The sequence below is a fragment of the Mastigoproctus giganteus genome, chromosome 5, assembly GCF_048544385.1.
Source record: "Mastigoproctus giganteus isolate SK-2022 chromosome 5, ASM4854438v1, whole genome shotgun sequence".
NCBI classification, from domain to species: Eukaryota; Metazoa; Arthropoda; class Arachnida; order Uropygi; family Thelyphonidae; genus Mastigoproctus; species Mastigoproctus giganteus.
Window position 1 is genome coordinate 163,229,341 of NC_143579.1, and position 72,089 is coordinate 163,301,429.

The window sequence follows — 72,089 nt, forward strand, 5'->3', positions numbered from 1 at the left end:
GTTGATATTGAGGAGATAATAGTGAACTGAGCTTAGGGACATGCTGGCAAAAAGAGTCAAGTTGGAACTGCGTTATGTAAAACTGGCATTACATTACAGCAGCCTTTATATGAGTTAGCTTGGACGATTCCATTTAGCCAATTTCGATGTGTCATTTGATTTGAAAGGGTAGATGGTTACGGTTGCCGAAAGAAGCGCAGTTATTATTTTAATTCCAAAAATTAAAAATGAGGTTTCTTTTCTAAATTTTAATGTAATTACTAAATTAGTCTGAGGACATTGATTACAAGGATGTGCACTTTCCAGAAGGAAAACTATATTTTTAACTTCGTTTTAAGAAACAGAACGACCACAAACTATTATAATCTTTGAATGATGTGATACAATCTTTGAGGAGATAAAAAAATTAAGTCCTGGAAGTAAAAGTACCAAAAAAATCTGTACCAGGAACAAAATGTGTCCCGCCGCTAGCATATTTAACGTGTTTTACATTTAAGAGTCATCGGCAAGCGTTAGAAACGTTTTAATTTTCAGATATTAATAAAATTCACGGATAATAATATAACAGTGTTTTTATTTTATTGATAATAATTACATATCGGTTACTGAAAGTATTTGTCTCTGATGACTAAAGTAGGATATATAATTTTTATATAGTATGAATCAGAGCTGAAATACTTATTAGTAAATTATTAATTTACTAATAATTTTTATATTGAAGAGTTTACGACTAAATACACCATCTATAGTTGTTCCATTTATTTATCGAAAGAACTGATGAATGTCCAAGTTGAAGAATGTTTTCATAAATGCGAAGAACTGTTTTCCAGCCTTAGAGTTTAGTTATAAAGAAAAAAATTACATTCAATCTGAAAACACCAGGTGACTAGAAACTAGATGCGTTTTCGAATTAACGCATTTCCACAAGTTTTTTTTTTTTTGTATCTTAAAACCTTACCGTTTCTGTTTCTAAATTCCTCAAGCTTTCCAAGGATATGCTATATGTCCACATTATCCCGTTTATTACGTGAGAAAATTTCGCTGATCACATGTTCATATTTTCCACTATCCTGGAAAAAAAGACGACTGCAATTTTCATAGGTTTGAAAGTTTTCCTTTAATATAGAGCTAAGATGAAGCTTCGTGCAAAATTTCATTAAATTTGGTCAGGTAGAAGATAAATTATTGTTGCCATCGTACAAGTATGATTGCAACAATACAAGTTACAATAATTCGCTCCTCGCGGAAGTTGAAGATGACGTCACTTCCGTAACGCTTTTCGCATGACGGTTTTTCGTTACAAAGCCAGTAAAAACGTTTTTAACGTCAAAATACAGATAGTCATTTTAGCCTTTACTGGCTGTAAACAAAAATCACAGGAAGAGAAATATAATGAGAGCAGGTTCAATGAGCTGCTGTTTGATGAAATGTGTTTTCGCAAATTTCGTTGCCAAGTGTCTGCAAAACATCCTGGCATGTGTAATTCCACCACTTTCTTTAAAATTAGTCCAAAAAAATGTCACCAGCATCCACAAACGATTCAATTCTAAAGTCACTGAACAAATTAATTTTTTTTTTTCTTAAAATTATTTTCTTTACTCTTTGAAAGAGCTGGTTTACTGGAAGTATGTCGTTAATGAAAACTATATATACAGAAATTTAATTACCATATAAATCATTTGCCAATAATTTTCTTTCCCCACTCCAACCAATCCATGTTATAAGAGTGATATAGCTTGTTGCGTTGGGATGACCATAAAATTATTATCAACATCATCGTACAGAACATATCTCTTAATTTGGTGGAAAACCACAGTGAAGGTAACGCCAGGGGAATACAATTTTAAATACAAAATACAAAAGGAATACAAATATAAACACGTCTGAGCTTTACCGCTGAGTCCGGACAGACAAGGAACATAACAACTGACATCGCCTCATCTTGTCCTTGTTTAGGCTGAGAGGATCATCATCCATTGTGTTTACAATGGGCAGCATCTCTCTAAGTAAAAATCTAATTCACAAGGCTAAGCGGCGATCATCTATTGTACGAAGCGCAGGCTTCTTGGTGGAATCGCCCAGACAAACACATCCCAATTGTTAGGATCTGAGACCTGTCCAGTCACCATCTGGAGCATAGCTGGTCCTGAATGAAGAGTTTCAGCCGTGGAATCGTCAGCACTCATGCCATATCGATGGTTCGAATGGCTGGCAGGAGGTGAAGTTTGTGGGTTTCCCATTTCAAGTACCAGAATTCTACAATGTAAAGAGGTTTTATGTTCGTTGGGCTGTTGATGTCCAGACTTCTGCTCCATAAAGGATAGTGGGGTGATATAGTGTGAACAGGTAACTATACCAAATCCCGTACGTGGATTTGGTATAGTTAGCTGGCCCATTTGTGAGAACAAAACCTCTGCTATTTTATCCTTATAGTCAGAAATGGACATTCTCTTGTCAAATATCATTCACAAGTCAGCATGCTGATCCACAATGTAACTATCTGTTACAGTGGAACTATTCCTTTGGAGGAATTGAGATATCCCAATTTGGTCTCATTCAATCCTTGCCTAATTTTAAATCATAACAGACTTAGACTCCTCTATTTATACAGTAAAATACGTCTAAAACGTGGCTTCCATTCCAAAATTATTTGATTTATCCGTCGCTGCTTCTGTTTTAAAACTCGCTGTATCCATATGGCCAATGGCACGCTTTATTTTCTCTGACGTTTCATGTCTTCCATTAACACTAATGTGTTAATGATCAAACTCATTTATGGAAGCATATACAGAATGTGACTACCTTCTTAATGTTTTTTGTCTTAAGAACAAATATGAAAAAGGATAACTGTTGGCCTCAAAGAAATGCCTTTAGCAAGGTCTTCATTAAATTCATCTTAGTCTCAAATGCTCAATTTCTGGTGACTATACATGGAATATCGGAGAGATGTAAATTAAAATCATCGCTAAAAGTTTCTCTTACAATGCAATTAAGTCGCTTTGCAACTCTTTTAATGAATATTTGCACGTTTACTTCTTACGTTGCATTAAGTCTGAGCACATGAAAGGCGCTTTGCTAATTTACATAAGCGGTGTTTACTTTCTTTCATTACAAACGTATTGCAATAATTAACTGAAGTTGATTGATTAACATCGTAAACATTTTTGCGTTAAACTTTTTGAATTCTGTTTCTTTCTGCCCGTTCATTAAGATAATTCCTCAGAGGCCTGCCAACAGTGATGGGAACAAGTTTACAGCTCCGATGATCAAACAGAAAACGATAGAAACAGCTCTTACGCAGCCTTCTGAAAAAGAACATTACTCAGTTTCCCCTCTTTGCAGGAGAACGTTGAAGCAACTAGGAACGAAATCCTTAAGGCTATCTAAGATCAGCTCTGAACTGAGAACGTTCACAAAAAATGCTTTTAAAGACAGTAAAATAGACATGAGTCTAAACATCAGTGAACTAATTGCTTTCAAATATCGCTAAATTCGGAGTAACAAACGAATGTTATTGGCAGGCAAGGAATACTAATAGATGAGACTTGCTGCGCCCCTGAAATGGTCACTATAACATTAACACTTTAGACACGCAGGAAGTCAATCATTTTTTCATAAGTTAATCAGTGTTTAAGGAATGGGGGATGCCTTAACCACTGATAAATAGTGCCTTAAACACTGATAAATATATCACTGATAAAGCAGTGATATATTTATATTTCAGATTCGTTCACTGCCCGATTGTTTATTTAATGAGTCCATAAAAATTGAATTTCTGAAAAATAAAAATTATTTACAGGAATCCTAGAGGAGATCAGTCGTGCATAGTTGTTAAAATTTGTGCAAGAAGTCAAGGAATTACTGACTTTTCACTTAGAGATGATGTGAAAATACGAACATTTATAAATGCACATGAGATCGCATATATTTGAAAATATTTAATATATTTTTCCTAGTAATTCTTTTGGAGACATTTTGTGCTCATTACTGCGATATATTAACCCCACGAGAACCGTTTATGCGACTCATGAATACCTCTGAGTTCGTTATCCCTGCTCTGAGCAGCCAACTAATGTCGAACAAGTATTAGAAAAGTACTAACGTATCTCATATATTTCAAATAAAGTTTGTCTAATTCTTCCTTGAATTTATTTAAGCCTAATATGCCTTCATAAATATCATTGATAAATATAAAAAAACAACAATGGGCCCAACAACGAAGCCTGGGGGACTCTCTAATAGCATTAGTCCACAGAGAACAATGTCCATTGATAATCACTCTCTGACTTCTCCCACTCAAACATCCCTTTAACCATAGCAGCAACTTGCCCTTAATGCCATACTGGTGCAATTTATACAGCGGTCTCTTATGTGCAGCCGTATCAAAATATATATCCCGAAGAACAAGTACCAGCAACTCCCCGACTTACGTATGGGTTGCGTTCCACAGAATCCTACGTAAGTTGGAAGTTTATGTAATTCGGAATTTCCCTAAATGCTTATGCAGCACTCGCAAATTTGATTGAAGCAAAAAAGAAATGTTCGGCGAATATGTAAATAGAATTATTTATTCAATTTTTTTTTTATTTCATGCGCAGGAAAAATTAAAAAAGTGTAAAAAATTACAAAAAGTTCAAAATTATAAAATTACAAAAAGAGAGAGGAGACAGGCATAACGTCAACAAGTTTTACCTTTCGAGCATCGTTGCCAGAATTAACTCTCTAGCTGATAAGCACGCAGCTGTGGAAGTTGAGGGGCTGTGGAGATTTAGAAGGGGTTTTTTCCAACACATCACAAAATTTCTCAGCAGCTGCAGAATCGGCCTTGGCGACTTCACCGCATACTTTAATAATCTTTATTGTATACAAAAGTGGTATATACAATACACCCTTCACAGCAGCAATGTCAGGGGTTTTACATTGGCTGGTGGACAATAGCCTTTGGGGGGACGGGGCCCACAACGAGGTTCGGGCTCATCTCCCCCAGAGCCAATAACAGAATCAGTGTCAGATTATTTACAGTATATTATGCTTTTAACAGTATTTACAATGGATTAATAAAGATATTCATAAATATATTCATATTCATATTTATATTAATAAAAATATTCATATATATATATTCATAAATATATTCATATACTCTTGACAACACATTCATAAAGACATCATACTTTGAATATTTTTTACAATATATTGGGCATCATTATACTGTCCATATCAATGTGCAGTATGCCTGGCAAAGGTCAGGCTCTTAAGGATCTGACTTCGGTACCTCCGATCCTTCGCAAACCTGCAGAAGTCACCGTCAATTGATTGGATAGAGTGTGCTGTGAGCGTGGGAGCTGACCTCAGTCGGGGTAGACGGATTCTCCAACCGCACGGTTCCCAGATGCTTGGCTCTGAGATCATTTCGGTTGTCATTTTGGCAGTGAGTATAAGACATTATTCTAATACAAGATCTGGAAGTCAGGCAAAATTTAGTCAGATCGCCATCGCAGTTGTGCTTTGCTGGGGTGGACGACGATGTTTAAGCGTGATCTAACGAAGGAGCCAGTATTCCACAGAGTACACGCACTTGATATTGCTAGGGGCTGCGAACTCCCAAATTTCTGAAGCATATAATACGATGGAGTATACTGAGGTTTATACGTACCGACAAGTCAAATCCAGATGACTAACGTGGAACAGTTGTTTTGTGGCCCAGCGCATTTGACAGAATTTTGCAATGAGCTTATCAATGTGGGGATTGAAGCTCAGTTTATAATCGAAAACAACTCCAAAGTCCGTATGCATTTGACCACTGGGAAGGGAATACCGTTTAGAGAAGCTTGGATTTCAGTGGGTTGGTGGTTTAGAGAAAAGAAAATTTGGGCTAATTTGGCAGGATTAATCATGAGGCCAAATTGATGGAGGTAGGATTCTAAGTCGTGTAACTTTTCATTGATGTTTGAGGTATGTTCGCCGAAGTTAATCTGAGTACATATCTTAAACCAGGGCTGATCTATTCTTTCTGAAGTCAAATTGATTATGAGAAATTAGATTTTTAAAGTCAAGAAACCAAGTGAGTCAACGGTGAATTATTTTTTCTAGAGTTTTATTTAAGCACCTGGAGAGAGAAATGGATCTATGGTTTTCAGGAATAGGGTGATCCTTCCCTGGTTTGGGAATTGCCAGTATATAGGATTAGGGCCAGGAACTTGAGGTTGCCACAGACATTCTCTCAGATATGCCAGACAAGCTGTACCTGCTACGTGGGAGTCTAAAACACGCTGATGGAACTGATATTCGGGTGACATTCAAGTCAAGTGCAACCAACTTCGACCAGGTCCGGACGGTTTGTGACAACCAAATCCTGTGCTTGCACATTCACGATGGTGAGACTGTTAGTAATCCTGGGTATAACCTCCATGCACAAGAACACTGTGGGTAACCACCCAGGTGTCAACCAAAGTAAGCAGGGGTCGAGGTGTTGTGCCCACACCACATGGAGGAATGCCGCCCCATTGTGTTACTAGGCAATACTAGGTGGTAGATGACCTCATCAACTGGTGAAATACCACCACTGTGCTTATTGGAGACATGAAGTGGTGGAACCCATGTTCAGTCTCCAGAGCTAAGTTCCGGTCAACCCTTCCACATCTCTTCAATCATGCAGTATGACTGATGACTTTTGAGGTTATGAAGAACATCATGGCGAGATCCAATCTTCCTTACATTTAGAGGGTACAGCTCTAAAACGGCGTTCGCATGCCGGCCACTAGTTAGTGCACCGGACCGAACCTATTGGTAACTCTTTAGGAGGCTTCTGGATCAGCTAGTGTATAATCTTGCTACCTCTACTCTGCCAGATAGCGACTGGAGGGAGTCTGAGTAGTGTTATGCGAGGGGAATTGTCGAGGCCACGTTATGTCAAGGATCTGGGTATATTCTTATCATGGGTACACCATATCCAAAAATATCATTACTTCATACATGCCTCCCCCCACTTTTTCCTACTATTGAATACACCATAAATTGTCAAACTAATAGAGTAAGCTTATCTGCGAAAAGAACTAAACCTCCCAAACGCTTCCTAGTTTATTTCCCAAATATACGTGGTCTCAATTTTAATCTCAACGACATCCATTTCCACTTGCAGTCTACCAAACCCCATGTACCTTTTTTGACAGAATCTCAGTTATCGGTTGATTCAACTACTGCTGATCTCAGTTGCCCAAACTATTTGCTGTATGATTCCTTTCGCCTGAAAAGTGGTACTTGTGCATATGTCCGTTCCGATATTCCCTGTCAAAGACTTGCTAATTTCGAATCTCCTCTTTTCGATCTTCTCTGGCTTAAAATCTCTCTACCTCACTGTGTCAAATTCATCTGTTGTCTCTACCGTTCTCCCAATTCCACTAATCACTTGGAGCTCTTTGTCTTCCCCTCTTTGCAACTTGACTTTCTCCAGTCCAACTTTCCTAACAGTGACGTAATTTTCCTTGGTGATTTTAATGTTCACAACTCCAGCTGACTTCCGTTTTCTAGTCACACTGACCCAGCTGGTCAATATGCTGATGCTTTTGAAATTTCTAATGACCTTGCACAGATTGTTCATTTACCTACAAGAATACCGGACAATCCTAACAATACAACCCACACACTTGATCTTTTTCTCACAAACAACCTCTTCTAAGTACACGGTCCAAGTGACTGGTCCTTTAGGTACCTCATATCACAACTTGTAATTGTCTCTTCTCCAATGGAGTCTTTATCTCATGGCTATTCCCAACTTCGTATTGTTTGGCATTACAAGAATGTAAAATGGGATGACTTTCGAGATTTTTCTTCCTTTGTTTGGTCGGACTACTGTTTCAAAACTTCTGATGTGAACGTTTGCTCAGATCATCGTGTCAGTAAAATTATTCTTGTAGGAATGGAATCCATTATCTCACACTCCACTTTAAAATCTCATCCTTTATCTAAACTTTGGTTTTCCAATAAATGTGCTAAGACTGTTCTAGAGAAGAATGTTGCATATCGTAATTGGCTTGTTTCCAATTCTTCAGTTTCATTTTCTGCCTACACCAAAGCTCGCAACAATTGTAAAGCAGTTATTAATCAGTCCAAACTCGATTTTGAACATGCTAAGAGTAGAAAACTTCTTACCCTAATGGTAGCCGAGCATTCTGGTCTCTTGCCAAAGCTATTGGCCGCAACGTTTGCCCATCTCTGCTCCCACCTCTGTCCAAACCAGATGGTTCTGTTGTCACTTCAGCCAAGGATAAAGCTGACCTGTTAGCATCCCATTTCTCTTCCAACTCATGTATTAATGATCTTGGTAAAACACCTCCCACCATTCCCAATACGCTCCATTCAATGCCTCCTGTGGTCTTAAGTCAAAAGGATGTCAGAAGGATTTTGAAGAATCTTGATGGTAAGAAAGCTCCAGTTCTTGATGGTAAGAAAGCTCCAGTTCTTGATGGTATTTCTCCATTTGTTCTCAAAACCTGTGCTTCTGAACTTACTCCTGTTCGATGCCACCTTTTTTCACTTTATTATTCCAAAAGTGTTTTTCCTTCTGCTTGGAAATTTGCTTATATCCAGCCAGTTCCTAAAAAGGGTGACAAGTCCCTCCCATCCAATTATCGTCTCCATGCAATTACTTCTACTCTTTCTAAAGTAATGGAGAAATCAATTAACCGCCAACTCTTAAACTACTTGGAAACCTTCCATCTGATCAACGATCGCTAGTATGGATTCCGTCAGTGTAGATCCATTTGGTGATATTTTAAGTTATGTTACCCATTTATGGACAAATTCATTGGAAAAGTTTGGTGAAACACAGGCAGTTGCACTTGACATCTCAAAGGCTTTCGGTCGTGTTTGGCATAAAGGTCTTCTAAATAAGCTTCCACCTTATGGTTCGCTAACTGTTTTTTGTAATTGGTTATCCAGTTTTCCTCTCTGATCGCTTATTGAGAGTGATGATAGATGGCTCTCTCTCTTCTAACTTCTCCACTAATGCTGGTGTCTTCCAAGGTTCAGTTTTTTATCCCACTCTTTTCTTCTTGCATATTAATGACCTTCTTCCATTGACTGGAAATCCTGTCCATAGTTTTGCCGATGACAGCACAATGCATTCCACTTTCCATTTTGAAAAACCTTGTTCTGTTCAATATGCTTCAACTTCTCGAAAATCTGCTACCAATTCCTTAAATGCCGATCTTCAGGTAATTCTCCAGTGGGGCAAAGACAACTTAGTCGATTTCAACCCTTCTAAAACTCAGTCTTGTCTTATATCTCGCAAAAAGGAATCTTCTGCTCTTTGGTGACACTCCGATTTCTAGGCAAAATGATATATCTCTTTTGGGGATTACCCTGACTTCTAATCTCCCTTGGCACAAGCACATTACAAATATTGCTTCCTCTGCATCTAAAAAACATGGTTTTCTCTTTTGCTGTCGGCGTTACTTTTCTTCCAAACAGCTGCTCACTCTGTATAAATCGCAAATCCGCCCTGCCATGGAATATTGTTCCCACATCTGGGGTGGTGCCCCCAAAATCTCTCTCAGGCTTCTTGATTCCATTCAGAAGAGGGCACTTAGGTTAATTAATGATTCCTCTCTAACAGAGTCTCTCCACTCGCTGTCTCATAGACGCACTGTTTCTGGTGCATGCCTTTTCTACAGATACTTCCATGGGCACTGTTCTTCTGAATTGGCTTCTATAATTCCCGCTCTCTCTTTCAAAACAGTCCGAACACGTGCCGCCACCAGCCAACATCCATTTACTGTCCAACTTCAAACTCACTGAACCAACTTTTCATCTTCCTCGTTTATTCATTCAACTGCTGTTTTCTGGAAGAACCTTCCTTCATACGTATTTCCTGAAAATTATAATCTACAGAAGTTCAAGTCCAATGTCAACAAATATCTTCTTTCGTCTTCTTAACCTCCCAATCAAGCATGGTACTAAGTACAATAGGTTCTAATACCTGTCGTGTTTAGGGTTTTCAAAAAAAAAAAAAAATCTGAGAGAAGTTTATCGCCATTTAGGTATGCCCGAGAATTGCCAATGAGCATGTATGCATCTGCATACATGTGTTCGCGTGCGCATGTGCATATGTAATTACGTATGCTCGTGCGCATATGCGTTTGGAAAAACCGCTATCTCAATCCTTATCGTGCTCCGTATTTTTGTTGGTGTTTTCAGTTTAACTATGAGTCATGTACCAGCTATATTTAGCATTAATCGAAAGTTCAGAAGTACCTCTATCTAAATATTCCATCTAAGGAATAAACGGTCAGGTAAATTATGATTATTGTTTTTGGCCTCATGCATGAACTTTGTTATATGGGGTACGGCCACAGATAAGTTTTCTTGTCGGCGGAAAGTTCAAGTACTCAGCTTTGCCCACCAGTAATCCTCCCTCAAGGTCGCTCCTTTCATTAAGGGTCCAATTTAACCGTAACTGGTGTGGAGTGTATAGCTCTTCCCACTACCGCACCTTTCATCGAGACATGGTGAAATATCTGGCCAACGCTCGAGAATTAAATCAAACATACAAGTAACGCTTCTACGGTCTCAAACCCTACAAATACATGTATGGAAAAGAAACCATCTGATATGACGGAACAAGTATGCAGCATATGTCGTCGTCATTATCATCAGCCATTTTCAATCCACTGCAGGATGAAGGCCTCTCCAGCAACTTTCCAGTTCCTTCTGTTTTGTGCAATGGCCACCCATTTACTATCCACAAACTCATGAATTTCATCTGTCCATCTCCGTCGTTGTCTTCCAGGTTTTCTTCTATGCATCATATTTAACGTTGTAAATAAATACGTCATTAAATGCTCGCTATGTGGCTGCTTCATTGGGAGCTGCTGTTCCCAAGTTGACATCGTGAGCTTAAATAAAAGCTGGCGAAAGAAGTTCCTTTGCTCAAAATGCAGGTCCCACAACGAGAACAACGGGAAGAAATATATGCTGCGGAATCTTACGTCATATACAGCGCGGCGACTCAGAAATTGACGAACCTTCCCCACATGTTTCCGACCACCTGACGGTAACGGAGCTGAACGGGAAGCTTAGTGACTCATTAACTGATATCTTAGGTTGTGACGCATGCCCAGACGATTGCAAGTACAAGAAAACATATGAAGATGGAAATGATACGCTTGACTACATTGAAAGAAATAGGCTGTAGTGGGGCTCGGAATGATCAAGAAAGCAAAACAGATCAGGATTACTCTAAGCATGAGTCACAAATGCTAAAAGATTTACTCGAGGAACTCCTTCCGATCTACAAAACTCTGCAAGGAATCCAAGAGGAAAACCATGAATTGCATGAACAGAATAGAACGTTAACAGCCAAAGAGAAACTAATTGATGATAAATTAGACACAGTCCTAACTCAACTACATGCAATTAACGGAACAATCTGACTAAATATCCCAATATTCGAAAACCCACAGGCTTGCCCAGCTGCCATTTCAAAAGTTGCAAGAGAAAAACCGATGGAGAACCCGCACATTAAATCACAACGGACGACTACCCTGAAAGGTAGGGCAGAGTTGCAAGATGCTGATCTCTGCAAAGAGCAGTCACCCCCTCAAAATTTTGATAATTCAAAAAATCAATCGTGCAATAAAAGGTATGCAAACTTTTCGGTCAGGTAAAATTACACAAGACTGGATTTCCTATTCCACCTATTGTTTCTTACAGAAACTGGACATTTTCATCTTTGATGCAATTTGGGATTAAGAACTACGATACACTATTTAATAACCTTAAGGACTGTAGACTTGGCGACAATGACAATTTATTCTCACTAGATGTTACCTCGTTATATACGAATGTAGTTTGAATATACATTAGATATTATTTGGGATATATTAAATAATAACTCGATACCGATTAATTATACGAAGCTTCCTATTAAGGAAATTTTTTGCTTAATTAAACTCTTAGTGAAGCCAACTATGTTCTACATATTATATTGAGGTAAACTTCTCTTATTATTTTATAAATACATACATATATGTAAACTGTATACATACTGTTTGAGCACACAGAGGAGACAAGAAATGGGCTCTGTGCGTGACTTGCTGCAAATCTAAATACATCAGTCGACACAATAATAGGAGAGATTTTAATATGCCTCTTCCGAAACGCAGGGAGGCCAAGAAGGAGCTGGATGCTACACTAGACGCACTGCATTTAACGCAGCTACCGACACCAGTGACAAGGGGAATGCAGCAAATTGACCTGTGCACCCTAGTTCGTTAGTTCCCCTCTGGATAGATTTGAGTTTGAACTCCCATCTTATACTGAAAATTATGCGCCCCTCCCCGAATTATTCCAGTGGTTTTACACTTCCGAGAAACGAACAGACCTTGAATAAACAGGTTGGGAAAGCAATTGGAAACCACCGCACATCTGTCTGACATCATTTATTTACATCTGTGTTATGGCAGCATTTAAATCCTAAATGGTGACTTTTAATTAACAAAATTACACGCACTTTTCACCTGATGAGAATTAAGGTTTCAAAATAGGAATTGATTGTACCAATTAAAATGACTTTTAAAATTATTCTTATTCTGAGTAAAACGAATAATTTAGAAATCAACATTCTTTGCTCAAAATAAATCGTTGAAATCATATAATAATCATTTGGTGGTCCTTAAGTATTTATTTTGGTGATATTAATGACGAAAACTAAATGCATTTTTTAAAATTTTAAATTTTATTGTCAATGAGTAATTAAATACAATGCAATGAAAGAACTGTACTGTATATAATTATTCCAATTTTTCTGTGACATTTTTTAAATAATTCCTGACTTTGCTAGACAATGCACCCTGGAAGGAGTGAAGATTACTCTTCAATAAAGTTCAGCTTCCATATTTATTGCTACATTTCTCCGTGGAGATGTGCACGAATATCTTGCGGACTGGAACCTTAAGACGTTGAAACTGTTAACAAGAGGACTACAGCAACGTATCAAACAGCGCCAATGATTTGGCAATGGTTTCGTCCTAAAAAAAAAAAGAAATATTTATTGAAATCTTAAAACTCGAAAGTATTATACAGAGTACACAGAATTACTTAGCATACTGTATGACTTAAAATACTAAAAACATTCCTGCTTATTGTTGATAACACTCAATAGCAGAATTTGAACAGGTCAACATGGCATTTCAACGACGCACATATGCTGGAAGCCATGAACCAGGATAATAAAATGAATCTTCATATCATATCCTACTTCCCATCTTTTTAATGATAATATAATTGAATCTAACAATCCTTCATTGGATAGAACTTCTGTTCGTACAGACAAATTCTCCTATACAATTCTCCTTTTGAGTTGATTCGAATAGCTGCTTGTAGTTTATTTATAAAACTTCAGAATCTTAGGAGATTCCGCTGTATGTATTATGTCTGTACAAATGTACGCTTATGGGCCAAATTGCATGTTATGCGGGCTGAAAAACCCTATTCCTCTGCCTGACATCGGCTCACCTATCAGGACCGGATTTAAACTTGTGTCCCTAAGCTATAACATGTATGAGGCCCTTCTCTCTTACTGTTCACCTATAACAATATTAAAAAAAGAATTTTTTTAAGAGGGAGCGAGGACCATTGTAATGTGAGGCCCTACGCTGTAGCTTGTTTTGCTAATATGTAAATCAGGCCCTGCTGACTATGGCTCTAATTGAAGAGGTCGTTAAAAATACCTCTATTCTCCCACGGGATTCGAATACAGACCTTCCTCAAGTGGTGAAACCGCTGTACTGTCACGAAGGATGGCTGGAAGATACATGTGCATGAGCAGAATTGGTGATCTCTTGTGATTAATATTACACTCGTTTTCGCTGTTCCACTGACATAAAGCGACTGACTTGTCTTGTATTACGACGTTTGGCAGTGTGGAAATCAAAAGTTTTTTTTTTAATAAATATTCCCCCTTATTTCTTATAATGAGCGTGTGTGGATTCTTGTTTATATAAGATTTTTCCATCTTTATATCTCATTACGATTAAAATGACTCCGTTTTGCCTATGAAATAACAATACTAGTCAATATTTTGTCCACTCTATATTAACAACTAGTGAATAATAACATTCCAAGGATTTAAAGCAATCATAAAAGTTGAATATTTTTGTAGAATGTCCTGCGTAGTCAAAAATACTTCCTTTTAACATTAATATAAATTGGGTTTTGTGGTGTTTTTGACAAGTAGCAATTGAGGCACTGCATGCCAGTCTGTCATTTAAGTATATTCTATTGTTTCTGCCTCGTTTAAGGAAAGAAACACGAACTATGTGGATCTACATTTCCTTTAGAAACCGATTCATTCTGCCATCTCATGAAAGCCCTTTAAAACAACAGCTCCCAAATTGTGGTACGCGTGGTTTTTTTTTTTTTTTTTTTTTTTTTTTAAGTGGAATGCGAAATATATGAAAGTTGTTTGAGGATAATAAAGTATTCAAAACCTACGTTAGTATTTATTATGTTTATTTCTGAACTGGAAATGTGTAAATATTTCGTGGTAATTTCTTACCACTTTTTCAGCGACAGCTGTCTTCAATATCACCGTCACAAAAGATCATTTCGGCCATAAAAAAAATTTCCCGAAAGCTCTCTAGAACGGTGATATTGCAAAGACAGCTGTCATCACTGAAGAAGTAGTAAGAAAATAACACGAAACGTTTGCCTCCATTATATACACATTTCCAATTCGGAAATAAACATAATACAAACGTAAGTTCTGAGTGCTTTATTATCTTCAAAGAACACAGTTTACCAACGCATTATGCCACTCAAGAATATCTTAAATGAAACCTGTTGGGATAATCCTAAATTAATCCCAAGTTCCATTGATTATTCAGCATAATTTGACCCTCAAATTAATCAGGTCAATGAGCAAGGGTTTGTTTACGTTGTCTCACTGCAGTGGAGAATGACTTCCCGCTGGGGCGCTTAAAAGAAGGGAAAGTCGTGCTAATGCCAAATTTAACTGAATGAAACTACGTCCTTATGCAGCAGGAAGTGCTTTTATTGCCTGGCAGAGGAACACTTTAGAAACAAGGAACTTGAGAAATTATATAAAATTTACAGTAATTTTTCTAAACAAAATTTTGCAGAAGTCTTTTGCCACAATGGAAACTTCTTATTACATTATTTCTGTCTACTCTTTTGGTTATTCTACACAACACCATTTTTCTACACAATGTTATTCTATACACATAATACTTCTTTGCCTCAAGAATCGGAGACTGACATTTCAGATGCGGTGTCCGAACACATTACCAAGTTGGTAACTGAATCTATGAGCAAATCAACCAAGGAAAAAGCATCCTAAGGTTCCTTCGGACTCTGAATCTGAAGGTAAAGCCAAGATGGCTTCTAAAAGTACAAATAAACCCTCTGAGAAAAGAGGGCCAAGGAGTCTACCGATGTTTCTCCTGAATCGACGAAGTTGGCTAGTGAGCATTCGACCAAATCTATGGGCAAAAAATGCCCTAAAATAGTTATTTCTTAGTGTGACAAGCAGTCTGCACCTGAGGAAAAAGTTATTAACTCTTCGCCAGACACCAGTGATTCCAGTCAGGAAAAGCAAGCAACCTGATAAGACTATGGGCAGTAATCAAGATACAGCTGGTACAGTGCAGAACCCCTCCTTTAGGGAGGAGGGCCTGGACCTAAATGAGTTCCTTGATGCTAATACAGTATATACCACGGTGACAAAAATTAAGGGAGTTTTGGGGGAGTTTCTTGCTGCTTATTTCAGCAAAATAACAAAAAATGCCTCAAACTATATTCAGTGTCTATGGTCTGACCTAGAATCAGTTACAACAGCGCTTACAACTGAAAATGAAAGACTGAAAGTAGGTTATCGAAGAAATATCTTCTGTCTTGCAAAAATCTTACAACAATAATTATAAGAATTAAAATTCCGGTCTGATTTATAAACCTAATAAGAGGTTTTTGCACAAGATCTAACATTTTTATAGTTTTTTCCCATCGGCAGTCCACACCTGTGTTGCGTATTCCAAAATTGGTCGAACAAATGATACATAGGCCAATTTTGGAATGTAAGAGTTCCAAGTATTCTAGATGCTCTAGAAGTTATTTTTATAATGTGAGAGGTGTAAGAACCGTTGTTAGTTCTTAATACCTAAATCAAAAAATTCGTGTACTCTTTTAATGAGGAAGAATCCCAAGTTGTAATTAACATAAGGAACCTAATCGTTTGTGGCGTTCAGCTATAGTTATAACATGGCATTTTTCCATATTCACGGATAGACCTTGCACTTTAATCCAATCAAAAATCATCCGAAACACATTATCATTTTACGTTAATAGTTTTACGAACGGGAAAAAAATAGAAAAAGACAGTATAAAGATAAAAAAAAAAGTCATTAAAAATACTGAACTTACTGGGTGTGTAAGGCCCAATCTTATAGAAAGAGTTCTGGTATAAGCGAGAGTTAGTAAAAATGAGTGTTAATACCATAGGCTTGTAGAGAAGAAGAGAAATCGAAACCAAAAATAAAAGTGGGTGTTACCTGGAGTCGTAAGTCAAGCAGAGAAGAGATGTACACAGCCAAGATGCAAAAGGGAAAACAATGAAAAGTCACCGAGTTATATAGATTTAGAGATACAGATAGTGATGACCTCTATCGTAGAAAAAAAAAACATGTGGGAAAGATGGCCTAAAAACATGAAACGCCAGACATAAGGCCGCAGGAATACAAATATGTAAAGGAACATGTGAAAGAGAAAATAAAACAAGGATAATTCCAATCTACAGCATAAGAAAATCTAGGAGATGGAATTCTGGTGAAATTTCAGATGATCAGAGAACAGCGTCTATAGATCACGGCTTCAAACTTCCAAGTTAACAAGCCGCTGTAGACTGTTTGGCTACATCTGAGGTTGATTGAAGGTTGAGTGAATCCATTGAAGAGCGTGACAAAAAATCCGGCAGGCAAAAAACTTTGATGGCAACAGAATGGCAAAATTGAAAACCAAGAAGAAGAATTTTCGTATCCATTGATAAAATTTTTTCACCAAATAAAAGGCCTGGTTAAATGATGCAGGTTTCGTAAAGAAAAACAAAACCATTCACAACACAAGGCTACCAAATAGACAGTAGATCTGAGACCATGTCAGAGAAGCAAAGTGTCAAACCTTGTGGTTATTATCGGGGAAGATACTTAACTTAATAAGTCCAGGAATGAAAAGCCAAATGCACAGGATTCCGAATGGTAGAAAGGAAGAATTCAGACTAAACGTGTGAAAAACTTAGAGAGTAAAGCAACAGGAGTCTCATTCCGAAAAAGGACCTTAAACGGAAGTCATGAACAGTGATTACTAACTGAGTAGTGGAAATCCCACCAAATAATATACAACTGTACAATACCTGTAACACGGACAGGTGCCAAGTAAATCGAAATTGAATTTATTTTTAATTATAGAAGAAATTATACTGAAACAGTATTTGATGAAAAATGGAGGTATATTATTATTTAAAAGCTTGTTATAAAAAACTTGTATTGCTTTGCTGAAAAGGATATGGTTGCTGCATATGTTGGCTAATCTGATAGCTTGAATACATAGTATTTTTGTGAATTTTATTGGAAATATTAGATTGCCAATTTGGCGGGCTAATGACATCAAAGTTAAAATAGTTTCTTTTGTCATATATGTTAATAAGATGAGGAACTGCATCATTGCAGAGTGTAACATTCAGATCAGTACATTTTCTTTATTCAGTTTAAGTTCAGAAGGATAAATGTCTGCAGCTAAGCGTTCAAAGTCGGAATTTAAAACTAAGATGTCATCCACATACCAGAAAACTAAAAGTTTATGATTCGGATTGCTAGAAAAAAAAATAATTTACTCTCTTTACTCTCCAAGTTTTTCTAAGTTTAGTCTGAATTCTTCCTTTCTACCATTTGGAATCCTATACATTTGGCTTTTTATTCCTCAACTTATTAAGTCAAGTATCTTCCCTGATAATAACCATTAGGTTTGGCACTTTGCTTCTCTGACACCTGTCTCAGATCTACTGTATATTTGGTTTTGTTTTCCTTTACGAAACCTGCATCATTTTAACCAAGCCTTTTATTTGGTGAAAAAATTTTATCAATGGATGCGAAAATTCTTCTTCATGGTTTTCAATTTTGCAATTCTGTTGCCATAAAAGTTTTTTGCCTGCCGGATTTTTTGTCACGCTCTTCAATGGATTCACTCAACCTTCAATCAACCTCAGATGTAGCCAAACAGTGCCCAACTCTGTCTACAGCGGCTTGTTAACTTGGACGTTTGGAGTTGGTTTTATTTAAACTATACAAAAAATTATATTTAAAGGTTTTAAGTATATTAATAGTAAAAACAGATGATGTCAGAACTTATAAGGAAGCGTATAGAAACCTAAGGAAAAACTATCAGAAGGCAATAGCCAACTCCAAAGAAACATGTTGGCAAAATTTCGTTACGGAAATTGGAAACACGGACCCGTGTGGTTTGGTTTGCCGGATCTCAAGGAACAAAATGGTTTGCGGGAATATTTATAACACAATTATAGTAAATGGACAAGAGACTAGATGTCTACGGTGGAGTCCATAATCAACAACCTATTCCCCAAAGATATATGGGATCTAGATTCACCTGAACAAATGCAAATACGTCAAGAAAATTAAACTTGTGTAGGACCATTGGGCATCGAATCCTTTACACTCGGATTTCTGGACTTGGCTTCCTCAGTGGCAAAACGCAATGGTAAGAAATGTCCAGGTATTGACCTGATTGAGAACATACTCATAGTTAAATGTTTTGAAGTTTTTCCACAATTTTTTTAAAAACTTTTGATGAATAAGTGTTTACTCGAGGCGATATTCCCATGTCAAAGTGCAAAGTGGGTTAGTTTTCTAACACCAGAGGTTTTCCCCATCTCCGCGTTGTGTACTCTGTTTGTGTAGCCCAGAACTCTGTGCAGGCCAGAGATTTAAAAAGTGTATGGTGAGTGGAAGGATGTGTAGTGTTGTTCTTTTGGCCATTTAGCTGTTGGGTCCCACCGTTACCGCACTTGGTCCCGGGGAGGCAGGTCAGGTGCCCAGTAGATTTTATTTGGTACTCTGGCAGGCCCTGCCACCTAGTTTCCGAAGATTTCAGTCGCAAGGGCCATATGAGAGAGAAAAAAAAAAAGAATCCCACGTCAATGGAAATAGTTCTCTTAAAAATACTGCATAACCCCGGGAAATCCTCATCAGACTCTCGGGCCTACAGACCTATTTCGCTTTTAGCCAACCTGGGGAAGTTGTGTGAACGAATGCTAGCCCACAGAATCCAGAAAATGTTAGAAGAAAATCAGTTATCTTCAGAAGCACAATAAGGTTTCAAGAAAGGGCAGTCGATTGAATACACTATAAATCTTCTGACCAACTATGTCTCCAACTCATCTGCTAAATATGTACTTGCTGTGTTTATGGACTGAGGGCACTTTTGACACTTTATGGTGGGAAAGCGCCCCCAGGTCCATGAGATCCGCAAACTGCGATGCATCTACGGTGTGTTGCGATACTACATACTATGAAGTACTTTAGTGACAGATATATAAAGTTTGTGGCTAAACATCTTACTTACCAGGCTCAGGTTTCCAGAGGTTAGCCCCAAGGGTCAGTGTTTGGGCCTCTCCTCTAGAACGCTGTGCTAGATCAATGGTTAACGTGGGTACACGATAGTGTCAACAAGATAGCAGTAGTCAACAGGAGAATAACCGAAGAGAAAATACAGCCTATATTGGATGATTTGATGGCATGGGCTACAGTTAACAAATTGAGAATATCCCCCAAAAAACCACTTTCATGACCTTCAAGAACCATTTTAACTATAACAGACCACCCAGAATCCGACTAAATAATACCCAAATCCTCTGTATCCCAAACTAAACTAAGTTTTATGCCACATGTGATGAAACTCAGGGACAAAATCCGTAATTTCACAGCATCTGTCATTAGGATCTCCAAAAAAGACTGGGATTATCAAAGAAAACATTGACCCTTTACTACAAAACCATATTCTTGTCTATAATATGTGTTCGATATCAAAAAGTATAGAGTGAAACAGAAACATATCCCCACACAAAGATCGGTTCTTCTGGCAATCAATAATATGCCTAGGACAGTTTCAAACAACGCACTCCAAATACTTGGCGGTGTGATCCCTGTAACTTATACATTGCTTTCGGGGTTTGACTTACTACCTGAAAAAAAAAAGGACAGTCTAAAACATTGCTTGGAATTACAACTGCTCGAGCCAGTGACTTCAAAATTGAGAAGAAAATGATTTGGAAGGAACTTATTGGTGTCTGGCAAAAATGATGAGACGAGAGTGGCTTTGCGTAACAAGAAAGTGCATCACGCAAGCGGAATTCTCAACAACCCCTGGAGTTATTTCATGGTTTAGGCCTTCTGTGACAACTGATTACCTACTAACAGGGCATGGGTCCCATCGGGCTAAGTTACTTCAGCGTGGTCTAGAGCCTGACCTGTACTGAACATGTGGAGAAAATGAAACTTAGATTCACGTCTTTCTGAACTGTCCATTGTACTCTCAACATGGAGAAAATTTAATGACTGTGGTTCCAAACTTATTGGAGAACAATGTAAATATTCTAGTTGAAGACCGAGATAATTTTACTGCATTGCAAACCTACTCAAGAAATGTTTTTGCAATGAGAACTGAGCTGAGGACTTCAGTTTCTCCTGGAAATTGACTTCATAACAAATTGACTTCATAACTGGAAATTGACTTCAAAGCCATAAACAATTCCATTATTTCTGTCCACAATACATTGTTGCAGTAAGAAAATTATTCACAAACCTAAAATATTTCTTAAGAGATGGAACGCAATTCACAGGGCATTGCAAAACTATGTTAATATTATGGACAGGATAACTAGGAGTTTTGGGCTGGAACTGTGTAAGCAGCCTCGTAGTGGATACTTGTGATATCACATAAATGAAGTTATTTTTCACTTGATACTGTTTAAATAAATAGAAAAGAATAAGTTTGTACCTTCATTTATGGTGGACAATGTTCATGAAATAACATGGAAATTACACAGACCCCTTCAGATCCAAGATCGCACAAAAAAAAAAAAAAATTGAACATTGGAAAATATATCGAAACTATTCTAGTGCCAGAAGAGGACTATACGAACTCATCGTGGTGCCCAGTGACTGGATTATCTAATGGTCATGATAACCAGAAATTTAGATTAGGACGAAACAAGATATATAGATATCAACAATGATAACATAGGATTAATTATACCAGAAACAGAAGGTTTATGTGAAGATTTAAGTGAAGGAGGTATCAGCGGCAATCTTATTGTGATTGTCAGATGCCTTGAAAATTCTAATGGACAAACTAGCCATGTGTTTGTGGATGTTAAAAGAATGTGGATGTGGTCTCCTTGCGACATTATATCCTTTAAGAGTATTTATGTATTTAAACTTAGTTGATTGTAGTTAATTTAATTATGTACAGTTTTCTGGTTCCCAGAAACTGAGCTTTGTACATATAATAATTTCTTTTGAGTGGTACTGAGTTTAATTGCGGATTCCACTGGTAAAATTTCTTTTTCTTTTTTTGCTTGCTCCCCGGGCTGGGCCACCTGGGGATGGGATTGTTGGCACTCACCGGTATTGCACTACCTCCGATGGGTACGGGACTTGCGCATTTCGGCATGGACAGAGATAATAGACCTTGATCCGGCTCCTCTTGTTTAGGGACCAGGTAGCAGCTGCCCTTGTATTGGCTGCTCCCTAGTGGCGAAGTGGCCTGACACTAATAGTACACACTAACACTTTTCAGGCCAGTTTCGTAGAAGTACCCTATAACAGATGAACTAAGTGGAGATGGGCTTTTGTCTAGGAGCCACCCTTTATACCAGGACACACGCACACAATGCACCAGGATGTCACTTGTAACATGAAATTATATATACTATATATATATATATAAAATGAGAATGAAAATGTACACTGAAGGACAGAATTCACGGGATACCTGGTTCCTGGGCAATGCAACGCTGTCACCCCTATCACTAATGGACGAACCCACCGGTCGGCAGGCATATAGGAACACTGCATTCACGTAGACAGCAATTCGATATCAATATGGATAAATGTCGCGAGTTAACAGACTTTGAAAGAGGGGTGATAGTGGGTGCCTGTTAGTATCAAGAGTGTACCGGGAATATGCAATTTCCGGAATAACGTCTCATCATGGACAACGCTGTGGGCAGAGAAATGTGGTCGATAACGTGGCCATCGACGTCAGTCTCGCATTGTTTCAGCCAACCGGAGATAAGGTATGTTCGTGTCAGACGGCGCCTGGGATTTCTCCCATCTCCGCCTATGTTCTCTGTATCGAGGGCCGTACACTGTCAAGCCAGAGACTTGAAAGTGTGTGGGCCATGTCTGTGCAGTGTGATCTGTTGTGCCCATTGTTTGTCCGGCTTATTGGCCGCCAGGCCCCTGGTGGGGCCCGACTTTGCCCATACCTTGCCACGTGGAGGCTAACCGGGTGTCCAGAATCATGACGAGTTGCTCCGGCAGGTCCTGCCAACTAGTTTCCTGGGATTTCAGTGGCTAGGACCTAAGAAAAAAAAAAAAAATAAATAAATAAATAAAATAAATAAATAAAATAAATAAATAAAAAAAAAAAATAAATAAAAATAAAATAAAATAAAATAAAATAAAATAGTAATAAAATAAAAAAAAAAAATATATATATATATATATATATATATATATACGCGTTTGACGTTAATTCTTAAGGAGATTGCTGTTAGGAAATCGCTGGTTGGGGTTTAACGCTAGAAAGATGTGTTAAAAGGCCTAATAGGTCGGGCAGAATTTTGTTGTTATTAAATTTAGACGTGTGGGCTATACGTTAGATGAAAGATAAAAGTGGGAGGGAGGGGAGGCTGAAGACTAGGGGGGTAGAAGTAGAAGTAAGGGGTCGATAGAGGAGATGACCCCTGCTAGACAGTATGGCATGCTCATGCCACACCAGAGAGGAGTTTGGATGGCGGGTGGGGGAGACGAAGAAGAGTTATCTCCCCCTGCCATGGATAAGGTATACAGTTAGAGTGGGGGAAGAGACTGAAGACTGGGGGGGAAAGGCAGAAGCATGGGGACGATAGAGAAGGCGACCTCAGGTGGTCAGTGAAGCAGGCGCATGCCTCACCAGGTGAAGAGATGGGTTGGCAGGGGAGGGAGGAAACAGAGCATGTCTCCTCTCCCTCCTGCCGGGGATAGGGAATTTAAGATGAATAGGGTAAGGGTACCCCATTCAGCTCGCCATATAGCATTTGGCAGCGGAGCTGCTAGTGGTTCTAGTCCGTTTCCAGGAGCGATCGGACCGAAGCGTGATCGTTCATGGGGTGGTTCCCGTTCGTACTGCAGTCTTTACCGTCAAAAGGTCCGGGTTTGCTTGTCGGCATTTGTGGGGTCTTTCTTGTGACATTTCCCATCCATGTGGTGTTTGCGTCAATGTTGTTTATAGAGTCATTTCTCATTTATTCAACTTTAGGTCCACTTCAGGGTTTAGTGCCTTGATTATCGGAGGCCATTGGGTTCAGACGTCTTCCACGGGATGATTTCCTTCGAGGTTTGTTCATTTCCTTATTGTGTCAGTGGTTGATTGCTGTTCGCTGCGATAAGAGCTCTCCGTCTTGTGAACAGGGCCAGTGCATAGCTGGAGAAAGCCTGATCTTGGACACCACATCTTGGACACCAGGGAAGGTGTCCAAGATGTGGTGCTCCTGGCCGTATGATAGATACTGTATTTTGGTGATGAATGCACTGCGGAGGTCGTCATACAGCTGGCAATCATGCATGAGGTGCTGCCAGCTCTCCAGCCCCCCCCCGCAGGTGCAGGTGGGATCTTCTTGTATTCCGAGTAGGGATAGCTTTGCATTCAGAGCTCCATGTCCTATCAGTAGGCATGTGACTTGTAGGCCCGGGGAAAACCAGGGTGGGAAGTTCGGAAAAACCCGGCCAATGCTGGGCAGAAACTTTCTGGTGATTTCGCCTTTTTGCGAGGTGGCCCATCTATCCTGCCACACCTGCAGCAGGTGAGCATGCAGCTTTTTCTTTTCCATAGTCTTGCTATTGATGATGTCGGTGGTGAATCCCAAACATGTTTGTGGGATACAATTGTCCAGGTGGTGCGTGAGGCCCGTCGAATGATCTCTAAGTCCAGTGGAAGGACACCAGCAAGGACTTGCAGGGCATGCGTGCTCACTGTGCTGCAAGCTCGAGTAATGGTCAGAAGGATTGATCGGTGAATCAAGTCAATGATTCGTTTATTGACAACAGTTGTGGCTTTTTGATACCAAGCGCTAGATGCATACGTGACTATTGGGGTGAAGATGGTTTTATAGAAAAGACGTTGCACCCGTCTGTCCAAGCCCCAGTCTCTGCGAGTGACTCTGGCAACCAATGCAGTGTATCGTCTGACTTTTGTACGCAAATATTTCAGGTGGTCATGAAATGATAGATTCGCATCTAGAATCATGCCTAGGTACTTTAGCTGCTTTGAGAATTTAATTGTTTTCTGGTCGATCTTGATTTGTGGAGGCCGCCTAAGGTTGAGGCACCCTTGAGCAGAATGGAGTTTGTCTTTGCAGGGGATAGTCTAAGTTGATTTTTCTTTGCCCATTCCTGAAGGGTGGACAGAGCCCGGTTTGCCAGTGTCTCCAGTTGTGTCCTTGAGTCCGCTGTCACTGTCAGTAAGAGGTCATCAGCAAAGGCCTGCGATTTTACCTCGTCAAGGTCTATAGCTAGGAAGGAGTCCATTACTATGTTCCACATTAGTGGTCCAAGGACCGAACCCTGTGGACAGCCGCGAAATGTATTCTTGGAGAGGGTCCCATAGGGAGCAACAATCCTGATGGATCTGTTTTTGCTACCTCACAAACAGATCCTGTTGGATCTGTTTGTGAGGTAGCTCTTGATGACCCTGTAGAGGTTGCCTGGGTTTGATTTTTTTTTTTTTTTTTTTTTTTGTTTGATTTGGTAGTTGTTGGCGCATCGGCTTCTATGGCCATATTGCACCTCCCAAGGTTTTTGCAGTACTTTGATCCAAGCCCGAGGCGGGAATCGAACCCGCGACCTTGGGTTGCCGGGCAGGTACTTTACCCACTCGGCCAGCCCGGTCGGCAAGAGGTTGCCTGGGATCCCAGCAACCCGAAGCCTTGCCAAGATGCTTGGCCACCAAAGTGCATCGAAGGCCCCAGCAAAGTCCACGGCAATCACGAGGAAATACTTCTTGGTGCATCTTGTTACTTGTTCTTGTAGGTGTATTAAAGCATCCACGGCTGAGCGACCCCGCCTGAAGCCAAACTGGTTGGGTGAGGCCAGGCCAGCCCTGTCATAATATTGCTCTATTCGTCTATAGAGAAGGCGTTCAAGTAGTTTACTTGCAACTGTGAGAAGTGCGATCGGTCTGTACGATTCTGGGAGGTGTGGTGGTTTGGTCGGATTTTTCAGGATTAGTTTGACGTTTGCTTTCTTCCACGAAGTCGGGAAGTTGCCACAGTGAAGACAGAGGTTGAAGAGGTTGAGCAACAGGTTCGGGGAACACTCTACTGTCTTTTTGATGATTTCGGGCTCCAAGAGGTCTGGTCCAGGGCATTTATTTCCCCTAATGAGGGTGGCAGCACTCTTGAGCTCCTCCACGGTGAAGTGAGGTTCTGTCGTTGCTGTTTGATAGCTTTCATTTTCTAAGCAGAGTTGGATCTGCTCTGTTGTTTCCGGTTGTATAGCCGGGTGGAAGACTGTGTCCAGGATATTGGAAATGGTCTGCTCCCAGGTTGTGGACATGACTCCTTGGGTCAATGTGGTGGCGGCAATAACTTCCCCTCGGGGGAGTTTATTCATGGTCAGTTTGTAGACGATTCCCCAGGGGTTCTCGTTTCCCATAGTGGAGACCATGCGCTCCCAAGATTGCTGTTTACAGCTTCTGATTTGGGCTGTGTAAACCGGAGAGTGAACGTCGCACAAATCACCACTGAATTCAACGAGAGAAGTTCCAGAAACGTCTCCACCAGGAACACCAGGCGATCATTAGCCGCAATAGGTTATGGGAGCTGCCGATCTACCAAAGTCCCATTGCTAACACCACGACACAGGACTCTACGCTTCAACTAGGCGAAAGAACATCGGTACTGGTCCTTGGATGACTGGTGCGATGAGTCTCGTTTCCAGTTATTTCGAGTGGGCGGGAGACTGTGTATCTGGCGGTAACTGCACGAAGCTATGCGCCTGTCATGTCAACAAGGAACTTTCAGGCAAGCGGATGATCGGTAATGGTCTGGGGCGTGTTCAACAGGCACACATTGGGACCTCTGGTACGTCTAGACGAATCTCTGAATGGTCCAGGTTACGTTTCCATCCTTGTAGGCCATCTGCATCCCTTCATGGTCATCGTGCACCCACAGGGCAATGGACTCTTACAGCAGAACAACGCGTCTCCCCATACAGCTGTAGTGACTAGAACATGGTTCACAGAGCATTCCGCAGATTTTACCACCATGGAATGGCCTCCCCGTTCACTGGACATGAACCCTGTGGGGCATCTTTGGAATGCTGTTGGAAGGTCCGTTTGAGTTTTCGATCCTCCACCCAGGAATGCGACGGAATTATGGACAGCGGTACAGCAGGCATGGATGGAAATACCCATGGAATACTTTTGGGAACTAATGGACACAATGCCTTGCCGTGTGACTGTTCTTATCCAGGCGAAAGGTGGGCCTACCCTTTATTAGGTAGGTAGGTATCCAATGATTTCTGTCCACTCAGTGTATATGTAATTCTATATATAAATCTTCTATAAGTTTTGCATATAAATGAATGTAGATAACATTGTGTATAAGTAAATGGAATGGAATGTGTAACGCAGGATATCAAACACCATTATATTTTATTTTATTTCAATTATCAAAGTTGGTGCTTGTACCCTTTAAAAGGTATTAAACAGAAGGCAATGAACTTTTCTGTGATATAATACGGTTCCTGTCGCTAATGGAGATAATAAACCATCGACACGTTTCAAACGGCTATTCATTATTTTAATAATTAGTAGTTTGGAGATTAAAACAAAATAAAACGTTAATTCTTCAATGCTTCTGAAATTAAAATGATATCGCGACCGCTTTGTTCAAAAATATAGGGAAAATTAATTGTTTCTGAATATATACATGCTCGTGCGTATGCCAAAACTCACAAAAGGCGTACTTCCGGTGGCCAAACGGATGTCAAGAAAACGTGAAGTCCTGCAAACTTCTAACTAATATGCAGAGAGTTTGAGATGAAGACCCATCCCGTTCGTCTCTCGAGATAGTAAAATAAAGAACAGCGTGTTACAAGATGCTAACGAGCTGAAAAGGTAAGTAGTGCTTGACGCGAAAACGATTTCCTCGTCTCTTCTTGTCCTGACAGGGCATTCTTAACATTCGCTTCTAATGGGATACGGACAATAAAACCTGGCTTCCAACACGGTCCTGCTTGAGTCATTTTGAACAACCCTGGTAATTGCTTGTATGGCACGAATGACGAGCTCTTTGGAAGTTCATTTGAATCCAAATAAAACTTTACGCAAAGAAAACTTTTATTCCAACTCAAAGAAGTGTTTTCAAAAGCCATAAGCATGACCTTTAAAATCACATAGAAGCTGCAGCGATCTATATTATTTTAAACATTTTATTCCATAAATTTTATTTGAATTCAATAATAAATTTCAAGTAAAATAACAAGAAGCAATTTCTAGAATAATTCATTATTAGAAAGTTTGTTTTTACAGCTCAGTGCTTAAAATTGATATAATTTCAGATTTAATTTTTCAAGCAAAGTTGAAATGTTTTCCTCTGCCAGTATTAGGTCCGGAGTAATAACAACAAATAACCCCAAATTTTAAAAAAAGAAAGGATTTTTTATTCCTCTAACATCAATCAACAAAGAAAGATAATGCTAAGCGCTATTTATCCTTGGACAATTGTCAAAACATCCTCAAATGAATCTATTTGGTATTCAGCCAACTCAGATTGTTTCCACCGACTCGCATAGCAACAATATCCCATAACCAAGAGATGAGAAATGTCTTAATGGTATATCGCAATCTCAGCAATTTCTGAATGAATTTTTGTAGGAAAAATTTAATGCATCATTTTTTCTGTAAGAGATTTACTGAAGAGACATTACACCGAATGCATTTTACATGAAACCTTGCCAATCTTTTCATGCTACATTTTACCATTTCATAGAAATAAATCGATAAGTATTTGATTTTCTGTTAAAAAGTTGTATAAAAACTTCTGAGTTAAATTCCAGTCCAGAATGGAGAAACTTTTATTCAACATATTCTTGAGTTAGTCCATCTTGGACAAAGATTGCGTGTTTTTCCCTCCACCCAGTATCCCCTTTTATTCATCTCGCAAAACAGACCACAGACTAAGCAAACGTTATAGACACGATGAACTGACTCCTCATAGCCTTAGGAGCTTAAGCCTTTTATTTTGAACAACCTAGTCTAACTTTAAAAGTATTCAAGAAAATACTGAACAGTAAAAATCAAATTAAAAGCTAACATATAATTACGATTATTATTATGCAGATAGATGCTTAAATATAAGGTTAATAACTCTCAATGCTTAAATAAAAAAATAATAAAATATTCAAGATTATCGAGGTCATAACTTATTTAAGATATGACTATAGGTTAGACTATTCAAATTTAACTATGGGTAATACGTGTCCAATGAAAAAAGAAAGGTCTTCAACAGCCGAATGGATTTGCTTCTTCACATCAGCACCAAGCCATTTAAACCAAGATGGTGGAAGTTGTAGATACATTCCAAAGAGAAATAGGAAGTTGATCGTGGGTACTGAGCTTAACTCTTTTGTTAATGACGTTTAACAGAAACAAAATATATTTCTTTTATATCAACGTAACAGGCGCTATTTTACAAAGACTGGCAGGTGTTATTTTACACAAACAGTGCACTAGCTGAAGGGTAGATCCGACGTCGAAAAGAATACTTAACAACAGCTTACCTTTGAACATATCTCCATAAATTCTTCTCGTGTGACAATTCCATCCTTATTAATATCGAGTTTCTAAGAGAACAAAAAAAAAGAGTTCGCTTTTACTAAAGTACGAAATCGAATACTGCATTGCACGATAAAAATACCAAATAGAAGCGAAGTATTAGTTCAGATGTCGTGCAATATCAATACAGTTTAGTATGACCCATACAGTGTATAAGTCTGTATTGAATAACTTCTATCAACGCGCTTCTTTCATTGCACGGTATCTGAAGCAACACTTATTTAAACGTTTTGAAAAACTGATTGCCGATAAGGATTTAAATAATTTGTATATCTCGAGACAATTATTTTTGAGGGCTCCAAGCATGTCCTTCTGACGGTATTTGTTTAATTGAAATACGAGTACCTGTACAGTATCTGAATGGATGGTGGTATTGCCAGAAAAGCTGGCTGGGACCACCTTCTTTAATAAATTAAAAAATATACAAAATATACTGACTTCGTACTATTTTATTGAATTATAGTACCATGAGTATATCGAACGTATTTTATATGGAACAGGACTATCGAGAAATCTGATTAAATCCAGACAGCACGTAAGGAATTGCTGAAAATGGAATTACGAGATACTTGAGTAGCCTCATATGATTTCAGTGTCCATGTTCTACATTGAACCATTGTAAAATTCTAAAAAAGGAACTTCTAAAGTGCAAAACTTCTTACGAGGGTAAAACTTAATTTGAGAATTAAAATATCACACTCCATTTACTCACAGGAAGCAAGCATGTGCAGAACTTGCTTAAATTAACGAGGATCCTCTGCGTTCCCTTCTTATTGGTTTTCAATTTTCTTAATGTGCTTCCTAATAATTAGTTTAAGAACAGTATCGGTTTCAACTAATAATTATCTGAATCGTTGATGACTACGTACATCAGTGGACTCCTCTAAATTTTCCAAAGCATTTCTCAAATTCGCTCACCAAACTTTCTCTTGGCCATCAATTTTTAAATTATTGTTTTAAATATTGTCGAATTTTTAAATTGCGCCTTGAAGATGCGAAAAAACCGCTTGCTTTCCTCATTCTGGGAAAAGATTATTGCAATAGAACAGCCTGGGCAGCCCATCGAGCAACACGTTAGTTTTCTTTGCATCTATTTGAATTTCTTCTAAAGGAAAGAATGCGGTTTTGATTGTCTTAGTACAAAGGCTTCTACATATTTGGCCAGTGTGTGTAATTAAATTCATATGTTTCTGCAATCACATTATTTATTTCAATAATCTTAATTATTATAGTCATATATAACAATGGATATTTTGTGGAATAGTTTCTTCAAACATCTTGTAATTACGATTTTAAATAGTCGGTATTACTTCAAAAATATCTTGTACAGTAGTGTATTTCTGCATTACAGTATTATCCCTACCTGAAAAATTTGCTCCACGTGGTCATTTAGAATATTCTCATTTCCTACCGTAGGCGATCGAGATCCACTTAATGCATAAACTGAATTTACAATGTCTGAAAGTTCAGGTTTTGTGATGCAGCCATCACCATCGATATCGTACAATGTAAAGGCCCAGTGCAGCTTCTCTTCAAGAGTTCCTCGACAGAGCAGGGAGAGACATTGAATGAAGTCCTAACACAAAAGAGAAGGAATAAAATTTAAAATGAAAGAAGAAATATGTGAATGGAACAAAAAGTCACCCACTTTTTTATACGAATATAAATCTTTTATCAACAAAACAGTTTGAATCCTAAAAACGTTGTAATTTGAAAAATTATTCGGTTGAACAACTAGTGACGTATACAAGAAATAAAATATATTGCTGATCTGATTAACGAAGACGAAAGTGAGAGTTGTTTAGAACATTTTAATACGAAATGTATTATTTATAAAAAGGTTCTCTATCGATTTTAAAACACCACTCTTTCAATTAGCCACTCGGTCAGCTACATATCATTCTGATATTAGTATTAATATTAACAATCTGGCGCAAGGAAGCCAAAATATTAACTAATTAAAATTAATCGCAATAAATAAATAATAAAATACTTGACCCCACCTTAACTATATCTATCCAGCTTACTTCTGAAATTCCCCAACCCGTCAGCTTCGACCACCCACGGAGGTAATTTATTCTAGTAATAAACAACTCATTGGTTAGAAGAAAACTTCCTGCAATCCACTCTAAACCCCTTCCTTCGTAATTTAAATTTATAAATCCTAGTTCTGAAATCATTTATTCCAGTGACAATTCCAGCGTCGATCAAATTTGGTTTCTCCTCTTAGAGTCTTATATATCTCAAACAAGTGTATATATAAGGTAGATGACACTTGAATTTAGTTTCCAAGCTTCGTAGCACACATATTCGAAGTCTTTCCTCATATGGCACCTTTTTCTGACCTCAACCAGGCGCATAGCCAAAATTTCCACTCTTTCAAGAAGCTTCGTGTCTTTTTTAGGTGTAGTCTATGTTAGAACACAGTATTCCAAGTGCAATCTTAAAGTTTCCTTAAATAGTAGGATTATGGCCTCCCTATTCTGTACAAGCAATTGTTAGATAAATCATCGACAGGACACCGTGGGTCCTCCTTGTCTGTCGATACTGCTCGAAGAACTTTAAGCCTGATCGTATCGCTATTTTGAAATCTCTTTCTCCCTCTGCTATTTTAGTTAAAGCCTACTGAAGTGTATAAGTTATTACCTTGCATTTTGATTCATTCAAACCTCTTTTTCTGACAATCCCTTAAATCTATGTAAATTGTCCTGAAGAGAATCTGAATGGTGGTGATCATTCACGGCTCTATCAACCTTGACGTCATCCCCTCTATCTCTTCTCAATGTCACTTAAGAAAATCAAAAACAATAGTGGTCCAATACCAGGCAGGCTCTTGCCAAAATTTAGGAGAGGAAATTCCCCGGACCAGATCTCATTGAACCCGAAGTATTGAAAAAGACCGCCCAAATCAACATCCAATTCTACACGTCCCATGGATCTTTCCCAGAAGCATGGAAAAACGTCAATGTAAAACTGATCATAAAAAAATCCGTCTAAACCGCTCCAACAACCAGAGTCATATACCCATTTCCCTTTTATCCATGGTCAATAAACAGTTTGAACGTCTACTCCTAGTACGGCTCCAACACCATTACACCAAAGCTGGATTCCAGTCCAACTTCCAGTTGGGATTTCAACCAGGGCGTTGCACAGAAGACGCACTGCAAAGGATCATCTCTGCAGTCTCAACTTCTACCTACTAATAGCAATAGAGTTCACAGGAGCCTTCGACAGGCTTTGGTGGACAAGTATTCTTTGCAGACTTAGGCAAGCAAATATTCCATTAAATTTATACAAATGCATCCAAAACTACTTATCAAATAGGAAAGTTACAATCTCCTCAACGTAACGAAGAATCACCAGGTCTATCTACAGAGGTTGTCCCAGGGTTAGTCCTTTGTCCTTTTCTGTGAAACATTGTCCTGGATGAGCTCCTTGGACTGGACCTAGGTCCTGTAGCTATACAAGCCTTTGCTGATGATGTGACCATCTCCATTGAAGCTGACAGCGGAAGCCAGAGGAAACCAGGCACTTCAAATCCTTCAGAACTGGGCAACCCTACACAAGCTAAGACTCTCACCCCAAAAGACACAATCCATTCTCCTGAAGGGATCACTGCAGCCTACTAGAAATCTCACTATCAAACTTCAAGGCCACTATCAAGCTAGTTTCTACGTTAAAACTACTGGGAACAGTACTTTATCCTAAGTTCACTTTCTCTTGCACACCTCCATGCGAAAGTGAGAAACTACACTGCTCTCATTGCACGGGTGAGTCGTCGTGATTGGGGCTTGACTCGACGCACCCTTAAGGTTCTGTACAAATTAATCTTCCTTCCCTTCATAACGTATGGATCTTGGGTCTGGTTTTGCAGGGCAACTCTTTACAACAACAAACAGGCGCCTCCGTAGCCAGGTGGGAAGGAGCAGCAGTGCGTAGCACACGCTTCTTGATTAGACCGGGGTTCGAGCCCGTCACCACCAAATACGGAGGATGCGGAAAGGTCAGGGAATGACCACCGCATATCCCGGAGCAATATGGCCTTAGTTGCTAATGCTCCTAAAAAAAACCAAATAACAAACAATAACAAACAACAACAAACGTAAACTGGGAACCATCCAGCGCACCATCCTTCTTACTATTACAAGGGCATGCTACACAGTTAGCAACCCAGCCCTTCAGGTTCTTGCGGCCGTCCTTCGGCTTGATCTGGTGGTTATTCGAAGGAGCCTCCACTACTGTCTATCTAGGTGCATACCAGCAACTGTCCTTCGATACTCCATCAATAACTTGAGCGAAATCAGGCAGGAAAAGAAACAAATTGCCACCCTACTACTTCAGACTTGGCAAGACAGATGGACGGCTACCGACAAGGGCCCAATCACCAAGAAATTTATACCTTATGTGAATTCCGTATTTCCCAAGTCTCCAAACTGGTTCTCTCCTGGTCTTTATACCAACCTATTACCGGACACAGATCAATAAACCATAAACTAACATCCATGTGAATCATTGACAACCTCTACTGTGCATGTGGTGAAGTAGAAAACTGGAACCATCTAGTATATACCTGTCAACACTATGAAGACCTCCGCAGCATCCTGTTTACTCGTATACAACATTACCCTGAAGGAAATGAGCACTTATTCATCACAGAAAAAAACTACTACTAGGAGTTTACCAAGTTTGCACAGGCCCTCTTCACAAGACGGAGCACCCTATTGCCAACACAAAATAGGAACAACCCAAACATCTGATCCTTACCTAACTGGCCAACCGATCTTAACTTGGATAGGATCAACTAGCGTATGGGTCACCTGCATACCTGGATTTCTAACCGTATTACGCATAGCTTGGTTGGCCATACCTCCCACACGCTTCCGACATCTTGCTGAATCAATGCCACGTCGGATAGCTGCTGTATTGGGGGCAAAATGAGGACTACGAAGTATTACGTATATCGTAATTCAGTGATCACTCAGCATATATTTTAAGAGAATTTAAATAAACCTTTAAGTTTTATCGAACATTTTAGCCCACTTTTATTAAAATCGATATGAGTACTACTAGCTTTGAGTATTTAACTAAGCTTGGATGAATTAATCAGTTAAAAATAATTGTTTATTATTCAGATTCACCACTTCTTTCAAATCAAATCTACAGAAACTGCTTTAGTAGGATTTTGCCTCTAATAATGAACATTATTGTATAACTTTACGTTGGAAGAAATTAAGGAATACATAAAGCACACAATAAATATTAAACTAATCTTAGTTTGAAGTTTTTAAAGTCGAAACTTATACTTAAAATATAGATTTTAAGTATAATATACCAGTGCAACTAGAGTAACTTTTGTTGCTTATCGCCTTCTTATAACTACACTGGTGTGCAAAACTTAAGGAGCAGTCAGGTTTTCACCTGTAGCTTCTCATAGGAGTGGCCTGGATATGGAAAAGCATAGCAAAGGAACTTCGTGAGGTACACAAATTATGAAGGAAACAACACCGACACAACAATGGAAACAAAACGATACAAAGGGACTTTATTCAAAAATGGCAACATAGCACTGGCTGCCATGATACAGATGCATCACTGCCAAAGATGGAACAAAGGGAAGAGGTGGTTCTGAGTAGGAGATATGGCCCCTAATGTCGACGCAGGCTTTGCACCGCCTGTCCATACTTAGAACAATGTTGTTGATAAGTTCTTCTGTAACATCGTCCATTCCTCTGTCGGCGCCATCTTCAGCTGGTGAACATTTTCTGGTGGGTGTGGACATGCCCCTAGGATTCTGTCCAGAGCGTCCCATATGTGTTCGATGGGATTTAGATCGTTAGAACGGGCAGGCCAATCCATACAAACAATGTCCTCACTTCCCAAAAGCATATCAACAGCTACAGTGCGATAGGGTGTGGAGTTATCATCCATAAACACGAACTCGGGGCCAATGGCACCTTGGAACAGACGCACATGGGGAAGGATTACCTCAGTATAGTAGCGTGCACCGGTTACAGTACTGTACCACTTTCCAGTATCTGAAGTTACGTTCATCCAAGATAACGCCTCCCCCAGACGAGAATACCTCGACCGCTATATCGATCCCGCTCTGTGATCTTTGCGGGCTGATACCGTGTGCCAACCTCTCGCCAGATTAGCTGACGTCCAGAATCGCTGCTGAGGCTGAATCTACTCTCATCAGTAAAGAAAACCTCAAGTAAAGATTTTGTGGTTGTAACCTTTAGAAATAGTGTTGGTCCTTAGGTTTTGCACACCAGTGTACTCCTTATTATTATCTGCTACTTTTGAAATCGAAAAACTGAAGATTATTAATAGCAAAGGCCTTTCCGAGTCTTACGCTGCAGTTAGTAAATCATGGCATGCTATAAACTGGATTCTAAACTTAATTTCTCCATTAATTTATTATTTTTGTTCTATTCAAATGCACAGCGATTTGCTAATACAAAATCATATATAAAACAAGATACTTAACTTATCTTAACTACTTATCTGAAAAATAACAAACTTGATTAAAAATAACCGGAAAAAACTAAAGTTATCGAAAAATCGGAGGCCACATGGAATTATCGGAAAACTTCCGAAGAAATCTGAAGAAATTGCAGGTTTGCTTATTAAGAAAGATTATAAAGAATGAGAAACTTACCCTGAATGTTATTGAACCATTTTTGTTGCAGTCAAACGTCTTAAAAACATAATGGGCATATGAATTTGAATCTGAAAGAGGATTAAAGACGTATGATATGATAATTGCATTACAAAAATAAATAATGCAGATAATACAACACTTTTATTAGTATTGAAACTGTAATGGAGCTTCTGCACTTACCTGTGTTTGTTCAGAAAATTCCTGCTTTGGAGGGTGCGCTAACCATTATTAGTATTAATATCATAATTTCTAAATTATGCAAGGAAGAGGACTTTCTCTGCATCTGACAAAAACTAAATCTATCACTCATGCCTTCCCCTTAGCAAAAAAGTGGCTCTTCAAATCCTCTTTCAACTTTACAAAACACACCACCTCGACTTCTGCCGCTGGCAATTCACTCCCGTGTTTACAACACGCTCTCCGAAAGTAATTATGAGATCCAGCTTTTTGTTACTCACTCCAAAGTTTTAAAAGCAATATAAACCATGTTCATTTTACTTATTCTGTTCAAGACTGTATATATACCTCTGTGGAGTCCATCCCTTGTATGATTTCCAGGCTTTGCAGTCCTCACTTTCTAAGCCGGTCTTCAAATGGACATCAATTAGCACCATCCCATCTGGTTATCCTTCTCTGAACCATCCCTAGAAGCTTTATATCTTTCTTGAAGTTTTTGTTGTTGTAGGGTTTTAGGGGCATCGCGATAAGGCCACATTGCTCCACGTACATTGACTGTAACCCGAATTTCCCGGAGAAAACAAACCACGCTACCCTCGCCTGAGACCGATTAATTCGGCCACTTTGTGAAAAAGGCCTATAAAGTTCCTCACGTCATCAACGGGACTCGAACTCAGGTCTTTTCCTTGTTAACTCTGATTATGTGTATTAGTGCGCACATATTGGAAGAAGTTACTATTAAAAGTTATTTAAGAAAGTTTTTACATTTTTAGAGTTTAACAGTGCTTATATTTCTCTTTAAAAAGATAGGCCAGAAGAAACAAAAAGTTCAAGTCCATAGTTCAAGTTCAAGCGTCTTTTCTTAGCACCTCCTGTAGTGCAGCGTTAAAATCCGTTAGTCAAATCTAAAGAGAAGATGCTGACAAGATCTAAATAGAGCCCTCCACTAAATTTGAAAGTGCCAGCACAAGAAAATAAAAGTGGTGATTTATTGCGATTCTTAGACAGCAATAATCACCCTACAACTCCACAAAATTAATCAATTAATCACTATTAACCAAACTGCAATGCTGAAATACTTTGGATTAAATCAGAAATGGTTTCATATGAGCCCCGTATCAGTATTCTCAGGTCAAACAATAATTAGAACAGAAAAGAAATAACATAAAAAAGATCCAAATATTCTTAAAATAAATAAGTAAATCTTCCTCGATGAGCAGGAAACCCCTTCAGATATGAATAAAATTCGAAACAGCTATTTATAAACATGATATATATTAAGGTTATACATTGCCTCAAGACGAACGGAATCTTTCCATGCCAAGACCAACCGGAAAGTTATCTGCAGAATGTCGAAGAAATGCGCGTATCTTGTAAGCCATTATGCATGGCTCGTCGCATATTTATAAGGTAAACCATCAGCGTATGGAAAATAAGGCTCAGATTAAAAAAGGAAAGGAAGACATTCATAAAAATCTGTGTTCAGCAATCTGGGATTTGTGGAATGTTTTTTTATTCTTCTTTTTAAGGTCCTAAGAAAATCTTTGGAAAACTGTTCTTCTTTTTAAGGTCGCAAGAAAATTTTTGAAACAAAGAAGTTACTAACTGAAATAAAAGCGCAAAAGGAATCTGTGTATAGAATCTTTGTATATCTGTCATACTCCAAGCAGCATTTCTTTGAACAACATAAATATACTTTTTTTATATGAAGTGCGTAGTCGAGAGGTTTGGTCCTGAGAAATTAAACTCCTGACATTTGTAACTTCAGCGAATGGTAAGTTTAAGAGTAATGAGTATGAAAATACATTTAACAATATTTAAAATGATTACTGCGGATGGATAACTTGAACTGGAGATGAATGAGAAAAATTAATGGGGTGTAAATTTAAAGGAAATAAAGGTAATCTAACGTGCACCAATTCAAGGAGAAACTGGACAGCAGTAAACCTTTTAATTTTATAAAGTTTTAGAGCCGAACAGGAATAAAACACCAAGATCACTGATATAAGAGTGGTCTGTTAAAAGGATTAATGTCTTTTTAACTGGCCACTCATTTTATATCATTTTAAGTTAGGAAATTGTACGAAGTTAGAAAGATTAGAAAGCAAAGTGTGAAAAGTTAGTCTGAAGAATTGAATATGCCATTAATGGGCAGAAACTTAGTGCAAAAATTAAAGAACACAACACGTGACAATTTATGGATATTGCAAGAAAAAGATAAGCTGAATTCTGTGAAACATGTGAAGAGTTACTGATATAGGGTCTGTTTGTTCGGTCCTACTTTGCAACGCATGCAATCAAATATGATATGGACTTCTCTGATTAACATCAAGAAGAGTGAAGAATAGAAGTAATTAATTCTTTATCTTACCTCGTCCAACCTGATTTAAATATTAGGTTGAATAGGTTGGCTGGGTTTAAATCTTATTTGGAAATTTTTTTTCTAACGCATTGACTGGAATTTTTCAGTAAAATAAAATCAAAGAGCTAATAAAGACGAAGGATGGATGGAATGAATTCATAATTCATTTAGAGTTACGACCAGAATTATGAATTCCGAATATAACCCTGAATTCTCTAGAGATCAGACTTAGGCTCAGATTTTGAATAAGGCCTGACGAAGTATCAGGAAGAAATGTGGTCATCAATAGATGGCTCTCCTATTAAATTCAAGCTATGAAATTCATCACACATTACAAAAATAATCTGTTTGGAAGAGAATGATAAAAACGATCAGTTTATATTCATTAAAGGAAGATCATCGAATCAATCGTTGCAATTAGACAAATAATGGAAAAAAGAAGTGAAATCATCGTACGATGAATGGTTTTATAACTATTAACGAGCATAAAGCTACATAGTCATGTGTGAGTTTGATTTTCCCGATTGGAAAGCCAGGAGAAACAACAACAACACCGATGAGCATTTGTATATTTAATAAGAAACTAATGTGTACATATGTGTATCCCAGAAAATCAGCTTTTATTTTACAAATTTCAAACAATAATGGTTATATTATTATGCGACTACAGGTTTGTAATAATATCTTTCCAGGCCAGTTGAATTTGTGAACAGTTTTATTACAATCTGGTAACGTAATCTTCCACATTTCTAAAGCCGTTTTTCACCACCTTGCGAACTTTATTACTTCTATAGGCACACTTCGTATATAGCGAATTCTTTATCGCGTATATATTTTTCTACACGGCGTCGCTATATTCCAACGCGAGAAAAAGAGCACGTGGGCATTGGCATTACCCGGTATCCCTCTTTTCGTGACATTGCTCGGATAGTGGTTTTGCATGTATGGCTCACCTGGCTGCCTCTTAATCAGAGGTAACTCCAGTGGAGCTGGTTTTTCGCAAAATTTGTCTGCATAAAAAGTTATAGTTATTCAATTATGGCCAGGAATATAGAATTTGGAATCTTCTGTAATCATTTGGTTCTGCTGACATCCATAAGTTGCAAAAATAGCAACTTACAAAGTTTTAACTCAAATCGATACCATATTGGTGTTAAAATGAAGTTCAGCTCACTTTTTTTTTTCAGACAGGCTCTCGGTTTTCAACATTTCATCTACCGAACTTTTACAAAAGGCTTTGTTGTTTATACTTACATACTTTATTAATTTATGCACTCTAAAAAAATAACCTTAATCATATTATCAATTAGGATCGTTAGGTTGTTGTTGTTGTGTTTTCTGGCGCAAGGGCTACTTAGGCAATATGGCCTAAGTAGGCCCTTATTATGCTAGTCAGAGAGAGAGAGAGAGAGGTTGTTGTAGTTTTGAAATGAAACTAAAAGACTTTCGCTGGGCATTATTGAACAAGATACATTCGAGGAGTATATGTTTTACTGTAAGTGGTTGCCAGCAGTGCGCACACTGCGGAGGATCGTTTCCTGTAAGAAGATAGAGGTGAGTGTGACCTATACGAGTTCTGGCTAAGATTACTTCTTCTTTTCTATTTTTATGAAGGCCATAATTGTGGTTCAGGTTTTATTTGGAATAGCTTGTTATTTGTTTGCATTTTCCACAGAAGTGTCTATTGTTCCATAGATGTTCTTCGTATATTATGTCTATAATCAGGATATGGGACTAGGTCATTTGTTGAGGATATGATGGAAGGATGCTTTGCAGCATTATCTGCACATTCATTTCCTGGAATACCACTGTGGCCAGGGATTCATGAAAATATAACAGTTTTCTGATGCTCATGAAAACGCATCAGCTTATGTTTTATGAGCTTTAATAAAAGACTGTTAGGTGAGAAAGTGCTTTTCAAAGCTAAAATAGCACTCTGTGAATATATACTTTTATTTATTGACAGCAGTGAGATGTTTTTCAGAGAAAGCTTAATGGCATGGAGTTCAGCAGTGTAGCTGCTGCATTCGGTTGGAAGTGAAATTGAGACAGTTGTATTAGGGAAGACAGCAGCTGCACCCACTCGACTGTCAGACTTCGAACCATCAGTATAGATCTTGGTAAAGTGTGAGTACTTTTGTGAGTGAGCAACATGTAGTTGTTGGATGTTAATATCTGCTATAGAGCCTTTACCCCATTGCTCAAAGTATTCATCAGACGAAAGTGTGAAGTTAGTCCACGGGGGATCCGGATCTTTTGTTTCTCTGATGATATTATCAATCTGAATGTTCCAGCTTTCTGTTAGATTCTGCAGCCTGATACCAGTAGGCAGAATTGATCTAGGTTTATTTGCATAATAGGTTTTCCACTGAGAATCATGTAACAATGGCCAAACAGGATGAGTAGGCAGGCTTTTAATTTTAGCTGAATAATTCATCAGCAACATCTTCATTCTGATGCTAAGTGGATGTTCGTGAGCCGCAACGTAAAGATTTTGAACTGGAGACGTTCTGTATGCATCTAGGGCTATCGTAAGAGGAGAGTGTTGGATGGGCGCAAGACGGGACAATTTGCTCTCCCTATCCGAGTTATAAACAGGTGCTCCGTAGTCTAGCCAAGATCTTTTTTTTTTTTTTTTTTCTTAGTTGTTGGCGCATCGGCATCTGTGGCCATAATGCACCTCCCAAAGTTTTTGCACTACTCTGATCGGGATTCGAACCCTCGACCTTTGGGTTGCCAGGCAGCTACTTTTACTCACCCGGCTAGCCCGGTTGGCAGCCGAGATCTAATTAGAGACTAATATAAGTGGAGCAGGGTATAACGATCGGCACCCCAAGATGTACTGGAGATGACTCGGAGTATATTCATTTTCTTTGTGCAAGTGGTTCTTAGATATTTTATGTGCTCCTGGAAGTTTAACTTCTTATCAAAAATTAGCCCTAGGAGGCGAGTACTATTCAAAATCGGTAGAAGATGATTGGCCAAGTGCAACTCAGGTTCAGGATGCATTCTGCGCTTGGTGCAGAAATGTATGGCTGTAGATTTGTGGCTTGACAGTTTGTATCCATTTTTTGCCATCCATAATTCAATGTTATTAATGGATATTTGTAGATGCCTCTCAATATAATTCATAATCTGAAAATGGCAGGATATGGTAAGGTCATCCGCATAGACAGGGACGAGTCAACGGCATTTGGAATATTTGGAAACAGAGTGGCACTAAGAACAGAGGCTTGCGAGACTCCTTGTATGTATGTATATTTGATATAAAACATGCCGGCACCTAACTTGGAAATATCTGTGTCGAAGGAAGCTTTGAATAAAATATGGAATGTGGCTTCTACGAACAGAATGGAGATACCTTAGGATGCTGTAGCGCCATGTAGTATCAAAAGCCTTCTCTATATCGAAGAATATCATGACAAATATTGATTTCTGATGAATGCATTTCTTATGTTGGATTTAGCTTTGGTCATGAGGTCTGGGGAAGACCTATTCTTCCGAAAGCCAAACTGATTATGTTTTGGGATTCAAGGTACCAGGTGAGTCGATGGTGAACCATTTTTTTCCAAAGTCTTACTCGGGCACCTAGTTAGAGAAATTGGTCTATAGTGGTTGTTAGGAAATGAATGATCTTTACCAGGTTTAGGTATGGCTAATGTAGATTATATATAGATTCTTCCAGTTCAGTTATTATGAGTTGTTGGTTATAGGGTAAAGGACATGTAGCTTTGAAGTTCAGTTTCCTTTTCTCAGTTTCAGCTTTAATTTTTTGAAAATATGGTTGATATGCAGTTGAGTGGACAATTCACAGAACACTGTTCCTAAGGCTTGGCAATTTCCTCAGCAGATGAGATCTCCTTCCCATTCCATTTAATAATAGGAGAAGGCAGCATATGATATTTATCATTTAGATTCTTTATTTTTTGTCCCAAATTATTCGGGTATCAGTATCTTTGTTGATTGAGGAGGAAAATTTTATTCATGAGTCTTTTTTCGCCTTACGCCTGATATAACGAGCTTTGGCTCTCAGTCTCTTGAAGTTAATAAGGTTGGCAGTGGTGAGATGTTTGCGGAAGGTGTTCCATGCTGTGTTTTTTTCTTTCTTTTCGCTTTGTTACAATCACCATTCCACCAGTGATTATTATGCCGTTGGTTTCTTATTTGAGACTGTGGGACGGCGGCTGTTGCAGCTGTTGGTATCTGTATTGTGATGTAATCGGTGACAGTGTCAATAGCAGAAGACTACGACGTTATCATCAAAAAATACATGACGGATAAATTTTGTCCAGTTTGCTTTGGAAAATTTCTATTTTGTTTTTGTTTCTGTTTGTTTGGAATGGGTAGTTTGAATACCACAGATCAGTGGATAGTGGTCACTGTTTAGAGGAGTGTCATGTATATAGTTCGGAAGAGGATCGGAGAACAAATTGAGATATCTATTGCAGTAGTTGACCCAGTAGGAAAATGGATGTAAGTCGGTAAGCTAGTATTCAATAGTGTCAGATCCTCGCTGTCAAGTAACATTTCAATATGCTCACCACGTCCACCTGAGACCAGAGAACTCCATAATGGATAATGTCCATTAAAATCTCCTAGTAAACAAATAGGAGATGGTAATTGAGAAATAAGATTTTCCAGTTGGTGAATTGTATATTATTGGTTCGGCGGAAGATAAATTGAGACCAGTGTCAGAGTGATACCAATTACTACACGCGTGGCAACGGCTTCCAATTGTGTTTGCAATGGAATGCGTCTGGAGGGGACTCGTGAGTCCACGAGTACGGCTATTCCTCCATGGGCACTGTTAGTATCAGATCGATCTTGTCTGAAGAAAGTATAATTTTTGACAGAAACGGATATTTTTGTTAGTTCGTTTCTAGTAAGCATATGGCAGCAGGATTGTAACGGTGAATTAGTTCGGAGCAATCAATATTGCTGCGATTTGTTCCATTATTTGGTTTTGTGAGCTGAAGATGAGTCTGCCTGCTTTCTGTGAGTGGCTTGTTTATCTCTGTCTATTTCTTGTTTATATCTGTCGGGTTTTGATTTTTCTTTTCTTGAAAAAATTGGGCGTCCTGAGTCGTTGCTTTCTTCCATATCTCCATCTACATGTATTTCAAGCAAATCTGAGTTGGTGGTATCATCTGTGTCCATGCTTGAGGGACGAAATTGCTTCACCACAACTGGATCTGATTTTTTCAAATTCTCCACTGCTCGACAATGGGGAAGTCTCTGTGCTGAAACTGTCAGTGGTGTATTACTGCATTGATCAACTACCTTTGATGGAGATGGATTCTGTACCGAGAGGACTGATCGAGCCCAGTCTGAGATCGATGTGCCTGGAGGGGTGGGCACTTCTGTCTGACATGCTACTGATTGGTGACTGTAAGTATCAGAAGCATAAGTGTATTTTGGTATACTTCATTTTACTTGTTTTCTTTCCTCTTCATAGGAAACCTTATTTTCAATTTTAATTTTATATTTTTGTATTTTTTTTCCAACTTCCAGGGTCTTTGGAGTATGCCGTTTGGTTGCCCTTGCAATTAGGACATTGTGGACTTGGTGCCTTACATTCTGTTTGTGTATGAGTTTTACACCCACAGTTTGCACACTTTGCGTCTCCACACCATGCTGTCTGGGAATGGATAAATTTCTGGCATTTAAAACATCTTAGGGGGTTCGGGATATATGGCCGAACGTGCTGTTTAAATATCTTGCCTTGACTGAAGCTCGTAGGTTTAGAGAACTGAAAGTTAAAATTATACCCCGGATAGGGACAAAACTGCCATCTTTTCGGATCATGATCCTTTTTGCCTGAGTGACTTTTTGATATTTAAATTCCTGGACTATTTCATCTTTAAGAAGATTCAATAGATCCCATTCAGTGATCACTGCCCTTGAAGAATTGAGGGTGGTGTGTGGTGTGATTTGAACTGGAATTCCACTCAAGAATGTCAGACGTAATAATAGTTCAGAGTATTGAGGGTTGGTGGTCTCTATTAATAAATCTCCAGGTTGGAGGCGTTTCACAATTTTTGGTGAATGTGCGGCATGTTCGAGACACCTCTGAATGATAAAGGGAGAGAGCTTGCCCACAGGTTGTGTTGACAGAGAATGTATTATCAGGAATGATGGTATTCCTGTCTGCCAGTGTCTGCCAGTGTCTTTCTTCATTCTTTTTGAGAGAGAGAAGTCATGTTCAGCGTCGTGAGTGTCATTTGGTTGAGAGCTCTTTGGCTCTAAACGTGAAAAATCATATTTGTTTCCATCTCTGCTCCTTTTAGCCCTGGGGGTTGTCTTATCCCCCAGGTTACTGGCCCCGCCACGTGGAGGCAGAAGCGGTGCCACCAGTGACCAAGCGGTTAAGTAGAGGGTTAGTAATGAATATACAGAATAAAAGAGAAAGGTGAATTTCTTTTCTAGGTTCTTACTTTTGACCTTTAAAGTACAGAACCACTTTAAGTAAATGAAAGAACAGGTCACTCTAGAAAATAAACAAAACTATATCACTTTGGGAGAGCACTATATATTCGCAGGAAGAAAATCACTTGTCACTCGGGGCCGGCTCGTTCGTTCGGTTTCTACAATATAATGCGTTGTGATTAATCAGGACTTTCGCCTATAATATTATTAATTACTTCGACAATCCATCATTGGGTAAACAATCGATGAAGCACCAAGAAGTGTTTATTAGTTAACCAAAGGATAATAAAACAACAAACACTTTTATCGGGCTTCTCTTACATGCATGATGGAATTTAGTGTGACTAACGGATAATAAAATCATTATGTGCAAAAATAAAAGCTTATTATTGGAAAAAGGAAAGGTTTTGAACAGGTCAATACTTGCTGTTTTCACCACGATTAATCCAAGAATCTTTTTTTTCCCTTGAGCAAGTAAATCTAGAGTAAGTTTACTGGTGGCTCTTGGGTATCAAATCAGATGTTCTCCCTCATGCTGTATGATTAATAACACTTTTTTATGACATAAAAGAAACTACTTTTTTCATTCGGATCGTTCGTGTTGGAAAACAATGGAATTATAAGAGGTAAGGGTGGTGATGGAGCAACTGATCACTATAACCAATCCTGGTACAGCAACGTCCAGTCTCTCAAGCATGACTCCAATGGATGAGGCTACTATACTACTGCAAAAAGAAGGTTGCCTGTCATAACCATAGGTCCATCATAATCCTCCTGCAGCTCGAAGCATGCATGACAGGTTGCTCCTTCAGAGAAGAGTAGACTCTATCTTCAATACAAGAGTAAATCGAAGTATATCATAGCAGAAAACTGTTCACTTGGGCTTATTAGGTGGTATCAATTCTTGAACCAGCTGCAATTTATAAACAAATAGCCAAGCATTTTGTGAATGGCGTGCATTATAGTTAAATAGTCTTTAACGATTGAAACACATGTCGAATAGACCTATCCAGGCGTTGCTGAATATTCTGCATTTCCTTCATAGTTTCGACTGATTTGCGTAACACGTGTTACTTTCATCAGCATACTACAAAATTCTAAACTCAATGATCTATGAGGATCCTTGACAGTAAGCAGATTTGTTATTAGATGCTTGGGGATTCCTTGTTATTCGATTACTGGATGCTTGGAGGATTTCTTGGCACATCCTCTACTTTTGTGGCAGTGCGTGCCAGTTTCTACTGCTTTTCTTGTATTTTTATGTCTGTACAAGCGTGCGTTCACAGACAGATTTCCCAGTTATGAAGGCTAAAGAATCTTAGAATAACACAGAAGGGAAAATCTGCTACCCTGAGATCTGCTAACTACACACCTACCCGACTGAAGAGATTTTAAGACTTTCTCAGCTCCGTATGATGTTCTGTTTCCAAGCATCAATCATATGATTCTGTTTATGAACAAATCTAAAAGAATGGGTTTTAAAATGCAAATGTTAACCTATAGAAATGCAAATTATTCGTTTTCTTTACGTTGCGTTAAAATGTGGAAACAATACTTTTAGTAAAAGTAAGACTTTCAGAGTGCAGCAAATAATAAAAGAGAAATTTCTCAAAGCACAGTGATGTACGTGGCTTTAATCTCGGTAGTGCACCCGTAAGCAAAAAGTGCTCATACAAAAAATGTGCTCGAATCAAACAGCAATACTTACTTCCACATGGAAAAAATTGCGCAAAGATTTGCTTAAATGATTCTTCATCTACAAATCCCGTTGGGCATTCCTGAAATAAATCCAATGTTTTTAACACACTCTCCGGTTTTCTAGTTGGCACAAAGATGCATTTAGAATTTCATTATCTCTGAAAATGTTCATTGCACCAAACTATTTACAAATGCATTATATGTACATAAACAAACAAAAATAGAGAGCGAGAGAGGTTTAAAAATGTGAAGTAACTAATAATGAAAAAAGTTTTGGTTAAACAAAATTCCTCTCCTCAGATTAAATTCAAAATATGAACATAAATACCCGTACATAACTGTAATGTGCGTTTCCACTTTGCCATACACCTCTTTAGAATCACATCACACATAAATGAAAGGGTGAGGATGTACTTCACCTTCAACAGCACTTAGCGAGGCGTTTTATTAATGAAGCTGGCTCCTTGACGCAGTCGGATCACTTTAGCGACACTTAAACGGTACCTTTCAAAGTAACTTAGCCGCTTAATTAAAATATCGATCTTAGCAGAAATGAACACTTAGACTAATTAAGAGAAACGTTTGCTTAGGAATACTCTTAAAGCTGAAACTCCTGTCAGCGACAGTTATTTGGAAGAAGAAGTTTGTTTAACCCTTCAATTATTGTTAGAAGGGCAGAAGGCAGATATTTCCATGCACAGAAGCAGCTACTTGGCTGTGTAATTCATACAGATCCTAGGTAAGTTCTAGGAGAAAGTAATTACTAACTACGCGAGTCCCTTGTGAAGGCAACAGCCACTACAGTACCCCATATGCGTGATGTAGAGAAGGAAATCATTGCTGCGTTATGGGACTTCTGCAAACTTTGGCAAAGAATCTTTCTGCAGAAAATATCTACTCGTTTTGAGCATTTGGAAAAACGTAGACAAAGTATAAAGGGTAAGTTTCAAGTACTTAACCTTTTATTTCACTATTTCAAGAGAAAGATGCATTTTTATTTACATATAATCGATTAAAACAACAAAAAACACTTCACCCGGGCGCCAACGTTCAAGGGGCGCCTGAAAACCTAAAACATGTATGAAGAGAATTTTAAAGGGGGGCGCCACATTCCCTAGGAACTCACCTGCATAAATGCATAATAATAATATACTGAGGCAATATTCTGCATAAAATATAAAGCTTTTCCCCTATAGTCTAGGGTGGGATTCTTTCTGTAATACTGCAAGATAGATTTCTGAACTGACAGCGTTGTCCAAAAAAATAGGTCCAACTAGTCCTTCCGCAAAGATTCTCCCACTAACCCTCCAGTTATTCAAAGGGCAATTAATTGGCCTCTCTTTGTATATATGGATTATTTGGACCAATATTGGCTTTAAGTATGAAAATTGTCCCCTCATTAAACATGATTCGGTTGGAAAATTTTAATTTTAGCCAAATATTTTGGACAAAATTTTCTGATAAATTGACATACTTTTGGAAAATAAATTTTATACCCGAGCCTTAAAAATTCTTATAAGAGAAATCTGGAGTAATTTCAGTTCAGATGATGATCGTTGTGTTAACTCAAGTTCTAGAGCAGTGATTTTCAACCTTTTTTTAATAATGGCACCCTTAAGTAATTTATTTTATTTTGTGGAACCCCTACTCCAAGTTTCTGCCTGTTAGATGTGTATGTATCTAATATTAAAATAATGTTATATAATAGTTATTATAATAATATAATTATAAACAAAATTACAATTCATAATACAAATTATATATACTTATATAATAATTTTATTCTTTATATAGAAGTGCTAAATAAACATCACTACAAAATCTAAAAGATACCGTACAATGGAAGGTATTTAAACCCTTGGTTTTCGTATCTTTTTAAGGCTATATTTGTGCCTGGTGTGATTCGCAGATCTTTCTGATATTAGGTGGAATATTGGAGAGACATACTCTCACTTCTTCCTCAATCGTTTCTAATCTTTCCCTCTTGTTAGTTTTTATAGTGATCAGCACAGAAAATCCTAACTCACAGAGGTAAGATAAGGATCTACCATTTTATTCAACTTCGTAAATAACCAACTTTTTCTTGAAAACTTTTAATGCTAAAATTAAATTGCAATAACAAACAGTAAAGTCGAAAGATATTTTGGAGGACTTATCATTATGCCTTATCGATATGTTCTAGTCAATTAGAAATGCAATTAATTTAACGTGCGAAGTAATCATGGCCTGTATAAATAACTGGCATTTTAAAATATGTTCAGTTAAAATATTTGGTCTCAAAATGATGTCTTTTGCTAATGTCTTTGGTCACAATATCAGAAGATACAATTACTATCATTATTGCTCGAAAGGTCAGGTTCGATCATCTTCAATGCGTGAAGTATAAACGCCATTGACGTCAATTATCCCGCACTCTAAATAGTAGTGGTGTAGGTGAAGATATCGGGACAGAGTTCAATTCCTCTACGGTTGAAATATGAAATGGCAAAAGACCCAATTACAATGCCAGCCTAAATGTCATTTAATCCTTGCATTATTTCTTATGAAGGGGTTTATATGAAATGCGCAGCTGGAATAGAATTTAATATTTTACTCTTTCAATAAATTTTCTTTTCTGATTCTAACATTTTAAGAGTAGCAGGGTTTTGGAAAAATTTTTTTTGAGCAAAATATTAAGACTATCTCAGCTAAGTTGTGAAAAAATCCCATAAAAATTCCTAATGTCATTGATGGGATTCGAACACGGACATTTTTCACCCGGTGATTATATCCACTGTGTTATCTGCAAGGGTACTGATGATGCAGCCCACTTAACCCGTCAGTTTTTAAAAATGTTCAGGTATTCCAACTTTCGTCTTAGCTTTCAAGGATTGTTTTCTGTTATTTTGTGAATTTTTGGACATTCGGATCGCTGAGGTTCAGATATAAATCATGTTAGAGCTAAAATATTCATAATCTAAATATTTCCCAAGAATTCCTGTCTTTTGTCATGAATTAAATGATATATCGAAAATTACTTGAGTGTTTTTCGTTAGCGTGCAAAACTTTATTTTTATGCTATTAAATCCCAAGTCAAGCGAATTAGGTTTCTTGAATTCTTTGTATGTGAAGTAAATTAACATTCTGCTGGAAAGAATAAATTCTTATTCCACTTCTTGTGCTTCTGCTTTCTATAAATCCTTATTTGAACGAAAGAGAGCCGTAATCCACGTGGTATTTTAGGTTGAATTATCATAAAATGGATCGGTTGATTCTAATGCAGACCATACAATGTACTCTTCAAACAGCAACAAAATGACACCGTTATGAGAAGAACTGCTCGCAAGGTCATATTGAATTTGAAATATACCTACCACTACATTACATCTAGCATTTCCGTGCTACCTGCTTTATGTCCAGTAGCTGCAGTTTACCACGTAGCTACCGTAATGTGCACACTGCGACAGTAGCAATCTATCGATTATGCTAATTGGCGCCCAGCAGGTTTAGGCTGAAAACGTGGAAAGCTTTTGAACTCATTGTTTCAGATAGGACAACACTCAGATTTAAACTATTTACCAATATTAATCTCCTTCTACGATAACAAAATATTATTACAACTCGAAATACATCCGTTATTAAACAAAAGAAATACATCGTGCAGGATGATATGCAAGTTAAGATTAACAAAGAAAATTCAATGCAAATATCGTAAAATGTACTACAGCTATTTATTACCTGTTTGAAACTGCGATAAATGATCTGAATTTCGTGTCTATTAAACTTTGTCATCCTGCATAATTCCTCAAGACTGTCGATAGCTGCGTGGAAGCACTGCGATTGTGAGCGATCCATAGCACCACCCAATTCTGAAGTCCCCTTTCTAATACGTCTTCTCTCTCTCTCTGTCTCTCTTTTGCGTATTTTTTTATTTATTTTTAAAAATATAACTACAAACCGCTTAGAACACAACTAAAAATAAAAATCGTTTCTGGACGGAACGAAAACCATTACAGATCTCAAGCTGTCATTGCCCGTTATGACGTCCTTCCTGCTCAACTCTATACCAGGGGGCGCCAGTAATATGTGATATGTAACCAGCACCAATGAAGAATGAGGTGAAAGGATACACTGGAATGACAGATTAAATCATATTTTGTAGGGCAAAGTAAACAAATAAATAAAGGGATGAAAAATACATTATTAAAAACTAAAAGTTACCTAAAAACAAGCCTATAATAGTAGCGAAATGCTATTAAAATCAGGATTTTTATTAATGCGTGTTAATTAGATTTAACTGTTTCCTCACTCACATGCATAGAAATCATAAATTTTATGTTTTTATGTAGCAAACATTGTTTGAAAAAAGCAGTTATTTCAGTCAACAAGCGTACTGTTAAAAACATTTTGTAATTGGCATTCAAACTTATACGTAAAAGATTATTTTTGATTGAACTTGTAAAAATAAAAGTGGCATTAAAGGAAAACTTATGGCAGCAGATTAAAGCGGCTTTAGAAAGTTTAATCTCGGTGTTTCATGAAGTGATAAGTAATGAAGTCTTAAGTTGGGATTTTATCACATTTTAACGAATTCACACCATGACGTTGAGCAATGTTAGAAATACTGAAACTTTTACGAACTATCGACACCAATTCGACAGGAAATATGATTTAATTTTTTTTTTAAAATAGTAAAGTAATATTTTACTCTCGACCTCTAAGCAAGGGTTATAGTCTAATTGAAACTTTAAAATGCTGATACGAGTCCCAAATGAGATAAATTATCATGCTTGGGAATCATCTGGTGATAGAACGATTCGACGAGCTATCACCAGATGGTTCCAAGAACTATTATTCTATTGTATTTCTTTGTTTTCTTTATCTATCGTTAGGATGGTATTCAGCCATTTTGCATTTATTGTGTCTGACAATATTAAATTAAATTAGTGTTTTTTTTTGGTTTTAAAATGTGTGAGTAAACTGGAAATTTCTAGTTGAAATGAGAAAACTCTCTGAAAGTTAAGAATTACAAAATGTTCATGAGAGTTGAGCAGTACTTTCGACGAATTTTCGGATGGCACAAAGAGTTCTTGTGGAACAGAAAAGGTACATGACTTGATCGGTTGTCCGACAAGAGCGAAATGTGATTAAAACTTAAAAGCGTGCGAAATTTGTTCATATCGATTGTAGATCGATATGAACAAAGTGTTCGTAAAATTCAGCCATTAATCTTGAAATGATGACGGTATGCTTGACAAGGGAACAAAAAGTGACCGAGACCAAGACTGAGGCGGGAACAGATCCGTATCGAGCCAAGTTTTGTTGAAAATAAAATGATCCTTCAGGTGAGGCATTCTCCCTTAATTACACAATTTGGTTTAATCGGATTTTGGGTGAAGGAAGATCGGCAGCACTTGGAGAGGGCATTGAAATCGATATAAGTAAACGAGTTGCAGAAATGCTTCTGATCATGTCAGAAGAGAGTGGCTTCACGTAGAGCTTCTCAAGGGAGCAACTATGAAGGTGGTCAAAATCAAATAATTGGCAAGTTTAATTTTAACTTGATTATAAGGTCATTCCTAGAACGTTCTGAACAGAAGGTGGCAGGATAGGTCGTACAGTTTTCTGCCGATCTTGGCCGAGGACTGTATGACCTCAGTCAAGAATGGTGGACGGAATTCCAACTCAGTTTTTTTTTTTTTTTTTTTTTTAATGACAAGGTAAGAAAGGATATGAAAATCATTATTTGTCCTAAATATCAATGAAAATCAAAACTTTCCTGAATACCTTTAGGATCTGTAAAGATATTTTCCGATAATAATTTCTACAAACTGTTCATTTAGTACTTTTAGTGATTGTGTGTTACGTAGACTATATTATTCAAGTTGTGCGGTTTATTAACTCAACAAAATTGAACGGTATTTTCCCGAGACTGTGGGTCGCCCTGCGGAATTCGCTAACGCTGCTTGTGATCGTTGTCGGCTGTGAGTGCAGTTTCTCACACTCATAAAAACCTACTTACAGTTGAAGATGGGCCGAATAATGGCCGACGTCACTTTCCGATGTCGTTCATTCTCTAAATCTCTTAAACTGTAATAAAAACGTTGCCTTAAAGAGCCACAGAAAAGATACATTGCGTTGTTTTGTTTTATTTTCTGCTTTCACTTCAATTAAGATGGAATTAATCACTTTAGTAAATTGGTTAATTAATCATTGTAGATAATAACTTTTAAAATATTGTGTGTTCATGCACCTGCGTTTTGTGAAATACCTGTCTTTGTAAGGACAGATTTGGCCAAACATTCATAGAATATAGCCATGTACGAGGTGTGACAATAACCTTCCGGGCGGGTGCTGTTGCGGTCATGCTCGATAAGTGCGAAAATAAGCGTAAGAAGTTTGTTGTAGTCCAAATTTCCTCCAACAGATGGTGGTAGAGAGAAATTGTCTAGTACGCTGATGGGTTGAGTAACAACCAATTTCGTTAATGTTTTGTGTCACGATTTTTCAATGGAGCAAGGAACGAATATCAAATTTTTAAATGTTATAACTACCAGAGTGTTTTTATGGTACAAACGGTTCAAAGACGGATGGGTGAATGTTCGGACGGAAGACCCAAGAAGGGGGCGTCTGTCAACCTCTCGAATTGCAAATTGTAGCAAAAGAGAAGAAGAAGAAATCCTTATTGGACAATAAAGATACAAAAATGTGCCTGCCACAGCCAGGAGTTTGACAGGGTTATAGGGTAATATAAAAACATGTACAGTATAACATAAAAGATAACAGAACATGAAATTAACTTAAAACCGTGGCATTGACCATGCCATATATATGAGTATATACATAGTTCTGAGTCAGACAGTACACCAAGGTATGTACACGTTCATATGTACAAAACACGTACAGTATATGCTTATAAGTCACAATATTTCACAGGCGTGCATTAAGTTGTTCTGTATACGGTTTTGAATTTTCTTGTGAAACAGTTCGTCGGTGTACCTGCGACGTGCCGTTCTGCGCCTCATAGCAGGTGGAGATATCGGTATGAATCGACATCAGGGGCCAAACAAAAGTGGAACAAGTTCGACCAACGAGACCAAGTAATTTCGATCTGAAGCGAATTTCTGGAGGTCTACTCCGATCATTAGCAGGGCTTGTATTGTAGGAAGTACTTGGCAAAGTAGGAATCTGTCACTGATCTTCAATCTGTTCCGTTGTAGCTGAAGAAGAGGGGTGGCTGTTAGGGAAGGCCACACTATTGTGAATAGTGTCGCCGAAGGCGAATATTTAATAGGCAACCTGGCATGCCCATTCCGAATATCCAATAGAAAATAATCTGCCACCTTACACAGCCGCACGCTATGCAAATTATTCATACCTATAAAAACACGGGTTGCGACACATCAATTCATTCACGTTTTTTGGCTTGATCAGTAGGAAAGTCTTCGTTACTCAGGATAGCAAATCATTGTCGTTTAGATGATTCTTTGAGATGGTGGGCCGTTTGACGACTTGAAGCCGGCAGTCGCAGGCAGAGGTGACACGTTGGCTTGATTTGTCACTTTGATTTTTTTTTTTTTTTTTTTTTTAGGAGCATTAGCAACTAAGGCCATATTGCTCCGGGATATGCGGTGGTCATTCCCTGACCTTTCCGCATCCTTCGTATTTGGTGGTGACGGGCTCGAACCCCGGTCTAATCAAGAAGCGTGTGCTACGCACTGCTGCTCCTTCCCACCTGGCTACGGAGGCGCCTTGATGTGTCACGCAGTGTCGTCTCGGCATTATGGAAGAGCTGATTAAGCTCGTCCGAGGGCTAGGCCAACTAGCACAGAGCGCTCTCTGGCTCTAACAGCAAGATGGAACACTGCTATGTCCTGTCATCAACTGGCTCTTGAGGTTGCTCCGGCCACAGTTGAAAACATTTCCAACCGGATTCTGTTAAGAAGGTTCAATTCAAATGGATGGACTCTACGCAAGGAAGCCAGTGGTTTGTATCCCATTAACCCCAAACCGCCTCAGAGCTCGTTGAAACTGATGCCATGAACATGTTACTTGGAGCTCTGACAAATGGGTTACACTTCTGTTCTCTGATAACTCCTGTTTCAGCCTCAAAAGGGATTATAGACGTTATTTCATTTGAATACAATGAACAATGCGATACCATCCCTCCAACTTCAAAGAAAGTCACATACGAACACCGCCTGCACACTTACGGTGGAGGCGGTGTTCTTGTGTGGAACGAATGCTGATCAACGGCCGCACCCCTCTTCATGTTTTTAATATAGAGTACCGTAGCTGCACAGAAGTACCGAGAACAGATGGATCCTCGGACCCTATATGCGATTTGTTAGGAATGCGGTTGGCCCAGATTTTCTTTTCATGCACGGCAAAGCCCCTGCGCATAGGACTGAATTTGTAGAGGAATATCTTGAAACTGAAGATATCCAACGGTTGCCGGGGCCGGCATGATAATAAGATTTAAATCTGATCGTATTGTACGCCAACAGCCAACTCCTCAGTCACTTGGTGAGCTAAGATCTGTGCTGATGGAATAATAGGATTTGTTGCCGCAAAATCTTATGGACAGCCTTGTATCGAGCATGGTCGCCGCTGTCAGTCCTGTTTAGTTGTTGGAGAGGATCATAAGCCGTACTGATGTCATGTGACCATATTTTAGAGCATCTTGTATCGAATGTAATGTGACCTTTTTGGAAATTCGTATACAATCTTATACAGATTTTGTACAACTATTTTTGTACATCAATCTCCACTCCAATTTCTGTAGTACAGATATCCATGTCTTGCTTCTTCTAAGCAAAGTTCAGTTTAGACACGATTTAGTATAAGAGTCACAGACTTGTTTAACGAAGTATTAAACTATTATATGTATTAGAAAATAATTATCAGTATTATAAGATTATAAATGTTATTGTTACACTCAACTTATATAGTCCAGGTTCGAAGAAACGAGATATCCACAATTATTACTCGTGTTTAAGCATTTACTAGTTGGAAATTCTTGATCAGAAGTTTCTTAGCCAAGTTCAAAAGTTAAAAATATACAATATTTAGTATACGAGTCACAGTCCAGTTATACAGTTCCTAAAAACAAAGATAAAAGTCCTGTAGGTTGTTATTAAGCTTGTACACAGTTGTCCAAGTTCAGAAAATAAAATATCAACGTCTCTTGTCCTACATAATTTTAACATTTACTAGTTTCCTCCTTATATCAATCAATCTTCTAACTGCAGACAAAATAGAATAATGGTCTTATTTTCTTGTAGCTCTAGTATTTCTGTATCTATAGATCTATCCTTAGATGGTGCAGTGTTTAAAAACAATTATATTGCAGTTTAAATCTAAAAACTGCATTTGTTCCCATTCGTAATACAGTAAAAATTAAATTTTTGAGTTGTGGCCGAGTTGTCCGGTCTGCTGTCTTTTGGCAGGTTATTTATGGAGTTATCATTATGTGTTTTTGCCTTTAATATCTCTAATATTAAAAGAGATAAACACTGTGAAGATAGGCTGAATAATAGGCTGTTAAAATAGCATTCACCGACACCACAACAGAATCATAAATGAGCATGCCAACCCTCTGTCACAATTTAAACTTCAATTCATTAACAGTTATCTTCGTCAACAGAAATGAGCCACAGATCGCTCATTTCTGTTTATTTGCATTTATAGCGGTTGGCTACTCTGTCTGACAGTCATTATAAATGAATAAAATATTAAAGATGTAGGTCAGACCTTCTATTATGCATAAACCACATTTTTTGAATATTTCCACGCAGTCTTGACGTGCAGTTAGTTTATTAGGAAGTCGATTAATTATTTTGATGAATTCCATATTATTTTTGTGTTGTTAAAGTTAGTCTGTAGTTGCGCATAATACGTATGAAATATTGTGGTCTGTGCATTTTGATTTTCAAGTATCCGATTCTCCTGAGACCGTACACCGAAGGGTAAGTTTGCTCATATAAGCTAACAAGCCACCCAATACTAAACTGGCTGATACATCATATCAAAGGTAATGAGACTTTTACATTGAGAAACCACTAGGCACTCATATATAAAAAAAAATGACAATAATCCTGGAAGGGTGAAAGCGCATACAGAAGAAAATAAATAAAGAAAGAATAATAAAAAAGGAGAACAAGACCAAGGTCTGATTAAAATGCTCACAGAGGCATACCCACCTAGTGTACGGCCACGTGGGTATGCCTCTGTGAGCATCTCAGAGAGAATACCAAAAAATTAAGCATGTTATTGTACTCTACATCGCCGTCCTCCCATACAGCATGGAAAATGCGTGGTTGAATCCCTTCCACGGGATGGGATAGTCATAAAATTCCACGGGAGGAATTGTACAAGGATTTTATTTTATACAGTTGCCGAATCAGTTAATCTCGGGGCAACGGTGAATGGTTTATCTCTAGGAAACTCGACTTCATTGTCTAGGGAAAAGGTAATACACGAACAGAGATAAAACGAGTTCCATTGTCGAACCCTTTCAGATTGGAAGTATACGTACAGATTTCGAACAGTTCCTAGATGAAAGAGTATATTCCACTTTCTAACCGACTTAAAGTGGAACTGTTCGAAAGGGGAATAGTGTCTCACTTGTCAACAGGCCGACCCTTCACCAACATGTTTCACACAGATCCGCTGTTCGAAAGTGGAACACATAGCTGGAAAATGGAATATGATGCAATACTATGAAACACACTGCAACTGGACAAAGTGAATTCCGCTCAAAGTGTTACAAAGTGAAACTGTTCAAAAATGGAGGAACTGTTCAACGAGGGAACACGGTGAAAGTGGCCAAAAGTGGAATACAAAGCTCGGAAGTAGAATTCTATGTAATTGGAATATGAGGGAACACGCTGAAAAAAAAACTGTCCAAAAGGGGAACCATTTGAAAGTGTTTCAAAGTGAAATTGATCAAACTGGAACGCAGAAGAAGTTGTCCAAAGAGTAGTAGTAGTGGCATGTGATGTAAGAAAGCAAGTGCTTATGCAGCATCAGCCAAAAAAAAAAAAAAAAATACAAAACAAATCCCTCTAAATGTTTGTCCAGTTCCTCCTTAAATTTATTTAACCTATCAACTTCCAGAACGACAGATGGAAGTTTGTTCCAGCAGTTAACCACCCGCTGGCTAAAGGCAAATTTCTGCACATCTATTCTACATCTGTCTTTTCTTAATTTGAATTTATGCCCCTTAGGTTCGTAATCTGAACTAGTGGAAGGATCCCATCAGAATTCGGCGTGCTCAACCCATTCAAGGCCTTATACACTTCAATCAGATCACCTCGCAGGTGCCTAGTCTCCAGCCGCTGCAATTTGTAGAACGAAAGCCTCTCTTGGTAAGAGTAACTGTACAAAAGTGAAAAACGTGTTCCACACATCTATTTAAAAGTGAAAAATGTTTGAAATTGTAACGCGCTGTTTGAAAATGGAACTCTGTAAAATTTAAACGCACTCTTATAACGTCGAATACCAAAGAACAAGCTCGAAGTGGAACAAATCCAATGGAATGGTCCCACTGTTCCAAAGTGAAACAGTTCAAACGTGCAACACAGTGAAATTGATACAGAGTGGAACCGTTTAAAAGTTAAGGGACTGGTAGTGTTCAGAATTGCTGTTCAAAAGTGGAACACTGTGGAAATGGTCCACTGCGTAAATGATCAAAAGTGGTACACGCCGTTGGTAAGTGTTCCACAGCTCGGTTTAAAAAAGAAAAAACGTTGTTCAAAAGTGGAACATGGTGGAAATGGAACACATTGGCAGTGTTAAAAATAGAACTATTCTAAAGCTGTGTTAAAGGTGTAACTATTTTCAAAAGTGGAACATGGCGGAAGTGGTAAAAAGTGGAACTCATTAGTAATGTTTAAAATAGAACTGTTCGAAAATGAAATATGCAATTGGAATTCTGAAAAAAAAAATGGAACACAGTGAGAATGTGGAATAAAATGGAACACGCTAGAACCATTCCAAAGGTGGCAACACACTGGAAGCGTTTCAATATGAAAGTGCTCAAAAGAAGAACAAGGTGGAAATGTTCAAAATTGAAGCATCTTGGTAGTGTTCCAAATGGAACTTTAGAAAGGTGAACAAGGCGAAAATGGTCCAAAGTGAAACACTGTTTAAAAGAAAAATCGTGATTGGCTGCTCTGCTTAAAATTAATTATGGTTTTGTAGCGTGTAACACGCTTTTTGAAAGTGGAAATCTGTAAAATTGGAACACACTGTTAGAACGCGAAATACGGTGGTTGAGGTTGAAATTCTTCCAAAATGAAATGCGTTGGAACACAGCAGACATTCCACACAGAACTGTTACAACGTGATAAATTCTTGCAGGAACTGTTTGCTTTGTTTCAAAGTATAACAAGATAATGGAAAGAGGAACACCATGAATATACGAATAACGTTGCTTGAAAGCGTAATAAGCTGATTGGAAGTGGATATCTATAAAAATGAACACGCCTGGTAGTGTTCAAAAGAGAACTGTTCAACAACGGAACAAATTTGTAGTGTTCAAATTTAGAGCACGCTCTGTGATAATGACAGATTTTTGAAAGTCTAACGTGATGCTCAAAAGTGAAATTCTGTTAAAGTAAAACACAGAAAGTGGAATACGATGGAACACATTGGAATTGTTCCAAGGTGGACATGACCGAAAGTTTTACAAAGTGAAACTGTTTAAAAGTAGGCCTATTCAAAACAGGTCCACTTTTAAGCATGCTGTTTGAAAGTAAAAGCCATTTCAACATGAAAACTGATAGATGACATGCTGTTAGAAAGTGGAGCTCTGCAAAAACGCGGAACACAATAGAACACGCTGGAAATGTTCCGTTCCAAAATGAAACCCCTGAAAGTCTTCCTCAGTGAAACTCAGTCGAATGCTGCCAAAATTACACCGTTCAAAAGTAGAAAATGGTATAATCGGTTCCTAGTGGAACTCTTCAAATATGGAACTTACTGTTTGGAAAACTTCCAAAAAGACATTTACCAAAGATCATATGACGTGTACCAAACATATATGTCTTAGGTACATGTCGTATGTACCAAAGACACACGACTTGATCGTGTTTGGTACAGGTCATATGATGTGCTTGAAAGAGGAACACGTTGTTCGATAATGAAACACAGTGGCGGAAAGTGGAACTCTAAAACTGGAACACTTTTGAACAGTTTCCAGTGTGGACACAGTTCAAAAGCGCTTCTTGAAAGTTAAAAACATGTTCTGAAGCGGTACTGCATGAAAGTGTCACGCTGTTCGAAAGTGAAACTCTATAAAACTAGAATATGATGGAACACGCTGGAACTAACCAAAAGTGTTCGTGTTGAAATTGTTCCAAAGTGAAATTGATCAAAGTGGAACGTGGAAGCAGTGGTTCAAATAGTAACTGTACAAAAGTGAAAAGGTTGTTCCACATCTCTATTCCAAACTGATACACTGTTGGAATGTGTATCACTTACGCTGGACAAAGTGAAAAATATTGTTTGAAATTTTAACACGCTGTGCGAAATTGGAACTCTATAAAATTAAAACCCTCTAGAAAGTCGAATATTCAAAGTGTATATGAATATTCGACTTTCTAGAGTGTTTTAATTTTATAGAGTTCCAATCGAATATGAAGAAACACAGTAAAACGGCTCCAAAGTGGAACAATACCAATGGAATGGTCCCACTCTGTTCGCACGGTTCAAACGTGCAACACGCCGAAAGTGGTACAGAGAAAAAGTGTTCCACAGCTCAGTTTAAAAGAGACACGTTGTCTGAAAGTCAAACTATAAAACGGGAATACACTGTTAAAATGTGGAATACGATGGAACAGTTCCAAAGTGACCCCTCTGGAGCCGGACAAAAGCAGAATCTGCTGGTGGTGTTCAAAACAGAATGTTGAATGATGAAACAGTGTGAAGTGGTCAAAAGTGGAACTGTTTCAAAGTGAAAAACAATCAGCAGATCTACTTAAACGAAGTAAACGCTTTTTGAAAAAGTGTTCCAAAGTGGAACAGTCCTGATTGAAGGGTCCTATAATGTTCCAATGTGAAACAATTCAAAACCAGAACATGCTGTTAAAACCTGAAATATTACCGAACACATTGGAACTATTCCAAAGTAGAAACCTGCCAGACCTGTTCCAAAGTGGAACAGTCCTGCTGGAAGGGCCCTATAATGTTCCAATGTCAACAGTTTAAAATCGTAACACTGAAAATGGACCAAAGTTGAACTGTTCAATAGCGGAACACACTAGTAGTGTTCCGAGTGTAAGATGCTCGTTGAAAGTGAAAAACGTAACATTCAAAACGAACTCTGTTAAAATGAAACTGCTCCAATACCATACTTTGGAGTACAATAAATATGCTGGAACTGTTCAAAAGTGATACCTGCTAAAATTGTTCAGAAATGGTTCCTGCTGAAAGTGTTAAAAAATGGTTCCTGCTGAAAGTGTTAAAAAATGGTTCCTGCTGAAAGTGTTCCAAAGTGAAAGCCGTCCAAACTGGAACATGATGTATGAAATAAACAAAACGTTCAATATATAACATGCTGTACATATATGAAACCCTCTCAAAGTGGAACACGCCGGAACTGTTCCAAAATAGTACATAGTGGATGTACTCCGAAGTAAAAGTCGGAAGTTGTCCAACGTGAAATTGTTCAAAACTATAACACAGTGTGAATATAAAAAAGTGTACCATGCTGAACCAAAACTGTTCACTTACGAACAGGGTTGGAAAGCTTTTTGAAAGTGTAAAACTTTCTTTGAAAATGGCACATTCTAGGAGTAACACACTGTTATAAAGAGAAATATGGTGGAACTGTTTCAAAATGGCACCCGCTGGGAACTCTTCCAAATTGTTCTCTGTGTTCAGAGGTGAAACTTTCATAAGTTGAACAACGTGGAAGTGAACCACAATTGAACACATTGGTATTGTCAGAATGGAACTGTTCAACAGTGAAACCCACTGTTAGTGGTCGAAATAGTGAAACTAATCAAAGTGAAATGCGGAAAAAGTGGTCCAAAGAGTAACTGTACAATAGTGAAAAACGTGTTGCTCAGCTTTATTTAAAAGTGAAAAATATTGTTTGAAATTGAACACTCTGTTAGAAAATAGAACTCTGTAAAACTGGAACACTCTTAGAACTCCAATACGAAGGAACTGCTCCAAAGTGGAACAATACCAATGGAATGGTCCCACTCTGTTCCAAAGTGAAACAGTTAAAACGTGCAACACGGTGAAAGTGATCCAGAGTGAAACTCATGAAAAGTCAGAGGGCTAATAGTGTTCTGATTTAAACTGTTCAAAGTGGAACCGGTGGAAATGGACCAAAACCTAACTGATCAAAAGTAGTACACACGGTTGGTAATTGAAAATTGTTTCACAGCTCAGTTTAAAAAAGAAAACCTTGTTTGAATATAAAACTGTAAAACAGGATTACATTGTTAGCATATGGAATACAATGCAACATGCTGGAACTGTTCCAAAGTGACCCCTTTGGAGCCGGAGAAAGGGACTTGCTGGTGGTGTTCGAAACAGAATTAATGTTGAATGGTGAAACAATGTGAAGTGGTCAAAAGTGGTGGAGCGTCACAGGAACTTTAACCTTTTTTTTTATGTACTCTCCATATATAATAACACATTTCTCCCATCTATGGATCAGTTGTTTAATGCCCCAATCATAAAAGTCCGCACTTGCCTAAAACCACGATTCCACTTCGTTGATGACTTTCCGAGGCGAATCAAAGCTGCGTCCACGCAATGCCAACTCAAGCCACACTGAGCAACTTTGTTGCTCAGTGTGGCTTGGCATTACTGCATTTTCCCTATTTGGAATTACATTCCACGCCTTTTCACCTTCAAAGCATCGAGTAACGTTTTCAAAAAAATGTTGTAGCATTCTCCGGTAAGTGTGGAACTACGAGGTAGGTAATCTGTCGGAATAACAACTTTTTGTCCCAAAACACGGACAACATCACCTTCTTCACAGATGGAGCGGTCTTTGATTTTTGGGAGGCGGGGAAGCAGGTGTGCTTCCACTGCTTTGACATATCTTTAGTCTCCGGATTATATTGGTACACCCAGCATTTGTCATTTGTCGCCAACCGATCCAACATTACACAAATCCAACAGTTAGCGAGAACATTGCTTCTTCAAAGGCGTCAGCAATCTTGGAACCCATCGTGCTGAGACCTTTGATATGTGCAGCTGGTCATGTAAAATGATGTGCAATGACTCATAACTTATTCCCACTGCATTTGCAATGAAATGAACTGGCACACGTCTGTCACTCAGCACCAGCTGCTCAACCTTTGCACCCGTCTCACTCTCTGTGGATGTTGATGGCCTTCCTTCTCTTGGCTCGTCAAAGACACTTGTACGACCGCATTGGAACTCCAGTTTCCACTTTTTTACGGTGTCATAGGATGGATAATTCTGCCCATTCACAGCTTTCATTTCTTCGTCAATTTCCTGAGCTTTCTTGCCCTGCAAACGCAGGAACTTGATCACTTGATCACTCCACTTTGTCAACCATTCTGATTCCGGGCTCCACCTCTAGTGTACGATCACCTACGGGAATGAAATTTCGTATGTAAGTTACTGAATATGTAGACAACTTATATTAAAAACGGCATCTTCATACTAATGTTTATCTACATCAGGGTACGAAAAGTTTGACCCCCCCCTCGCATTACCCAGGAAATTGGATGGATCGTAGTCGCAGAAACCCAATTAAATAGCCAGTTCAGTAGATTCCATTGATTATTATTCTTCTTGGACATACATTCTCTTGCCATCTGCCAGCAGTTTTTCTATTAGTCTGGTGTGTGCACTACTTTGTTTTAGTTTTTGAAGCGCCTATCTGGGATCCTCTGAATGTCATTTTCCCTATTTCTATGACGTGTGATACTTCGGAGATAATGGAAATCGCACGGATTCCTGGCACACCTCATATGAAAACGGTGTGCCTGTGACCGTTGTAGAAAGCGCAAATCCAACGGATATTAACTGCCATTGAAATACAAAAGTTTATTGAAAATTCGTTTTTGTGTCGTTAGATATATATTGAGCTTTTTTTTAATAAGACTAAATTTATTAACATATTGCCGAGAATAATGTTTATGCCTGGTGGCTTGGCTGCACAGTGACAGTGGGGAAGAGCTAAATTTAAATTTTAATATAAATACGGCAACTGAAGTCGTTGCACCAATGAGCAAATGGGTGGCAGTGAGTGAAGGTCATCAAAAGTCTTTTGCTTCTGTAGAGGCCCTGGCGTTTCAGTTTAACTTTCATTAAAAGCCATTAGCAAACTACGCAAAGAGTAACCAAGCTGATTTTAACGGCGTTCGTACAATGAAAGACTGCGGTGTGATGTCACATGCAACGGTTGTCATTGGGGCGTATCAATAAATCGAAATGAAAGCTTAGGCACAAAACGAAGGTGACTTCTGAAGAAGGTTTAGCAGGTGCCGCCATCTTATGGAGTTTAAATGAACGATTTAATTTCCAACAACAATAAAAAAACATCTTGTAAATGAAATTGCGTTGATCTGCGCATATTTATGCAGTGGCATAATCATGAGACCCCTCCCTTTTCCCAACAGCAGTTTAGAATGCGGCAGTAACCAGAACAGAAGTAAAAATTAAGTGTTCACTTTTAAAATTTTTTTTATGAAAAAAGGATAATATTTTAGTTTTTAGTACTATGCTCGTGAAATTTTCATTTACCTGACTTTCATATTTATATTAAATAAATCTGTTTCGTTTAACCGTGAGATTAGAACCAATTTACTTGATATTCTCATTAAATACATCCATTGACAACAGGAAAGGAGATTTTTGATGTTTGATATTTGTTATGTTGAGGGTCTTGCGGCTCCTGGGATTTCTCCCATCACCGCGGTGTTCTCTGTATCGAGTGACAGTACCCTGTCAAGCCAGAGATTTAAAGTGAGTGGATCGTGTATAGTGTAGTCTGTTGTGCCCATTGTTCATCTAGCTTTTTGGCCACTGGGCCCCTGATGGGACCCGACATTGCCCATACCGCTCCACGTGGAGGCTAGCCAGGCGTCAGTACTCTGGACAGGTCCTGCCACCTACTTTCCTCAGATTTCAGTGGCTAGGACCTATAAAAAAAAGACATTGCTTTAATCGCTGTTGGTGCTTTTGTTTGGTCATAGAGATTTGCCTTAAGAGCGAGAAGGGATTGTTCTCTGGATGATTTTATTTTTGGATGAAAAGGGTCAGGCAAGCAATTTTGGTTAGTTACAATTTTGACATGTGGGGCTGTGCGCTGTGAAGGTAGACAGATTTGGGTGGGGAGAAGGAAGGCTGGAGGGTAGAAAAAGAAGAAGGGAACCGATAGAGAAAATAGCCCCCAAATGTTCAGTGCAAATGCCCATGCCACACCAGAGGGAAAGTGGGTTTTGCAGAGAGAGGAGGGGACAGGGGTGTCCCCCAACCGGGAAAAGGAGATAAAGCAGGCCTGGAAAGGTGTCGGATCTGGGTTGCCATTTGGCTAGTTGGCAGCAAGGCTGCAATCTAAGTCGTTCACTTTGACTCTCCAGGTGGTGGACTTAGTCTTGGGAGAGGCCAGGATGTGTCACTTGCACGTGACAGGCCAGCTACATCTAGGTCCCAGTGTTTGGTCACATCCAGTTAGGGCTCAGTTGTCTTTCGGTTGTTGTAGGTTGTCCCCACCACTTGTGTTCAAGTCCTATAGTCACTCAGCTGGTCGTTAATGGCCAGTTATGTTCTTTGTGTCCATCGGTGGTCCAAAGGCTGAAGTTTGTTTCAGGGCGGTGGAAGTGCTCTTTGCCTCGCGAAGAGATTTTGAGCGAAAAGCGTGAAAGCCTTATAGTTTTCTCTTCCTGCAGCACTATGTCCTCTTGATTTCTAAGGATGGAGCGTAGTGTGGTAAACAGCAGGCCACAGAGGTCTTCATATATATTACATTCGCAGAGCAGGTGCTTCTTCTTGTCCGCATCTACACTGCGCTATGTCCGAGATTCCAAAATCGTGTAGCTTCTTCCTGAAGGAGCCATGCCCTCTCAGCAGATAAGTGGTATAAAGTCCAGAAGAGTACCAGGTCGGGGAAATAGGGTAAACACGTCCAATGTCTGGTATGAAGCTTCTAGTTATGCGGCCTTTAGTGGAGTCATTCCACCGATTCTGTTACACTGTTCTCATGTGGTCTGTAAGACGTCTTTTTTCCTGTGGTCTAGTCAGAGTTGGGTCCGTAGTGTATCCCAAATGTGTGATTACCCTTCCTTTGGCGTGTTGGTGCAGCAGTCTACGGCCGACAATCTCCAAGTCCAGAGGGAGATATCCCGCAAGGATCTGGAGAGCGAGAGCGTGGGTGCTCACCGTGCAGCGTGCTCTGGTTGTTGTGAGGAGAATTATTCGATGGATGGTTTCCAATTTCCTTCTGTTGCCTTGCGTACCAATCTCCCACTGCATAAGCCAGTGCCAGGATTAAGAATGCCTTGTAGAAGATGGCGAGCGCCCTTTTCTTCAGACCCCAGCCTCTGCGTGAAACTCTAGCGAATAGGCCGGAATATTTCTTGAATTCTGCTCTGAGGTAACTAAGATGCGGTGTGAAGTTGATGTGTCTATCAAGGATAGCGCCAAGATATTTGACTTCTGTTTGGAGTTTAATGGTTGTTCCATTTATCTCGATCTGGAGAGAGCTCCTGGGATCAAGGGAGCCCTTGAGGAGCATTGAATGTGTTTTTTCCGGTGAGATGTTCAGTAGGTTTTCATTTGCCCATCCTTGCAGAACAGAAATGGCATCATTTGCATAGGTCTCCAGCTGTGTCCTGCTATTAGCCTGCAGCATCAGTATAAGATCATCGGCGTATGCCTGCGTTCTTATATTAGGGATTTCCATATTAAGGAACTTATCCAGCACAAGAGTCCACAGAAGGGGCCCCAGAACTGATCACTGGGGGAAGCCTCTGTGGACCTGCCTGGAGAGAGTAGCAAAGGGAGTAGTCACTGTAATCCTTCTGTCATCCAAGTACGATCTAAGGCAGCAGAACAGTTTGCCTGGAATTTGGGCGCGACGAAGTCTGGCCAGGATTCCGCGTCACCAGAGAGAATAAAAAGTGACAGCAAAGTCTATTGATATGAGGAGAAAATACTTCATGTCGCAGTTTTTTGTTGCTTCAATTATGTTTTCCAAAGCGTCTGCCACTGAGCGTCCTCTTTTGATGAACCGAACTGGTTCTGCGACATTATGTTCGCTTCCTGGAAGTGAGTCTCTAATCTACGGTATAGAAGCCGCTCAAAAAGTTTGCTCAAGATAGAAAGCAAAGCTTTGGGTCTGTACGATGTTGGCTTATCCTGGGGTTTGGTTGGATTCATACGTATAAGTCATATTCTTGCTGTTTGTTTTTTTTTTTTTTTTTTGGTTTTCAGGAGCATTAGCAACTAAGGCCATATTGCTCCGGGGATATGCGGTGGTAATTCCCTGACCTTTCCTCATCTTCTGTATTTGGTAGTCACGGACTCGAACCCCGGTCTAATCAAGAAGCGTGTGCTACGCACTGCTGCTTCTGCCCACCTGGCTACGGAAGCGCCTGCACAAACTCTAAACTGTGCATTCATATTCTTGCTGTTTTCCACTTATTAGGGTAATAGCCTTCTGAAAGACAGCGATTGAAGAGATTTAAAATGATGTCTGGTATCTTCTCTACTGCCTTTTTGAGCATCTCTGGTTCAATCCTGTCATCACCAGGGGCTTTCCTGTTTTTGATGTTTGCTGCTGCTATGCTCAACTCCATGATTGTAAAGGGGGGCTCAACTGCCGTGGTACAATAAGAGGAGTTTTATTCATAGAGTTTTCTCTGTTCCTCAGTCTGGGGTTCAGTTTGAGGTAGGAAGATGTGGTCTAATATGTTGTCAATTGATGATTTCCAAGTTCTGGTATAACTTCCCGGTGCAGTTTCGGTGGCTATAACCACTTCCCCTCTTGGGAGCTTGTTTGTGCAACAATTCCCCATGGGTCAGCATTGCCATTTGCACTGACCAGAGTTTCCCATGTTTCTTTTTTCTTCTGCGTAATCTTGGCCGTGTAGTTATTTCTTGCCTCGCGATACCTCTGCCTTAGCTCGTCCACCTCCGCCTGTGGCCAGGTTCTGCGTGCTCGTTGGAATGCTTTTCGGGCTCTGTTTGCTCTGTGTCTGAGATCAGTTAGTTCTAGTGATCACCAGGGAACAGCCCTGGAGGCGGGGTGTTTCTTTTTTATGGCTATGTCCGCTGCGTCCGTGATTAATTTTGTCACCTGCTGCTGGAGGTCATTTAAGTTTTGGCCTTCAGTACGGATGTTTTCTGCTCCCATCATCAGCTTCCGTTGAAAGAGATCCCAGTCGGCCTTGGGAATGGCGTACCTTGGCAAAAGAAGTCTGAAGATCTGTCTTGGAATTAGGGTTTGGTGCAGATTGAGGGTTATAACCCTATGATCAGATGTGATCCAATGGTCCTGTACCGCCCAGGGGGTGAGGTGTCTACCTATTGTACGGCTTGCAAGAGTAAGATCAATGTTTGCTTCCCACATTGTATTGTAGTTGAAAACGTGGAAAGTTGATTTGGTAGGTTCAGGATAGTAAAATTACTGCCTGCTATGCACTTTCCAGTCGCTGTCCATTGTGTCTACCTCTCCTATCTGGCGTTTCACTATGTCAGGCCAGGGACCTGCAATTTGCAGCCATTTCAATAATAATTTTGGCACTCGGAAGCTGGCGCTGTAGGGTTTGCAGATACGTTGTGACGGTGAGAATGTCCTCTCCCGGTCTGGCATCGACCGAAGAGACGTAAAATTCCCCCAGTGATGAGGCAATGTGGGCACATACTGCCCAGTTTGTGCAAAGGTCGGTTATTTTTGTAATCGTGAGGTCTGGGTTACAAACCACAACAGCCGCCCAAGGAGTGTCCACTTGGACAATCTTGAACTCTAGGGGGCAACCTCTCACTCCTTTATTATGTGTATACGGATCCTGGAGTATGAGCACGTCCAGGTTTTTTTCATTAGATTTCTTAACTAGCTGAGCAGCAACTGCCTTAGAACGCTGTGCATTATGTTGGGCAATTTTTATCCCGAAGTGATTGTATTGTTTTGGATTACTCCCCATAATTTATCCGTAGCTGTTGTGTACTCCTTGCTTTATTGTATGTTGGACAGGCGCTATCCTTTATAGGGTGGTCATGTGGCAGCTTCAGGGCCTTGCAGTTGATGCAGACCAGGGCTTCAGCTTTGTTTGGACAATCTCTATACTTGTGGCCACCTTTGGCACAGTGGCCACATTTAAAGTGCGTTTGCCTGCAGATGTGTGTCGTGTGGCCAAAACGACAACATCTGAAGCATTTGGGGACAGCCACACACTCCCTGTAGCGGTGACTGCCCCAATTCACATATACCTTTGTCTGTTGCTTTATGGATTTCCAGGCAGCTGTGGACAGCTCCAAGACCCAATTGACAGCACCCCCAGTCCTGGCCCTTTTCTTGAATCTCGGTGTAATGTGCTGCTCTGGCGTTCCGTCCCAATTTATTGAGATTTTTCCTGTAGATTTCTTGGACTAACTCTTCAGTGGCGATATCATTATCTAGGTCATGTATCATTATGCAGGGTCCTTTTTCCTTAGGCAGTTCGGCAAGCAGTCCCAGCGAGGATATTTTGGGTTTTTTTAGTATCCCCTGTATGTCTTGTTCCGTTTCAGTTTGAATGATTACGCCAACATTTCGCGTTTTCCTGATGGATCTTATTTTTGTGTGTTTAAAGTCGTCCTTCAGATTGTCCATGACGGACTGTTTAACTGCTTCACTTGACTTATGTGTTTCCGGTGCTGCTGGTTTCAAAACTACCAGGTGGAGTCTGGTCAGCAGGGTTTTCTTCTGCCCCGTTTTGGGGCATCCTGAGTCCGTATTCACAATTGTGATGTTTATGTTGTTCCTCAGCGCCTGCGAGTATGTGGGAACGTGCTGTGGCATTTGGTTCGTTCCACTGATTTGGAGGACCTCTAGCTTGGCTTGGGCAATCTCCTTTTCAAGTTGCGTCTGGACTAATATCGTCTCCATCTTCATCCAGATGGAGACTATTTCTGCCCTAAGGACCGATGAAACCCTGTTTCTTTGTTCGGAGGGCAAGGGTCTGTTCCAGGGCTGTGCCCGGCGGTAGTGTCGGGTCTAACGCGATGCCACCACGATTTGTCCGGGGTTTCCTCCCCGATGTTGTCTGCCTGTATCACAGGTTGTTCAGCAGGATCCGTATTCTCGCTTTTGGAGCGAGTCACTCTTTCCGTTTTTGGTGTCACATATTTTTTGAGTTTTCCTTTGGCTGTAGTGAAGCCAGATTGTGCGAAGTCAATGTCCCCACTTTCTATAATTTCAAAGTTTTCGTTGTTTCCCATCTGTGGCTGCGATGCTCTTGATTTTCCTGCTTTGTCATCCGTTTCCGTTGTCTTCGTTTGTTTGTTTGTTATTTGGTTTTTAGGAGCATTAGCAACTAGGGCCATATTGCTCCGGGATATGCGGTGGTCATTCCCTGACCCTTCTGCATCCTCCGTATTTGGTGGTGACGGGCTCGAACCCCGGTCTAATCAAGAAGCGTGTGCTACCGTTGTCTTCGGATAAACGATGTGTTGGATCGTTTCTGATGTCAGGTGGTATCGTCGACATGTGTCATCTGACACTCCATGCTCCTTGGCGATGTATTTTCTACAGTTTCCGTTGTCGATTATCTGGTCTTGGATGGCAAGCATGAATTACTGAGTTTCGGTGGAATGAAAAGAAGGTGGAACGAAACCACCAAAGGAGCAATAACGCTTAAATTTCTTCCACTAGTGACAAAAGTGCCCCGAAAGCCTCACCGTGGTTCTTCCCGGGCCTTAACACTAGGTATCTACTAACGGGCCATTGCCCGTTTAAGGAAAAACTGAACATGCTAGGCATGACAGACAGAAGATAGAAATTGTACTTGCGGAGAACCGGAATCATGGACTCATGTCATGCATGAATGTGAAAATTATGACGTCATAATAGCGAGCCTCATCACGAACATCCAATACAATCCAATTCACCAAGAATCCCGACTCTTGAATACACAAGAAGAGTTTGTAGCATTTACCAACTTTGCAATTCAGCTATTTACAAGAAGGAAAACAATTATCGCACTACAACCTATCCAGCAGGAACACAACACTCAATAGAAAAGCTAAACTTAGAAGGAATGGATGAACCAGAACAACAGAGAAACTCAAACAAACCAGAATCAAAGAGGAAAATTCAACAGTACAGAAAAAACGCACCATGAGTGCCCAAAAGACTAAACAGAAAAAGGAGAAGACACAGAAAAAGGAGAAGACAATTATCTTGAGTAAAACTACCCCAGACAAGACAAATTCTTGTCACACTGACGAAATTCCTTAAAGAGCCCAACACTGAAGCGTCCCAGAGCTAGATTAGAGCGCCATCTGGCTCTCAGATCGTGCACCTGCAGAAACCTCTTTAAGCCCCACTCCTGGCAGGTGGAAGAATCCTCTTCTCCCCTTGCCACCCTTCCTTCGTTCTGGTGGGGCATGCTCCACTGAAAAAAACGGGGAGTCATCTTCTCTATCGAGCCCTTTGCTTCCTACTTCCCCCCCCCCCTCCTCAGCCCAAAGACACCAAAATTTATGCCCGACCTTTTAGGCTTTACAGACTTTCAGTGTAAACCCCAAACGATGTTTAAAAGAACCTTAACTAACTAAACTACGCTCGCGACTTCTCCAATCTATTTTATTTATTTTTATTTTTCTTTTATTTATTTATTTATTTTTTTTTTAGGTCCTAGCCACTGAAATCTCAGGAAAGTAAGTGGCAGGAACTGCCAGAGTAAAATAGTCTCACTGGGTACACCTGGCCGGCCTCCCTGTGGCAGCGTTGTGGAAACGTCAGGTGCCTGGCGGCTAATAGGCCGGATGAACAAAGGGCACACACAACACACCACATAGTACATGAAGCACACACTTTTTTTAAAAATCTCGGGCTTGCACGAAACATAGAAAATACGCGGAGATGGGGGAACCCCAGGAGCCGTTAGACCCCCAACACATCTTACACAGTCAAACATGCGTTGCGTGTGTTCTATGGTCGATTTTTCTGTTTTGCTGGACGAAAAACCTCAGTTTCTGGGGGGGAACCTTGCTATGCACGCCTGAGACCGACTAACTGCCACGGAGTGAAAAGAGTCCATTAAAGTTCCTCGCGTCATCTACGGGATTCGAACCCGGGCCTTTTCCACCCGGTGTGAGGAGGACAGTGACGCTGCCACTGTGCTACCGTGCAGACTATTGCATGGCTGACGAGTGTGTTTAATAAATAAATAAATTTTCATTTATTGCAACTACAGCAAGCCCATCACAGCACTAGGCTAGGGGCATTAATTCAGTACAAAGGAGACAAATATATATATATAAAATTACATAGCATATTCTATATATACATTAACAACGATATGAATTATAATGATCAAAAATATATATTGCAGAACATCACATTTGGCTCTGGATGTAGTTACTGGGTTGTAGGTAGGCAGCTGTTTGTATTTC

The 72,089-nt window shown here is 39.2% G+C and overlaps 1 protein-coding gene across 1 annotated transcript; it reads right to left on the reverse strand.

Moving 5' to 3' along the window:
- Positions 1-12,793: 12,793 nt before the first annotated feature.
- Positions 12,794-50,528, reverse strand: LOC150085806 (A-type potassium channel modulatory protein KCNIP2). The gene is made up of 6 exons (XM_090373494.1): positions 50,229-50,528; positions 46,522-46,591; positions 35,846-35,916; positions 30,548-30,760; positions 29,130-29,192; positions 12,794-13,028 (listed from the first exon to the last, which is right to left on the reverse strand). Exons 1-6 carry the CDS (start codon positions 50,343-50,345, stop codon positions 12,981-12,983), a joined length of 582 nt encoding a protein of 193 aa, XP_090229620.1. The 5' UTR covers positions 50,346-50,528; the 3' UTR covers positions 12,794-12,980.
- Between the last annotated feature and the right edge of the window lie 21,561 nt (positions 50,529-72,089).

Excerpts from the sequence above, each read along its gene's own strand:
- LOC150085806 (XM_090373494.1), bottom strand. The coding sequence starts at position 50,345 with ATGGATCGCTCACAATCGCAGTGCTTCCACGCAGCTATCGACAGTCTT. Across the intron at positions 35,917-46,521 it reads GCAATTTTTTCCATGTGGAA|ATTCAAATTCATATGCCCAT; the intron begins GTAAGTATTGCT and ends ATCCTCTTTCAG. Across the intron at positions 30,761-35,845 it reads ATGGTTCAATAACATTCAGG|GACTTCATTCAATGTCTCTC; the intron begins GTAAGTTTCTCA and ends CTTTTGTGTTAG.